General features: G+C 38.2%; 1 protein-coding gene across 1 annotated transcript; it reads right to left on the reverse strand.

Moving 5' to 3' along the window:
* Positions 1-3,061: 3,061 nt before the first annotated feature.
* On the reverse strand, positions 3,062-40,974 carry LOC128745945 (uncharacterized). The gene is made up of 2 exons (XM_053843003.1): positions 40,868-40,974; positions 3,062-4,321 (listed from the first exon to the last, which is right to left on the reverse strand). The coding sequence occupies exons 1-2, from the start codon at positions 40,949-40,951 to the stop codon at positions 3,137-3,139; spliced, it is 1,269 nt and encodes a 422-aa protein (XP_053698978.1). The 5' UTR covers positions 40,952-40,974; the 3' UTR covers positions 3,062-3,136.
* Between the last annotated feature and the right edge of the window lie 31,115 nt (positions 40,975-72,089).

The following is a 72,089-nucleotide window of genomic DNA, read 5'->3' on the forward strand; positions in this document are numbered from 1 at the left end:
TGTAAACAATGACAAGGCTGCCAAGCTAGTGTATATTGGTAGCGAAAGTTATCAAGCATTGTTTATTCATCTGTGATATCATCTTCAGTTTAATGCATCGACAACGAAAACTCTCGCGCACCATGTGGAAACGCCCTATGTACAAATAAGATATTTAATAAGACATATTTAATAAGACTAAGATAATAAGACATTTGCAAATTTCATTTATCACCATTTGCAAAACAGTTCGTGGGGCAATATCAAGCGGGATTCATAGGTGCCCGTGTCACCATGGATCAGATTTTCGCGCTTCGGCAAGCGTTGCAGAAATGTCGCGAATACAACGTGCCCACGCATCATTTATTCATCGCCTTCAAATCGGCGTATGCCACGATCGATCGAGATCAGCTGTGGCAGATTCTGCACTACTACGGATTTCCGGATAAACTAACGCGATTGGTCAAGGCGACGATGGATCGAGTAAAGTGTGTTGTTCGCGTATCAGGGGCAGTCTCGAGTCCCTTTGAATCCCGAAGAGGGTAACGGCAAGGTGATGGGCTTTTATGTTTGCTATTCAACATCGCTTTGAGGGTGTGATAAGAAGAGCGGGCATAGACACGAGTGGCACGATATACACGAAGTCCGTCCAGCTTCTTGGTTTCGCTGACGACTCACACTGCAAAAATCGGACGCCTGCGTTGGACTGGGCATGTCGTGAGAGTGTCGGACGACTGCCCGGTTAAAAAAGTTCTCAATAATGATCCAACTGGAACGAGACGGCGGGGCACGCAACAAGCAAAATGGATCGATCAAGTGGAAGGCGACCTGCGCAGACTAACTGGCTGGCAAATTGCGGCCATGAACCGAGTGGAATGAAGACGACTGCTTCGTACAGCAGAGGAAACTACGGCCTGGAGCTGATTAAGTAAGTACGAATAAGATATTCTCTTCGTGTCTCCTCTCTTACGTTTATCATGGCGACATAATTGCATTCCATTGCAATTTTTCTTAATCAATAACTAGCTAATAACGCCAGCTACCGTTTCATGCCAAATTAATCCGTTCAAGTGTTTTGGTATCGCCGTGATAAGCGGAAGAGAGGATACGCGCAAAAACAACTCTCATTTACAAGCGAGTGGTCGTGGGTTCGAATCTTAGTAGAATCAGACCATTCGATGTTAAGTGACATGGGTTTATTCTCAGGCCCCTCCACATCCTTCCTACTAAATTTTGCATTTACTAACAAGGGTGCCTCTTGACAGGGCAAGTTATAAGAGTGGTACATGCCTACTAGCACGGTTGTTACAAAGTTGTTATGGTAACCGAAATATGACTAATTTCAGTCGTCATCCGGTTACTTCAACTAAATCAACCTAAAGTGTGCTACTTGGGTTGCTTGAGGTGCGAATGAAGCCTCTTGTTCAAGGGGAAATTATAACTTGTTCCACTAGGAACGAGATTGGTAATGCAAAAGTAGTAAGGAACACATACATATACACATACACACCCTCATACTGTGTTGAACTTTGCTTTACCGGCCATGAAGCCTTTAGCCGGGGCTGGTTACAAGAATGCTATTTGCTCGAGGTGCGAATGAAGCCTCTTGACCAAGAACAAATTATAACTAGTCTCCGTACTTCCTGGCTTTAGAGCTAGATTGGCTGAAAAATAGTAAGGTAAGTAGCGTAGAAGGAAAAAAGGAATGAAACACACCGATGCTTTAAGCTCGGATAATATAAATATAACAATGCAATAACAACGAAGTGCGGAACAACACCTGGATAAGATCACAATAGTTCAAAATGCTGGTCATAGTGATAATATTCATACACAAAAAAATCTCTCATTTTCACACAGGCCGTTTCACATGGTGCTCTAGAACTAGATACTGGAACTAGAACTGTTAGTTTATTCTGACAGGTGCATCATTGAGCAAAGAATCTCGCGTCCGAAGTAACCGGAGACTCGTTATCGTGAATTTTAATCATTGATCAATTTTATTAATTAATTTTAGTTATGAATCAGCTTCATCGGAAAGTATTGAAGCAGCATTACGTTTTGTTCCGAGTGACGAGATTTTAGCTCAAACATTCACTGTTACTGAAGCTGAAGTTGCTGAAGCCGTTCCGTTGGTAGAATAAAACAGTGCTATTGCCCTGGGCTGGATGGCATTCCTTCTGTGCTGTTGAAAAAATGCTGTGAGACTTTGAAATTGCCTATCGCTTCATTGTTCAGTCTCTCTATGCAATGCCACCAATTTCCTTGGAGCTGGAAGACCTCCTTTATGTTTCCTGTATTTAAAAAAGGAGACAGGCGTAATGTCGAACACTACCGCGGAATTACTTCTCTGTGTGCTTGCTCGAAGGTTTTAGAAGCAATTGTTTATAAGCATCTCTTGGTCCATTCTAGTTTATAGTCTATAGTCCCTAAGTTAATAAGAATTTCCTCCTATCAACACTAATATGCAGAGATATAGCGCCCTGCACGCGTAAATAGTAAATAAATAAATTAATTGACTACAGTATCCCCCCGCTAATCCGACACCCAATAATCCGACGACTCAATAGTCCGGATCTCGCTACTCCGGAAAATTCCGAATTAAAACGTATTGTACTTGACTTCTTTCAATCGAACACTACCTTCGTTTGGCGTCTCCGTTAAAGTCAGAATGGCACTCTTTCTAACTAAATGGAAATGGGCGGTACTGTATAAAATGACAAACAGGAAATAGACCTTTTAATTTTTTTCATACAGCTTTTATTCATTCATAGATAGTTTACCAATTTTGTTCAATGAAAAATTTTTATTACTCATATTGTCAATAAAATGTTTTGTTCTACAATGGTTGGTTTACTTTTTTAATAAGAGTTAAAAAGAAAAAAATAGAATTTCCTGGAGAAATCGAAGACCTTGAGTTTTGAGAAGAATGAGAAGAATTGTTTTCGTTTACAAGTCCATATACCTACTATACTCGTTTACAATATCTCGGGGAATTCTGGTTCGACCCATATTTGTACGATAATTTTGAAAATGCCCTTAGGTCTTACTTTACCTAGACGCAACTTGTTTTACAATTGGTAAACAAATGTTATAGAATATTTTAATTTTCTAAATCTATAAATGAATTTGATATTCCACTTGTATTTCCTAACGTTTATTTTAAGACATTACCAGCTTGGGTGAAATTACTATAAATAGACATTTCCTGCAATGACGAATACTTTTTGAATATTGAAGGGTACACTGTGTCCAACTTTGTGAAGCGACTAGTATTTGTTTGAGTTTCACGCAAAAATCGTGCGGATCCAACTAGCAGTTGATTTTCTTTAAGATTAAAATTATATAAAGATTTTGAGCACGTGGTACAGAGCTCACTTGCATTATCTAATCGATGCCCATAACTGAGAGAACATTCTTTCTCCTCTGATAATGCTCTACTTATTTTAATCTTTGGTTTTGTATTTATAGATGTATATTGCTTAATGGTACTTTTCAAATCGCAGGTTACTTTCGAGGTGCTTTCATTACGGTCCTGTTTAGACAATTTAGAAGAATTAGTGGGGGGGATTAAATGTGATACAGATGATGATTGCATTGGGTTCAAACAAATAAATTTCATTTCAGTAGTTTTGAAAGGTCTAGTTGTTATATGTGTCACGTTTCCTATGGGACTGTTTAATACTGAAAAGCTTGAAAGCTTAGAACTCGAGGACCACAATGAATCTGATGTACCTTTAGTGTCGGTTTGTATATCATCAATATCAGCCTTCTTTATTTCAAGAAACGTTTCCGACAGTTGTCTGTGAAGCAATGGTTGTGTCGCGTTTGTACCATTAATCGATGGTCTTCTAGACCCGCAGTTGGATGGAGTACGTGCCTGTATTTCGTAATGGATTTCTATTCTTGACTTTTGTTTCCGCCAGATATTGTAAAATGATTTTTTAATACTTTTGTTTTTAATCCCATAAAAAACAGCATTTACAAATGGAGATAGAGCAAGCAAGACTAAAGAGATTTGCAATATCATTTTTGGAATTAATAAATCAGTCTCTACAAATTCATCTACACCTATTCGGTCTTTATGTATAACATCGATGATATTATTCCATAAATTAAAAATATAAAAGGGGCAATATATCAATAGAATACATCCAACAAGCTGAAATATGTTCGATAAAGGACTATGTCTGTACAGTTTTAAATTGGCAGGAGTTTGAAGGTTGAAGCTCGGAATGAAGAATGGATTCCTCTGGTGGGTGATTGTCAATTGCGCAGATAACGTAACTTCTAGAATAGCTGAAGCAATTCGATGGCGTTGTCGCCGAGCAATCATTAAAACCTGAAAATAGAACAATATATAAATATATATAAATACTAGTTTGTTAGCCACGATACTAAAAACTTTACAAAATGTTTACAATTCAATAGCATGTATTAAAATTTATTAATAAAACAACTTTAAAATTGGTATTGGTAATCTACAAACGAAACAACCGAGGCTTAGTTAAAAGGCCAAAAATCTACCAATTGTGAGGAACGTGCTGCTCGAGGGAGAAAATTTTCGAAAAATACTCAATTTTAGGACCGAAACAAAATTTGGAATCGGTCTCGCAAAAACTATGATTGCAGAAAATATTGATTACATCATTTTAGGCAGACGCTTGTTGTCTAACCCGCTACCGCTCGTTAGACCATAACTCCAAAAAAACATCCTTAGTGTGAGATACATGTATGTGGGGTGTATACAGGACTCTATATATAGTCACTCTATGATCAGTAAATTCTATATTATTAATTGCAAATTTATAAGTTATAGTTATGAATAAAACACGACTGATTCTTTCGAACGCACTAAACAGAGTGATTTAATAATCTAGAAATTTATCTTAACCTAGCTACATTTTACCTATCCGTCTATGTTAGTGTTTTCTGTTCCCTCAACCGCATGTCTCCCGCTGGGTCTGGTGTTACGCTGTTGTCGATGCGTGGGTCCCGTTCGTGGATTTAGATCAGGAGCGTGATGGGATTGTGCTTGGTTGTGATGCTGGAGATGTTGTTCATAACTGCTCTTTCCCCAAGATCGAATCGTCCCGATTTGATGATATGAAAGTTGAATGCGATTTCGACCAGAGTTGTTTCCGTGGAGCTTGTTATTTTGATGTGCTCCAACTCCTCTCGATTTTTCAAGTGGAATTCGTGTAGTTTCTCTAAGGAAACCACTGCTTCTACGCTCGTTTGCTCAATCTTCAACCCTTCTAGTGGAATTACGAATGATGGAGAGCTTTGGTGGTATTCTAGGCTGCTGAATGATAAGTCATTTAACGTTACAGAGCAGTTGTTGAAATAGATCAGAAATGTTCCCGAAAGTGTCCGATTAGACAGTTGGCAACTTGTTGTCAAGTCTATGGATTTAGCATTTTTCACAGTGACGTGGTTATCCGAGATTCTCTTAACCTCTGTTCGGTTTTGGGTTTCTAACATGGAACAATTACCTGACGCTCCATGCAAAAGTTTTGCGTAACATTCGTCGCTAGAAAAATCCATTGGGTCTTTAGCATCGCAGAGCACGTTATTGGGGATGGGAAAACTATCATTAATTACTGATAGTTATCAGTAAGCAATAATATCACTAAATATCAGTAAGGTTTCGCAGTTATTGATCCTTACTGATACAGTAACGTCGTCCCGTAAGAAAAATCAGTTGGATTAAAGTTAATGGTCGGATGTACGATAGACGAGAGTGACACAATATGTCGTCGTTTTCGTCAGCAGGCTAGAGCCGGGGTGGCTCGTGCTGTTTCAAGCAGTCGTCTCTATTCAACTCGATCTTGGGCCATTCGTCGCAAATTTCCTAATCGTCTCAAAAGTCATAAATCGCCTTTGACTTGGTCAAGCCACCTTGCATATTGAGTCTTCGTGTTTCCTGTGCCGGTGGGGTTGTTGAAAATAACTGTTGTCGTTGTTCTGTCGTCCGGCATCCTGACGACGTGCCCGGCCCACTGTAGCCTACCGACTTTCGTCAGATGTAGATGTGGGTCTCTGGGATTCTCAAGCAGTGAAAGTATGTTGTGATTTATATACTTCTACCCTTGATGAAAATCATGCCTCTTTCGATACTCGCTGGTCGGAACACCGCCTCAAGAGTAAAGTTGAACAGCATACTGTATAGCTGTCACCTTGTCACAACCCTCGTCGAGTCTCGATGGGACTCGAATGTGTCCCGGACACGCGCGAAACACCTAGTTCCAATGTAGCTCTGATAAGTCGGGTCAGTTTATCCGGAAAACCGGTTTCGTCTGGTCTCGTTGGACTGTATCGTATGTTGATTTGACATCAATAAAGATGTGATCCGAGGACACGATGTACCCTCAACATTTCTGCAAGATCTGTCGGATGAAAAAAATCTGGTCGGTAGTTGGGCGAGCCCCCATGAAGTCCACCTGATAAATTACAATGAAAAATTACAATGAATAATGCAGTTATTACAATTTCCTATTTTTGATACAATGTTGTGATGGGTAAAATTACTGATTTTTACTGATAGTTATCAGTAATGTACTGAAACTACTGATAGTTATCAGTAACGATTTTTAATAATAGTTCCCATCCCTACACGTTATCCTGTATCGTCTGGCAGGTTCCCTTAATGAAGTATGTAAAGCCTGGGCTGGTGATGGCATGGTTTGTTGGGATCTTCAACACTTTATTATTAATGGGTAGTGGCTCTAGTAAGAGGTGCTTGTAGACTCTATTCTCTATCTGTGGTATAAGAATGTTTAGGTAAATTTTTGAATCTTTGTATAAAGCTTTGATTCCTAAAAAGTCGTATGCTTGATCTGTGCTCAATAAAGTTATGTTCTGCTCCTGGAGTCTTTCTGTTATAAAATTTAGTTCATTTGCTTCTAGAAAATGTTTTGAAATTATATTGAGTTTTGCTAGCTGAATAGTTTCGAAAATTGTGTCAAGGTGATTTTTAATGAATTCTATATGGTGAGATATCTTAAATGCTTGAGTGAGAGCGGTGAAGTTCTGATTCGTCTGCCTGTGATTTAGCATGTTTTCTCTAGCTTTGATTATTTGTTTGGTTATTAAGCTTTGCTGTTCATTCATGTTTCTTATGATTGTGTTAATTCTATCTTGAAGTTGCTTGTTAATTTGGACTTGTTGGTTGTTCTGTCTAACTAGTTTTCTATTACTTGCTGTTAGATCGCGTATGTCGTTATTGATCTGTATGAGATCTTGTTCGTCTAAGTTGCCTGTAATAAACTTTATCCCAGAACCTAAGAAATTTAGCAATCCTCTTCTCTCCCTCTTTTTTGGATAAAGGTTATTATACAGGTTATTTACTGTTGTGAGTTTTTCTTGTAGGAGGTCCGTCATGTCTTTGAAGTTTTGGAATATGTTGAGTCCGTCAATGATTGTTTGAATTTTTACCAGTAATGGGTAATATTTATCTAGGTCAACTTCATGGTAGATTTTGTGATGTCCGTTTTTGATTAGACTGTTTCCGGTTTGGAGTGTGAGTAGGCCAGGGTTTTGGGACAGGTCATGAATTTGGATGTTTTGGGCATTGGATAGGGTAATGAACAGGGTGACGAATGGTAGAATCGCTGCCATGGTTCTGTGAAATAAAAATAAGAATGTTAAAATCTTTTAATGCTTTCTTTGTGTAAATGTCGGCCAGAGCTATCGATTACTATTCTTTCTCTGCTCTCGATGGCTGTAACCGGCAGGTATTGTTCTTTTGTTTTCTTTTTGATTCCCTGTACTCTATTAAAGACAGTTTGATCCTCTTCTATAATTGGTGGGAATTGTCTATTTTTATTATGATACTCCAAATCTCTTTTTTTGGATTTTTCAAGTTGAAGTATTATTTCGTCGTAGAATTTGTTTCGGTCTTCTAACATTTTTACGACGTCCAGGTTCCTTTCGGTCCCGTCTTTAAGACCATAAAATATTTCGCGTGGTTTTAACTTCGTAGCGGAGTGAATGGTAGTATTATACAGGGTGCAAGCTATTCGAAATTTTTCTTTTTTACTTAAGTCTGAATAATTATTTTGAACGCATCGAAAGATTTCTGCTACTATAGAGTGGAATCTTTCGACTGTCCCGTTACTTTCGCTGTGGTTTGGAGGGGTGTACATTACACCCGATGTTCAAATTTTGCATACTATAAGACTTTTTTTTACGAGTTGGGAAATCTGCTGAGCACCTTAGAAGATACTGTACTATCAGACACCTGAGAAGATAACTCAGGGAGTGGGGTTTAGGTATCCCGACCCCCCTAATAGGGTGTAAGGATCTCGACCCACTAAAACCCTACTCGAGTCTCCAGCCTCAATCCCCCATGGCACCACCTTATCGGTATTACTTCAGGGAGGGGCTATTGTGCTTAATGCACTCGCTTAGATAACTACTGGACTATGGTAGTTAGGCTGTTTATTCGCCGTTGATCGGCTCTCCAGTGGTTTTGTAGCTCGAGTACAATCTGGGTAGCAGCCGCATTGACCGCTCCCCAGACGTCCGAGCTGGAACACATCTTTTGGACTAAGTTATCCGGGGTAGTGTCCTGTCCGCTCACTGCCATCATGTTGCTTCTCGCGCCCGCGAAACGAGGGCATATGAAGAAAGCATGTTCTGCCGTTTCCTCAACATCCACGCATTCGGGACACGCGGGGGACTCCACATGCCCAAACTTGTGCAGATACTGTCTGAAGCAACCATGCCCTGACAGAATCTGTGTCAGGTGGAAGTTGACTTCGCCGTGGCGCCTGTTGACCCACCCGGATAGTTCCGGGATAAGTCGATGTGTCCACCGACCTTTTGTGGAATTAGACCATGCCCGCTGCCATGTGGTCATCGAGGCCGATCTTGTGGTACTCCGTATGCCTCTAGTTCCACGTTGGTTGAAACACTCTACGTCTTCGCTGATGATAATGCCAATAGGCATCATACCTGCTAAGACGCAGATTGCGTCATGTGAAACTGTGCGATACGCACTCGCCACTCTCAAGCACATGAGACGATAGGTGCTTTCCAGCTTGGCTAGATAGCTTTTGGTACCTAACGCCGATGACCACACCGATCCGCCATACCTAAGTATAGACTGGACCACGTTGGCTAATAGCCTTTGCTTGCTGCCATACACCGCAGAGCTATTAGACATCATTCGAGACAATGCCGAAATAGCTGTGGAAGCCTTCTTGCAGGCATAGTCGACGTGGCTCCCGAACTTGAGCTTGTCGTCGACCATGACTCCCAGAAGTTTTAAGGACCGCGTTGACGAAATAGTGCAGTCCCCGACGCTGATATTTGCTTGCTGCACCGACTTGTGGTTGTTCACCACGATAACCTCCGTTTTATGATGCGCAAGCTCCAGTTTCCTGGATCGCATCCAATCTTCAACAATGCTTATAGAGTGGTCAGCCGTCAACTCAACCTCTCTGATAGATTCACCATAGACTTCCAAGGTGATATCGACCGCAAAGCCAACTATCACCACCCCTACCGGGAACTTTAGCTTCAACACCTCGTCATACATGACGTTCCACAACACCGGGCCCAGTATGGAACCTTGCGGGACCCCTGCGGTGATTGGAACGCACTACTGACCCTCCTCCGTGTTGTAGCATAGCACACGATTCTGGAAATAATTTTCCAGAATCCTGTACAGCGACACCGGCACTTGGACGTTCCGAAGCGAGTTGGCTATGGAGTCCCAGCGTGACAACTGCGCAATAGCGGATACCTGTCCTCTTGCGCTGGATTGCCACGACAAGATTGCATCCACCGTAGATTTGCCTTTTCGGAAGCCGAATTGATTCCTTGACAGACCGTTTGTACCCTCCGTATACTGTACGAGTCTGTTAAGGATAACCTTCTCCAGCACCTTACCGACAGTATCGAGCAGACGGATCGGCCTATATGACGAGGGAACACCCGGAGGTTTTCCCGGCTTCGGCAACAGCACGAGGTTCTGTCGCTTCCATCTGTCCGGGAAGTGGCCAGCTTCCAGGCATCTCCTCATTACAGCCCCGAATAACTCGGGAGCCTCTAATATAGCCGCTTTAATGGCCATATTCGGGATTCTGTCTGGCCCCGGTGCCTTGCTCACCTTTAGGGATTTAGCGATCTCAATGAGCTCCTCATTCGTAACCGTCGCCCACGTTACTTTGGATGTTCGGCTGGGAGGCCGACCATCCTACGCTATGGTCTGAGATACTGGAACGTCGGCCGTGGGACGACTCAGCGGCCTGGGGCCAGGGCCTTGGCTCGTGGCGCGGAAAGAGGCCCTCGATGATCCGCTCCAGCATCTCTGGCGATTGCTCTGAGGGCGCCATCACTCCCTTGGTCTTTGCCATTACGACCCTGTAGGCATCACCCCACGGGTTCGCATTGGCACTAGCACATAACCTTTCAAAGCAGGCTCGTTTACTAGCTTTAATCCCACTCTTAAGCGCTGCGCGTGTAGCAGCAAGTGCTACTCGACATTCAGCCCTGCCTTCGTCCGAACGAGCTCTTTGCATAATTCTCACGAAAGCACGCTCCGCGGAGTTCCGCAATTTCATCTGTCCACCAGTAAGCCGGTGACCTGCCATACCTATGTCGACCTTTCCTAGGCATGGTAGCGTCACATGCTCGCGACAGTACCTCAACCAAATAATCAGCGTTCGGATCGGGCATACCACGATCACTGCACTCTCTTCGGATTGCTTTCACAAATAATTCGGGATCGAAGTATGTCTTCCATCCACGGGTGGTTGGAGTGTCGGCTCTACTCGCCGCCTGCCGCCTCGTTATCTGACCGACACCATAGCGGACCGCCTGATGGTCACTGTGAGTGTAGCCATTGTCTACCCTCCAGTCTCCTATCAGACCAGGACTGCCGAATGTCACGTCGATGATAGACTCCGCACCGTTCCTACTGAAGGTACTTGTGGTGCCGACGTTGACCAGATCTACGTTGAGCTTTGCCAGAGCTTCAAGCAGAATCCGGCCCCTATGGTTCGTGCGACGACTTCCCCACTCTACCGCCCAAGCGTTAAAGTCGCCCGCCACAACCAACGGCCTTAGACCAGTCAGCACAACTGATACTCGGTACACCATCCGCGTAAACTGCTCGATAGACCAGCTCGGCGGAGCATAACAGCTGCAGTAGAACACTCCACCCACTTTGGCAACCACGAATCCCTCGTCTGCAGTTGATACAACATCTTGAACCGGGAACCTGCTTGTCGTCCATATAGCCGCCGTCCCGGACCTATCCGACACCCAATTACCGTTTCCGGCAGGGATGTGGTATGGGTCCGAGATGATTGCAATGTCCGTCAACGACTCAGTAACTGCTTGGTACAACAGCTGCTGGGCCGCGTGGCAGTGGTTCAAGTTCAGTTGCGTTACCTGCACTACGCCCGTGTTTTAGTCGCCGGCGCGCCTGCCGGGAACATCGGGCCTCCTGTTGTGTGCTTAGCGTCCCGTTGGCTGGTACATATCAGGCACTTGGGTGGCGCAGTACAGTCCCTCGCTATATGGCCCATACCGCCACATCTCCTACACAAGTGGCTTCGGTCTGGCCCCTTACAGCTCCAGGACCTGTGCCCTCTCTCAAAGCACTGGAAGCAGGCCTCCGGCTGCTGGAACACGCTCAGTGGGCACACGGACCATCCCACCTTCAGCTTAGACCAGGGGCGGACTGGCCCACCGGGCAACCGGGCAAATGCCCGGTGGGCCCCAGAAAAATTTTCGTTGTTACACAAAATGAGATTTTCCAAAATTTTTATTTCAGTTTTTTTTTTTTTTTTTTTTTTAATTTAAAGTTAAACTCTTTCTACGACTCACGAATGTTCAATTGCTGGGGCCCCATGATTCATGAAATCAACCGATTTGATGATTGAAAATTCAGCTTCAAATGAGATTGTTGGGGCCCCGAACTTTAAACCAAAATTTCTCTTTCAATTAAACTTTTTCTATGACTCACGAATGTTCGATTGCTGGGGCTCCATGATTTATGAAATCAACCGATTTGATGATTGAAAATTCAGCTTCAAATGGGATTGTTGGGGCCCCGAACTTTAAACCAAAATTTCTCTTTCAATTAAACTTTTTCTATGACTCACGAATGTTCGATTGTTGGGGCCCCATGATTTACGTAATTAACCGATTTGATGATCTAAAATTCAGCTTCGAATGGGACTGTTGGGGCCCCGAACTTTAAACCAAAATTGCTATTTCGATTAAACTTTTTCTATGACGCACGAATGTTCGATTGCTGGGGCCCCATGATTTATGAAATCAACCGATTTGATGATTGAAAATTCAGCTTCGAATGGGACTATTAGGGCCCCGAACGTTAAACCAAAATTTCTCTTTCAATTAAACTTTTTCTATGACTCACGAATGTTCGATTGCTGGGGCTCCATGATTTATGAAATCAACCGATTTGATGATTGAAAATTCAGCTTCAAATGGGATTGTTGGAGCCCCGAACTTTAAACCAAAATTTATACTTCAATTAAACTTTTTCTATGACTCACGAATGTTCAATTGCTGGGGCCCCATGATTCATGAAATCAACCGATTTGATGATTGAAAATTCAGCTTCAAATGGGATTGTTGGGGCCCCGAACTTTAAACCAAAATTTCTCTTTCAATTAAACTTTTTCTATGACTCACGAATGTTCGATTGCTGGGGCTCCATGATTTATGAAATCAACCGATTTGATGATTGAAAATTCAGCTTCAAATAGGACTGTTGCGGCCCGAACTTTAAACCAAAATTTATACTTCAATTAAACTTTTTCTATGACTCACGAATGTTCGATTGCTGGGGCCCCATGATTCATGAAATCATTTAAGTTGAGCTGTTGGGGTCCAAGCTCCGAAAATATTACCAGCTTAAATTCTGAGTATTTAAAAGTAGAATTAGTATTTCATCCGCAGTTATTTGACTACTTATAAATATTGAACTGTCGGCTTAAGCTCCATACTCAGTTTACTTCAGTGACGACGGTCCGTTATCGATCCTGCGCCGAATGAATTATGGTCCTACCTTTCTTCAAACTCCTCGAACACCAGCTGAACTTGCATCATCCTCGATAGCGCACATCTATCAGTGCGATGTCTACTCCGAAGTCTACGGCCTCTTCTTGATTCTCTGCTTAAAATAATTTTGGCTACTCTTTCGTTGGGCATTCTAGACACGTGACCAGCCCAGCGCAGACTGCCACACTGTACTATCTTCATTATAACAGCATATTTGCATTCTTAATATAGTTCGTGGTTCATGCGTCTGCGCGACACTCCCTTTTGGATTTTGCCACATTTTACGCTAAAACCCAAAGCATTCGTCGATTAGCTTCTTTTAGCGTCCATGATTCTTGTCCGTAAAGGGCCACCGAGAGGATTAGTGTCCTCTAGAGCGTCTGTTTTATGCGAATTCGCAAGCTACGGGACTTCCGCTACAACATGTAATGCCTGCGTAAAGGCCAATTCGCAGCTGTAATTAGTCGTTTTACTTTGCGACTTACATCGTTGTCAAATGTAACGAGCATACCAAAATATATTCAGTTCCTCTTCGACACCAGCATCATTTGGATTTCCACGCCATGTACTTCGTTTTGGCGGTGTTAATGGTAAGTCCCAATTTCTCAATAAATGACCTAAAGGCTTCTTTCGCTGCTCTACTTTTGATTTTCGTGATATCGACGTCATCCGCAAAATCAAAAAGCACGTGAGGTCTCATCTGCTATTCTGACTCATATCACGAACCAACGTAACTAGTCCTGTGGGAAAACCATGTCCTAGCGTTAACTGTCACAGCTCATTTCGTTTGACTGAATCGTATGCCGCCTTGAAATCCATAAAAATATTATGAGTCTGCAAGTTGTACTCCCGGAACTCGTCAGTTACTAGACGCAGTCTAAAACACAGAATAGGGAGAGCACCTTATAGGCAAAATTGAGTAACGTAATGCCACGATAGTTTTTACTCTCAAATCGATGTCCGTTTTTAAAATTATGGGGAATGAGGCCAATCAACCACTCTTTCGATATTTATTTTCCTCCCATATTCTGTTCCTGACAATGAGGTGGCGAATTGTTTCATATAACTGCTCGCTCCCCGTTTTTAGAAGTTCAGCCAGGATACCATCCTTTACACCAACCTTACCGTTTTTCAGCTCACTGATTGCTCTTTTGACCTCCTCCTGTGTTGGTGGCTCCACAGTTTGGCCTTTGCTCAAAATTCTTATCCTGTAGCTGCTGATCTTCGTGTTAACTTGTCTATTCAACAGCGTGGAAATACTCTTCCACCTGGCTGCTACCCTCGTTTTGTCAGTAAGCAAGTTGCCAGCACTATCATTGCACATCACAGGCATGGCAAAATTCTTTCACCTGACCGTTTTGTGGAAACTCCGTGTGTTATTGCTGACGAACCTCTCCTCTGGACTGGCGAGCACGTGCTCTTCGTACTGGCGTTTTTGGACGATGGGTTCTTTTTTCCGCAGCTCTACCAGGACGAACCAAAAAGATTCGCGCAGAGTCTCGGGCATTCCTCACATTGAAATCATGTGAAGAAATTGTACAGAGGATTCGCACAGAATTCCTTGCTTATAGAAGCAGGATTCTTATAGTAGAATCCTAGAGTTTAATCCCAGGGATCGCTATAACTCGGCACGGGAATCGCCTGCACTGAACTGTTCTGTTCTGACGTGTAGACGCAGTAAGCTACTCATATATATTGAATTATTGACATCAAATGATATCAAATGATCACGCAAATCAAATCAAATGTTCACGCTGCGGCAGATCCTCCAGAAAGTCCATGAATGTAGAATTCAACGGACAATTATTTCATTGATTTCAAAGTTGCGTATGATACCATCGACCGTAAAATCATGGCCATTCTAACCTCGCAGGGAACTTTATCAACGTGATGGTCCCTCATGTGGCCTGTTCAACATGCCGTTACAGGATGCACAATCTTCAGCAAATCTAGTTAGTTCGTCTGTTTTCCCAATGAAATGGATATTGTCGATAGAACAGCATCTGTGGTGGTGGCTGAACAAACTAAAACTCAAAGCAGCGAAGATTGGGTTGAAGAAAAATGCGTCAAAACTAAAATACCGTGAACCGCTAGTATGACCCACACGCTAAAAGCTGGTAACTCGGTCCTAATAACGACTGGGTTTGTTTTGTTTCGAGCATCGAGCCGCTATGCTGCCCGTTCTCCCGATACTCGACACTCGACAGTGCCTGAGTCGAGTCGAGTTGCACGACATAACTTACAAAATAGAGCCCATATTCATTCGATTTACTGTCCTTGTAACGCTGATGTCTTTTGTGTAGATGTCTTTTTTGTGTTAATTTACTATCATGAGAATATTGCAAACTGGGGTCCCTAATATCAAAGGTCCGGTGGGCCCTTTGGCTCCCAGTCCGCCCCTGGCTTAGACACTTTCAGGGCTGCATTTCCGTCTTCCAGTGGAAGTCTTATAGTTGCTACCTGGGTTCCCGCCGGTCCGCTACGCAGACGAACTGCATCGGTAGTCACCACCACTTGCGGATGCCTTGTCGTTAGACTGCTCCGTAGTCGCGAGTGCCACGGAATGGTCAGCCATTGACGGGCAGGCATCCGTTTGTGCAGACCTTGATACAAGCGTCTTCTCTTTCTCTGCCACTTTTACTCGCGCTTCGAGTTCGCTGTGCTCCTTCGTCGCAGCACGCATGGTGCTCCGAAGCATGAGCAGACTTTGTTTCAGGTCCTTCGCTAAGGTGCTGCGACCTGTCACGAACTCGATAATGGCATCGAGTTGATGAGACGCCGCAACCACTCTTGGTAGCATGTCTCTCTTGCCTCCCACTGCTTTTATTAGCGACGGACCGTTCATTGCTGCGTCCGGCGTAGATGCAGTTGGAGCGACAGGTGTGCCGTTTCCCTTTCCGCTTACGCGGGCGCTTCTACTGGTATCCATCGGCGGAGACCTCTGGATACCACTTCTTGCGAACGAATTATCTAATCCGTCCGCGCTCACTGAAGTTAATGTTTTATTTTGATTGCTGTTTACTGCGGAGGGCGCTCTGGTACTCCACATGCTCCGTTTGAGGCTGAGTATTTATGAACCCCCCCCCCCCCCACCATTCATCCCTCGGCACGGGTCGCATGACACCTTGGATTAGCGGTTTATCCATTCTTGTTTTTACTTTTAGCCATGGATAACAGCTATTAAAACCATCCTCCTTTGGGGGCTTTGGACCCTCTGCTCAGGTTCTCAGTATTTTCAGGTTCATCGAACATGCTTCTACCGAGATCCGTCATTTGCAGGCGGAGAGTTTACACTCAGCCTTCGCATGAGTGCCCTCTTCTCTGTCCGCATACGACCCTAGTTTCCACCGGTTGTCCGATTTCCACTAAGGAACGTATCCCGGATGGTACCACGGGAAGGTAGAGAGAGGAGTTGCTAAATAAGAGGCTGTGGAACTTCGTGGTAGTTCTGGAGCGCATTATTCAACCATTTACCATCCAAACTATAAGACTTGGAGTGCCGTACAAGGAAAAAAGTTTAGTAAGTCCTTTTCGAATGTCGTTTATCGTTCTAGATTTTATAGGAAGAAGTATTCCAAATTTCGAAAACTTATCGACTGCTGATAGAAATTTGTCTGGTTGGCTAATAAAAATGTCTATGTGTACTATGTCGAAAGGTTTCTTAACGTCGCACAGTGGAAAATATTGGGACAAAACACCCAAAATGGAGTTGAAGTTTTTCATGAAGTATTATTTTTCTATGAAAGTAGACAGACTAAATAACTTAATTGCAAAATTTCAAAGTGCTGGGAATGATACAGCTTTTTGGAGAAATTTTTTAATCTGAGGTTTGTGTGACAACTCAACGCAAATTTCGAAAAACGGTTTTTAATCGTATCCTGTTAGGTATTTGCATACAAAAAAACCCGAATTAATCCACCTAGCGGCGTGACCTAGCCTTTCTACTGCCACAATAATCATTATTTAATTTCTCAGGAACTTAATTGTAGATGTATAGATGTTATATTAGATTACATTATTAAATATCCGTTCCGTATTCCTCAAAATCCTTATTTGCCAGTAAAATTCACAACGTATTGTGTAGAATAATTATATTTTCTTTCCTTGGGTGCGTAAATACATGTAAGCGTCATTTATGTTACTTGATGAACACATTATTTAGTTTTATAATATTTATAGAAAAATAATGTAAACACAAAAGATAATTTTTACAGACTTGAATGAATATGTATAGAAAATTAGAAATTAACCCTCTAACGGGTCTACAGACGGCCTTAACTTTCGGGCTTCAGAGCCACATACGAAACTTGTTTTGAATTGACAATATGAAGTATTTGTTCATAGCAGATTTTTTGATATTTTGATATTAATACCATGCATTCAAAAGTTAGCATCTTTGAAAAACAAGAGTTCAGAAAAATTATTATTATATTTCGCTTTTGAAGAAAAAGGATATCTACAACAAAATGATTGATCTCAAAATTTTACTATTGGTTTGCTTGGCTTCAATTTTGCAATATATCTGAATTAGAAAAAAATTACTGAATAGAGCATTAGATATGAAAACGAGAAATGGAACTATTTCTTAGCTAGCGCTCCTTCAGATAATTATTTTTGTATGAAAATCAAAACTTAAGCTTCTTTTGAATGTACTTTCATGAAAAGATAGTCATTAGCATGATCGCATCGTTTTTATAATGTTAGAGGATTAGGAAAACAAGATGAGGTCGAAAAATAGTGCCAAAGCTACGCCATAAACATGCTTGAGAATGGGAAATACGATCGATATGATTCCCAGTGCTTGTCTTTTTTTGATTTATTTATTAAAACATGATACATGACATAAGACATCTGTCCTTTAAAATATCACTAACGAAAATAAATCTTACAAAATTACTACCGTGCAAAGTTTACTTCCTATTTTTCATATAACATTTCTAAGCTCTAGTATCTAATGATTGAAAAGAGCATCTATTGATGCGCAAAATTTGTTTGAAATTTGTATAAATTTATTTGGAAAAATCAACTTACTAGTATTTTTAATCCTATCACCACTATACCTACATGCTTAAATTAACTGCTATTCTTCGCTTTTTGCTTTTCTTGTACAATTGTGAGTAACAGCAAGTGAAGAAAATGACAATTGAAATCTGAAATCAACGAAAAGAAAAAACTTTTCGATTGAATCCCACTATTTAATATTTATTTGCAACAGATACGTAGTTCACCTACGACGTGCAGGCTTCATCAGTGTCTTATTTCAAAGCGTATACGTATCTGTCGCGAATAAATATTAAATAGTGGAATTTAGTCGGTAAATGTTTTTTCTTTTCTTTAATTTCAGAGTTTGTATTCCACTAAGAGGCTTCAAAAACTTCAGACAATTGACATGATTCTCACTTTTCTTGAATTTCATTGCAAATTTTAAAATTTCAAATTGTCATCACATACATACATACATACATACACACATACATACATACATACATACATACATACATAAATACATAAATACATACATACATACATACATACATACATACATACATACATACATACATACATACATACATACATACATACATACATACATACATACATACATACATACATACATACATACATACATACATACATACATACATACATACATACATACATACATACATACATACATACATACATACATACATACATACATACATACATACATACATACATACATACATACATACATACATACATACATACATACATACATACATACATACACACATACATCACACACATCTCATACATTGAATACAATCAACATTTGATTGATATGTTTTGATTTCACACGTTTTAACGGTTCAATATACGGTGCTTAAGTGTTAAAGTTTGAATAACTTTTGAATGAAGCGTCCGATTTTAAATAACTCGGTTTCGTTTGATAGATCTCAGCAGTAATTTTCAAATAATCATAAAATGTGTGATGTTTTGCCTTTCTACTATATGAAAATATAGTATAAAGGTATAGGAATCACTCGAAAAACCGAAAATCGAAAGAAAGCCTAGCGGGACGAGTATCATATACCATTCGACTCAGTTTCGAAAACTGAGCATTTTCTGTGTGTGTGTATGTGTGTGTGTGTGTGTGTGTGTGTGTGTGTGTGTGTGTGTGTGTGTGTGTGTGTGTGTGTGTGTGTGTGTGTGTGTGTGTGTGTGTGTGTGTGTGTGTGTGTGTGTGTGTGTGTGTGTGTGTGTGTGTGTGTGTGTGTGTGGAACGCTTTTGATTGAGCCAACATTTCTCGGAGATGACTGGACCGATTTTAATGATCTTAGTGTTAAATGAAAGGTCTAGGTGTCCCATTGTTCGCTATTTAATTTCATACTGATCGGACTTTTAGTTCAAAAGTTATGTATAAAAATACGAAAAATAAGGGACTTCACTATCTCATAGGTCCCTTAACCGATTTGAACAAAATTGATTGCATATGAAAGGGGAGTCTTTCAAAGCCATAACTTCAAGATTTCATGACGAATGGGCTTGTGGTTTGAAAGTTACATAAAGAAATGTGGAAAAAATGTATTTAAAACTGCTTTATGTAACAAAAATAAGCAGTAATTCAAAGGGAAACATCCTGCAATTTATTATCATTTGAAAGTTACTGTTGAGATCTATCAAACGAAACCAAGTTATTGAAAATCGGACGATTTATTCAAAAGTTATTCAAACTTTATCACTTAAGCACCGTATATTAAACCGTTAAAATGTGTAAAATCGAAATAAATTAATCAAGTTTATTTTTCCAAATAAATTTATACCAATTTCAAACAAATTTTGCGTATTAATAGATGCTTTTCCAATCAACAGATGCTAGAGCTTAAAAATTTTATATGAAGAAGAGGAAGAAAAGGTTACTAATAATTTTGTACGATTTGTTTTCGCTAGTGACACTTTAAAAGATAATAGTCATATGTCATGTATCTTGTTTTAATAAATAAATAAATATGGGTCCACTCATACCACCGAAAATAACAAGTGCCGCAAATTATATCGATCATATTTCCCATCCTCAAGCATGTTCATGGCGCCGCTTTTGTTTCTTTGATCTTATCGTTTTCTAAAACATCTAACGGGCAATATCGTATAAACGATACGATCAAGCTTAAAGCGATTCATTAAAGTTTATTCAAAAGAAGCTCAAGTTTTGATTTTCATGCAAAAATAATTAACTGAAACAGCGCCAACTAAGAAAAAGTCCAATTTCTCATTTTTTGTTTTTCGAATCTTATATTCTACTCAGTTATTTTTTCAAACCCAGATATTATCTTTTTTGGATTAGGATTTTGAAAAATAAGGACGGATTGACCAAACTCGTGACTTTAGTCATGACCTTGAAATGCGGTCAGGCATATATTATTATTTTTTTGAAACGATGATTCTACAATTGATGAAGGGACGGTAAGGGAAAGTAATCAAGAAGGATTTTTTCGGGAATGAAGGGGAAGGGTGGAAAGGAAGGGGGGGGGGGGGGTAATAGGTAGCTATGCTTAACAAGTTGTCGTTGTGACTCCTATCTTTTGTCCAATGCTGGAAGGTGCATGGGTCGAACCAAGCTGTAATCAAATCCGGTTATAATCTCTGATTACAGCTTGGTTCGACCCATGCACCTTCCAGCATTGGACAAAAGATAGGAGTCACAACGACAACTTGTTAAGCATAGCTACCTATTACCCCCCCCCCCTTCCTTTCCACCCTTCCCCTTCATTTCCGAAAAAATCCTTCTTCATTACTTTCCCTTACCGTCCCTTCATCAATTGTAGAATCATCGTTTCAAAAAAATAATAAGGAACGGATGTTTAAAAATATAGTCAAGTTAATTATATTTATATATTCTAGAGAAATTAAAAAATAATTATAGCGGCAGTAGAAAGGCTAGGTCACACCGCTAGGTGGATTAATTCGGGTTTTTTTATTAAATTAATGCTTATATGTTTTTTTTTTTCCTGTATGGACTCATCACTGCGACCATTATGGTTAGATCTATTGTGATATCGCCCGGGTGTTTGTTGTATAACCCGCACTGCATTTATTTTGGCTATAGTCGCTATTGAGTGAGCGATATGCTTATTGAATTTTTTTTTTTATGCGTGCTTGTGTGTAATTGGGTACCCTTCTTTCAATACTTTACTCTACTTTACCCACCTCGTTCCACATGACAGCGCACAGTCCCCAATTATAGTCATCCCTGGCGTAGCAAACCAGTGCATTTTTACTATAAGGGTCTCATTTTTTGCACTGTCAATAGGCCATATCGGGATAATATAGAACTCAGCATGAAGGAAGGGCGATGAGGGGCCTGAGAATAAACCCATGCTAAAGTCACTTTGACATCGAATGGCCTGATTCTACTAAGATTCGAACCCATGACCATTCGCTTGTCAAAGCAGACTCGGTAACCTTGCGGCTACAGAGCCCCTCATGCTTATATGTTACATAAATATGTTTTAAATACTATTTTTTCACATTTCTTTATGTAACTTTCAAACTACAAGTCCAATCTTCATGAAATTTGGAAGTTAAGGGTTTGCAAGGCTCCTCTTTCATATGCAATCAATTTTGTTCAAATCGGTTAAGAGACCTATGAGATAATGAAGTACCATATTTTTCGTATTTTTATACATAACTTTTGAACTAAAAGTTCGATCAGAATGAAATTCAATAGCGACCAATGGGACACCTAGACCTTTCATTTGACACTAAGAACATTAAAATCGGTCCAGCCATCTCCGAGAAAAGTGAGTGAGATTAAAAGCGTCACATACACACACACACACATACACACACACACACACACACACACACACACACATACATACACACACAGAAACTGCTCAGTTTTCGAAACTGAGTCGAATGGTATATGACATTCGGCCCGCAGGACCTTCTTTCCATTTCCGGTTTTCCATGTGATTTCTATACCTTTATACCATATATTTATATAGTAGAAAGGCAAAACGTGATTTGGTATTGAAATGGTTATAGATTAGCACCTTATTTTGCAGATTGACGAAAATCAAGTACACTCTAAAATATATTTGCTTCAAATCTCCAAATAGTAACACACATGTGACTTCGCATTTTCAAAGTTTAGCATCTTTTTTTGGGAACGGAAGGTAACCGTCATTTTTTCATATTTTATGTAGAATTTAGTCTGCTTTCCAAAAATCATATTCGCATTTTGCGCAGATTTGCGCAAAGACTAAAAATATTGAATTTTATAGAACCATGTGTTTTTAGGCAATTCCACTTTGTAATTACTTTAAGCAATACTGTTACAGATATTTTTAAAGTAAATCTTTGAGCATTTAGCAGGTACAGGTTAGTACCAGGTCGACAGAGCAGAAGTGACACTTTGATATTCAAATTTTAGTGAATAAACATGGTTATTGGCTGGAGAAAGCGCTATTTTTAAAATTCAAAATTTACTTTTAAATGTGGCGCAACCTTATGATTTGCTGAGTGTTACAAGGTCATTACTACTTCTCCTAATTATCCCAATGCAAAAAAAAAACTCAAAATAAAAATAATAGTTCAAGTAGTTATGAAACTTTTCTTAGAGAATTATTTTAGAGACACCCTAATTATTGATTGAAAACTTTAAGTTTTAGTGGTCAATTTGGTTCACAGTTATATACAAAATATGTAAGTTCCATGCTACTTTGCCAATTTTATTAGTTTTGTCTCAGTTTTGTTCTGACTGGCGCCACTGTGCGTCGGGTGTGTTACCGAGTTTTATTTTGTATGGGGGTCTGTCGTATTTGTTCTTATTGCAGGTGTTACATAGTTTCACAAATTCTCGTATTTTAGATTTCATTTTTGGAAAGAAGAATCTTTCTCGGGGGTTTTCAAATCTAGTAGTATCTTTTGGCTGATACAAATTTTAAAGTTATTATACCTGTTGAAATATTTCTTGTAAACAATTTGTAAAGAATTCATTATTTTTTCCGGACAAAGGATACAAATTGAACGTTTAGGGTCCATGTATTCTTTGAACAATGTGATTATAAATGGAGTATCGTAGTCCGTTTTCGTTATGGTTCGTCGGTAGATTCTTGGAAAGATCTCTTCGTGAGCCATGATTTCTGTTTCGCCGACTTTCAGAATAATCTGGTTGCTGAATCTATTTATAGGGAATTCAGTACATTTAATAAACTCTGAATCATCGATATCTGCGGAGTGCATTGTAGCGTCAGCTGTCGATGTGTCATTCACTATGTTTAAATTTATTTCAGGTTGTATTCTAGAAAGGCTGTCTGCAACGACGTTCTGTTTTCCTGATCTATATTTAATTTCATAATCGAATTGTTCCAAATATAGGCGCCAATGAGTGAGCCTACTATTTGAGTCTTTGAGATTCAGGCTAAAAGTGAGTGGTTTGTGATCTGTGTAAAGAGTAAATTTTCTCCCATAAAGATATGGTCTAAAATATCTGCAAGTCCAGACAATAGCCAAAAGCCCTTTTTCGATCGCTGAGTAGTTTTCCTCTGATTTATTAAGAGTCCTAGAGGCGAAAGCGATTGGTTTGTCGCTACCAATTTGTCCTTGTGACAAAACGGCGCCTACGGCATAGTTTGATGCATCCGTTGTAAAGTCAAGATGAAAGGCTTTTCGAAATCAGGATATTGTAGGATATCACTTCCTGTTAAAATATTTCTACATTTCTCGAAGGAATCTACAAAGTCTATAGAGTGGCTTATTTTTTCTCCTTTCCTTAATGCTTTAGTTAAGGGTTTGGCAATCGTTGCAAAATCTCTAATAAATTTTCGATAATAGCCAAGGGTACCAAGCAACCCTCGTAATTCTCTCTCTGTTTTAGAGAGAGGCCAATTCTTAATCGCAACTACCTTATCCATATTAGGTTTAACACCTTCGGGTGTCACGATGTGACCTAAAAAGGCTACTTCTTTTTTCAGGAATTCACTTTTGTCTAGCTGCACTTTCATGTTGTATTTTTCTAATGTGGTCAGTATTTTCGATAAATTTTCTAAGTGCTCTTTGAGGCTAGTTGAGAAAACTATGATGTCATCCATATAAATGAGACATCGAGTACCGATATGCTCCCTTAAAACGTTATCCATAACGCGTTGAAACGTTGAAGGTGCATTTTTCAATCCGAAGGGCATTCTTAAAAATTCATAGTGACCATTCTCTACACTGAATGCGGTTTTTGCCACATCTTCGCCACTGACTTCTATCTGGTGGAAACCAGATGCTAGATCAAGCGTCGTAAAGTACATACAACGACCTAGTTTATCTAAAATATCAGAGATGTTAGGAATGGGATAACGATCGTCAATCGTTTTGCCTTTCTACTATATAAATATATAGTATAAAGGTATAGAAATCACTTGGAAAACCGAAAATGGAAAGAAGGTCCTGCAGGCCGAATGTCATATGCCATTCGACTCAGTTTCGAAAACTGAGCATTTTCTGTGTGTGTGTGTGTGTGTGTGTGTGTGTGTGTGTGTGTGTGTGTGTGTGTGTGTGTGTGTGTGTGTGTGTGTGTGTATGTGTGTGTGTGTATGTGACGCTTTTGATCTCACTCACTTTTCTCGGAGATGGCTGGACCGATTTTAATGTTCTTAGTGTCAAATGAAAGGTCTAGGTGTCCCATTGGTCGCTATTGAATTTCATACTGATTTGACTTTTAGTTCAAAAGTAATGTATGAAAATATGAAAAATATGGGACTTCATTATCTCATAGGTCCCTTAACCGATTTGAACAAAATTGATTGCATATGAAAGAGGAGCATTGCAAACCCTTAACTTCCAAATTTCATGACGATTGGGCTTGTAATTTGAAAGTTACATAAAGAAATGTGAAAAAATAGTATTTAAAACATATTTTTGTAACATATAAGCATTAATTCAATGAAAAACATCACACATTTTATTATTATTTGAAAATTACTACTGAGATCTATCAAACGAAACCGAGTTATTTAAAATCGGACGGTTCATTCAAAAGTTATTTAAACTTTAACATTTAAGCACCGTATATTAAACCGTTAAAACGTGTGAATTCAAAACAAATGTTGATTGTATTCAATGTGTGTGATGTATGTGTGTTTGTATGTATGTATGTATGTATGTATGTATGTATGTATGTATGTATGTATGTATGTATGTATATATATGTATATGTATATATGTATATATGTATGTATGTATATATGTATGTATATATGTATGTATGTATGCATGTATGTGTGTGTATGTGATCCCAAGCAACAATGTGAGTTTGATTGTACTCTTATGGTGGTTTTCATGACCAATTTTGGTCTTGAATACCATCATAAGAGTTTAATGAAATTCAAATTGTTACTTGGGATGACAATTTGCAATTTTTAAATTTGCATTGAAATTCAAGAAAAGATGTTTCTCACTTTTCTGAATCAATTGTCTGAAATTTTTGAAGCCTCTCAGTGGAATACGAAATTTGAAATTAAAGAAAAGAAAAAACTTTTACGACTAAATTCCACTATTTAATATTTATTCGCGACAGATACGTATACGCTTTGAAATAAGACACTGCTGAAGCCTGCACGTCGTAGGCGAACTACGTATCTGTTGCAAATAAATATTAAATAGTGGGATTCAATCGAAAAGCTTTTTTTTTCTTTGATTTCAGATTTCAATTGTCATTTTGTTCACTTGCTGTTACTCACAATTGTACACAAAAAGCAAACAGCGAAGAAAAGCAGTTAATTTAAGCATGTAGGTCTTTTTAATCAATAGATACTAGAGCATAGAAATGTTATATGAAAAATAGGAAGTAAACGTTGCACGGTAGTAATTTTGTAAGATTTGTTTTCGTTGATGACATTTTAAAGGACAGATGTCTTATGTCATGTATCATGTTTCAACAAATAAATCAAAAATGACAAGCACTGGAAATCATATCGATCATATTTCCCATTCTCAAGCATGTTTAAGGCGCAGCTTGCACTATTTTTCGACCTCATCTTGTTTTCCTAACCCTCTAACATTGTAAAAACGATGCGATCAAGTTAATGACTATCTTTTCATGAAAGTACATTCAAAAGAAGCTTAAGTTTTGATTTTCATGCAAAAATAATTATCTGAAAAATTTCTCTTTTTCATATCTAATGCTCTATTCAGTTATTTTTTCTAATTCAGATATATCGCAAAATTGAAGCCAAGCAAACTAATAGTAAAATTTTGAGATTAATCATTTTGTTGTCGATATCTTTTGTCTTCAAAAGCGAAGTATAATAATAATTTTTCTGAACTCTTGTTTTTCAAAGATGCTAACTTTTGAACGCATGGTATTAATTAATTATCAAAAAATCTGTTATGAACACATATTTCATATTGTCAATTCAAAACAAGTTTCGTATATGGCTCTGAAGCCCAAAAGTTAAGGCCGACCGATTATAAAACTAAATAAGGTTTTACAAGTATTTACGCACCCAAGGAAAGAAAATTTAATTATTCTACGCAATACGTTGTGAATTTTACTGGCAAATAAGGATTTTGAGGAATACGGAACGGATATTTAAAAATATAGTCAAGTTAATTATACATAGACGTTCCTGAGAAATTAAATAATGATTATTATGGCAGTAGAAAGGCTAGGTCACGCCGCTAGGTGGATTAATTCGGGTTTTTCGTTTAGTTTCTTGTAGTCAATCACCAATCTCCATTTCTTTTTGCCAGAAGCGTCTTTTTTCTTTGGAACTATCCAAATGGGCGAACTGAAAGAGCTGTTTGAATGCCTAATAATGCCCTGTTCAAGCATTTTAAGTACTTGCTTTTGAACTTCTTCTCTGTGGCAAAAAGGGTACCTATATGATTTTTTATAGACGGGTGTTTCATCTGTTGTTATTATTTTATGTTTTATCGCATTTGTAAACGTCAAGTGTTCTCCTTCGATGAAGAACACATTCTGGTGGTCTGCAATGACTTTGAGGAGGTCTATTTTTTCCTCTATGTTTAAATGATCCGTTCTCAGTTGCTTAATCCCTTTTTATGGGCTCATACGAGATCGGCGCATCTGCTTCAAAACTCCAGATTTCCGCTTGTAACTCTTGTAACCGACCACAGCATAACTCTGTCGGCTCAGCACAAGTGTTGGTAATTACCACCAATGCGTGGTTTTCTTGTGCTGCGTACAGTCCCGTCTGTAGTGCCACGTTAGGGGTGATAAATAAGTCATCTTCTAAGAAAACTCACCCGCCTCAATGTTTGCTGAAATGTTTATGACTTTCGTTTCAAATGCGTTTAGTTGCAGAGTTGAGGTTTCTGGATATTTTTTCCACATCTTTACTGTGCCTCTTGGGAGTTGTAAACAATTTGATGTTACTAGTATATTTGCTTTAAGTTTTTGTAGCGATTCGTACTCGATTAGGCCGTCGAAGAACGGATAGAAATTGAACACGAAGAATATTAATTTGCTAGTTTCGGGAATTTTTGGGAAAGGGTTAAATTCTACGAATCGATCAACCACATATGATCCGCTTATATTTCTTACTGTGGTGGGAGTAGTAATTCTACATTTATGGAAATTTACGTGTTTTCTGTTAATATAATTTTTGTTTGCACCCGTATCGATTAAGAATTTTAAAGATTTACCATCGCCTGTTTTCATTGCTATGTACGGTATGAAATTATTTATGTTTCCTTCCGTGGTTCTGTGTCCTGTGGAAAATAAAGATCGTCCGCTTCTGTGTAAGATGCTAAATTTCCAACTTGACTTTCAAAATTAATTTGATCTTGCTCTTGATCGGCCGTTGGAAGAGTGTGGACTATGTTAGTTAGTTCTTCCACGTGGAATCTAGGTTGTTGCGGGGCGTATGCTCTAAATTCGAAAGGCTTTGGCAGAAAGTTCTGATTTGTAAATGTGGGGTTGGGTTGAATTGTTTGTCTTCGTTTGTTGAAGTTGGTCGATCTAGGTCTATTCATATAATTGACTCTTAGAGACGGATCCACTTCCATTTTTTCTATGTTTGGGAAATTTCTTTTTGGACCAATGGGGGGTCTGTAGTAGGTACTCATCAATCCTACATCTGTATGAACTTGAGCTGATCTGAAGGGACTTTTTGGTGGAGGCCTTTGAGCTTGTTGGAATTTTTCCTTTCTTCGCTCTGAAGCATTATCATAGTCTTGTGCAATTTGATATGCTTGCAGTAGACTGCCTGGTCTTCCACTTCTTGTATAATTTCCGACATCCTCCTTGAGACCATCAATAAATGCGTTTTTGATCGAAACCTCTTTTATTTTCATAATAGCTGCCACGTGTCCTGAATTATCTGAATCCAAGTGAATGTTCGCATTTATGTCGGCGAATAAGCCTTCGACCTCGTGATAATATTCATCGAGTGTCCTATTTTTTTGTCTAATATACGGGATTTTTCCCATAAGTGTGGATAGATCCCGCTTATCTTCAAAATATGATATTAGGGTTTGTTTAATATTTTCCCACACAAGTGGAGTGTGGTTTTTCAGAAGAGCCTCGTTGGCTTTTTCTGTAATTTTGTTTCTAATTTGACTTAGGCAAATTGTGTACGCCTCGGTTTGCCTTATGTTGGCATAGAGTGCCAATACTCTATCAACAGAGTCAAGCCAAGTAGCGAGAGTTTTAGCGTCACCATTATAATTTGGTAACTGTTTAATTGTGTCAGGTATCTGACTATCTTTGAGGCATCGCTCAATTTCAGTTGGATGTCTACCTTGCAGATTTGCGATGTGTGCGTCTCTGCTTTGCATTTCTCTCGTCATATTCTGCATCTGCTGCTGCAGTGCCCGAATTTGGTGAGTGGCTTCTTCCAACTGTTGCTGTATGTTTTCCGAAATTTTCCGGTTTTTATTGAAACTTTGTTGTCTCTTCGTGCAGAGGTTTGATTTCATAAATTCTGATATTTATCAATTTTTCACTTCACTTTTAATTCTAAGGTCAAAAACTATCGACTCTTGACGTTAGTAAGGAATAAAAAAAATAGGGGAAAAAAATGAGTCACCTTGCGTAACCGATGTCCTCTCGGCTGGGGTGGTTGGGGTTCCTGCTCGTTCCGTGTCCTGCCGTGTGTTGACGTTTTACTTTTGGATTCCCGATGTACACTCGCGAACGCTATCTTAGCTAAGAAAAACTACCACTCGCGGTCACTTGAAACGAGTCTAACACGACTGCGCCAGTTATAGTTATGAATAAAACACGACTGATTCATTCGAACGCACTAAACAGAGTGATTTAATATTCTAGAAATTTATCTTAACCTAGCTACATTTTACCTATCCGTCTATGTTAGTGTTTTCTGTTCCCTCAACCGCATGTCTCCCGCTGGGTCTGGTGTTACGCTGTTGTCGATGCGTGGGTCCCGTTCGTGGATTTATATCAGGAGCGTGATGGGATTGTGCTTGGTTGTGATGCTGGAGATGTTGTTCATAACTTATATAATGTAAATAGTTTCTCTTTCGTGCCAATCAACTGGTTAAAGGTTTACATATATACTTAGGTTAAGAATTTATAGCTAGCTAAATATCGTGATACTAAACGCGCTCTATAAAATTTGACTCTCTGATAAGAGAGATGAGATGAGATTAATTAGATCGCTACATATCGGCATCGATCGATAGTTACTGTAAGATAACGACCAGTTGCAATAAACCCATTAGAAGCATTACACGCGTCCATTGTGCACTTTAATAAATTCAACCCAAAGCAGCAAAGTGTATATCAAGTGTATGAACATCCGAATCTCAATATTCTCCGCAATTGTGATTCAAAGATTAAAGATTACAGTGAATTTACGATCAAAGGCCAAGCCTTTACGCACTACGATCAGGGCGATCGTATATAGGATTTGGTGCTCACGATAACCGAGTGAAGTGATAGATTGTGCTACGCTACCGGAGGAGCCGCAGTGAATTTTCTTCCCAGTGGATGTTGGCACCGTTCTGGGAGAACGGAAAGAAATCCCTCCAAACCCGGCGTCTATAGCATCCACGGCTCGAACACTGGTCCTTCGAGCCGGATTTGGAGGACAAACCCAAGCCACATCCCAACACGTGAGGAAGTATTCGCCATTGCGGTAAGTGGTCAATAGATTTCGACCACTTCGCCATTTTGTCTTGGCCATTGCCACTGCAAGACAGCGCATGACGGCATTCCACGATATCCCTTTAAGCACGGAGGGTTTTAGTTACGATATTTTTGGTTTTTGGATCAATATAATTTTTTTTATCGCTCGAGATACCAAAACCAGTGTATTATACACATTGCAATAAAAGTTTGCTAAATTTAGCAACCTACACAATTGTGTGGGTTCGGCCTTATCTTATACCATTGCACTATGGGCAAAAACGAGCCGAAAAAACGGATGCTATTAAGATATGGCCTGCAGGCTGATAAAATGTAGGTGATCTTATGTAAAATTTTCCGGAGAAACGCATGATGCCCACCGCTTTCCTGTTTGTCATCGGGAAGTGCCCCATTTTCCCCTATTTTTAACATTTTTTACCCTTTTTGGACTATACCAAGCCAGGTTTTGAAAAAACAAAACATGAAAAACCTAATTATTTTGTGTAAAGAAGTCCACAGAATTGAATAGGGTTGACCCTGTTTAGTTTAGAGCGAGATCATCGCTTCGAGGCTCATAAACTTCAGCTTCTGAAGCAGCGGAACGGTCGCTACGTAGCTATGGAAATACGCGCAACTTTTTACAAGTTAAGCTTTTACTAATCTTAATACAACAGATATACCGGAACGTCCAGATTGGCTTAAAACATTCAAATGTTGATCCAAGAATTTGTCTTAGAAAATACCGTAGTTGAATACATCATTTGCCACACTACTTTATTATTTTACAATTTATAAATGACCAGTTTTAGGTTCCGGTAGTACTCTAAACGGAGGTTCCGTAGTGTGGAGCATGAACGAATGCTCTACAGTATAGGGGAAACAAGGGAGACTTGATCCCCATTTTGTTTTATGTATATTTCTCAAAAGTCCACTAGAACAAAACCCTGGGTTTTCAATTTTTCGACAGTTTACAATACAGCTTACTGCCTACAATTTATCAGTTAGTGATACGTAGCGCTAATCAAAAGATATGGGATATTTTGGAAAGTACAGAAAATTGTACATATTCAAAATATGCGGGAGACTTGATCCCCAGTTTAGGCACAATTGATCCATTTGCAAATATATATTTTTAAAGCTCAAGTTTCATTTGGAAGTTTTATTAAAATAGGCCTAGTTCATGTAGTATCATTATTTAGTGTACAACAGCTTAATTCAAAAATATAAAAAGTATTTAGAAATCGTTAAGTCCATCGATCTGTAAAAGTATAGCTTTGGACATATTTTATAATCTGCGACTTTTTCGTTGGTTTTGAATTTTTGAAGCATTATATTTTTCCTGTTTAATAATCAGAGCAGCCTCCAGCTTCAATTTCGTTAGTGCATCTGTAAGGATGTGTATCTCCTCGTTTTCCTACTCTTCGCATATTTTTACGTGGCGATGCCTTTGGAAATGGTTTTATATCTACAGGTGTTTAGATAATTGTATTGTTCGGAAACATCGGGTACCAATGATTAATAGAATTCTTCAAAGAAGATGAGTTGTTTTGTTTAGATAAATACTTCCGTCCGAGCGGTCTTTCTTCTTCCTTGTAAAATGCACGGGTTGCTCCTCCATAGTCCGGTTGCTAAATGATCTTTTCAGAAGCATTTTTTCGTTTTCTCACATATCGCTTAAGTGTCATTACATTCAAGTTGAACATTTTTGCAGTCGTTCTGACCGGATCTCCGGACTATTCGTGATTTTTACATGACGAATGTTTACGATATGAAGAATTGTTCACTTTATTATTTACGACATAACGGATTCCAAGCTCTTCAGTTCCTAATAAAAGGATCAAGTGTCACTGAAATTATGTGGATCAAGTGTACCTGTCGTAGTAAGTTTTACTGAAAATTAATTTTGTAAAATATATACAAGTTTTATTGCAAAATGTATATAGTATCAATGAATACACATGTTTAGCTAATTTTTTGTTTGAAAAGCAATTAAAAAATTTCAAGACAGTTCTCCGTAGCCAAAAAGTTGGACTTCACTAAAAAAAGAAGTATAGAGAATTATTCCGTTGCAAATCTTATTATATTATATTTTCCTTGCAATGTAAAAATTTATTACATTTTTGTTTTGCAATTTTGTTACTTGAATGAAATGTACAACTTTATTTTTTTCTACATAAAAAAAAAACATTGTATTTACTGAGAAACAATGAATGGATCAAGTGTCCCAAGGGATCAAGTCTACCTGGTCTCCCCTAATGTATTCATTCTTACTGACTCAAAATGAGATGGCAGCAGCAAATTTCGTTTTATTTCATCTATTACTTATGACGTGAAAAACTAATCCCTCTGCGATCTGGAATATCTCTGGGAAAATTGATCCAAAATTTGCTAATATATTTTTTTATTGAAGGTCAATCTAAGGTGGTTCTTTGAAGACAAGTTGTATAAAAATCGATCAAAAAATAGTAAAGATAGAGCCAAAAGTGTAACGGCAAGTACACTAATTTTTGAAGTCCCGGCGGGAACGTAAAGGTTAAAGTAGGTATGCAATAAGGCCGAACCTACACAATTGTGTAGGTATGAAAAACAATGTGCATAAGTAAGTTGTAAAAGTTATTTCGCGTATATTTTTAATTACATCAATTAGAAATACTTATTACCAATAATTTTTCATCTAAGCAATTTCGAAATACGGATCCAATAAGAAAATACGACAGATAAAACTTTTTGCTGGTTTCACAAGATTTTGAAGACTAGACAATAATCAATCCAAACACAAAAGAAAACTTCTTTTCAGCTATTTTCCATTTTTTTTTTACGTGTTACGATGTTTACACAAGAGATTGGCGCCATATATGTAAAAGTACGACGTTTAGAAAGGAAAGGAAAATTTTTTAAAAGTAGTCATGTCTCACCTACACAATTGTGAGGGCTCGGGCTTAAAGGGATATAATATAACAAAAATCGCATGTTTCGAGGTACAAAAAGGCATTTCAGTGTGAATATAAGTTAAATAAATTGATTGCATGACAAAATAATCGTATCCTAAATGTGATGACAAACGTCTAGCTCACTATTACTCAATTGTCATCCTGCTAAGCTAATCAATTTGGTGGCGTTATTTAGCGGATCCGCGTAGCGTAAAGAGACAAGGCGCGACGGGAAAGAGCTAATTTGAATCGATTATACGTGTCTACTTTCGGTCGATCAATCGCGATCGCGTAGAAGCATCACGATCGCGACGGGAAGGAGCATATCGTACGAATTATCGTGGTGTTTCCGTCGTTGCTGATCGCGTAAGAATAGCATAGCGCGACGGGAAGGATTAAACGAACGAATTCTGTGCTGTTCTCGTAATCGGTAATCGGTACCTGCGACACGTGTCGCTCCAGTCAAAAGATCAGTGAATCGAGTGGTGAGTGATGACTAGCAAGGCAGATAAAAAGTTGGCTGAGAATCTACTGATTCGAAAGCGAGTTTGTTCACTTCGAGATGTGATAGAACAGTTCAAGGAAGATTACAACCATGAAAGTGATTCTAACCAAACAAATGTAAGATTAGAGACTCTTGATAGGCTCAATAGAGAGTTTCTTGAGACACAGGCAGAGATAGAAATGCTCGATAAACCCGATGCGTTTGAGCAACATTTACAATTGCGAGCTGATTTCGAAAATCGATTTTGTGTGCTAAAAGGTTTCTTGATGTCAAAGATGGACAATCAGCAGCAAATACTAAATTCAACTCTAGCTAACTTCAGTCACCAACCATCATCGGCTAGTTTTCATCATCGGCTACCAAAGATTGATTTGCCAAAGTTCAACGGAGATGAGTCACGCTGAATTTCCTTTCGAGATAATTTTCTATCTATGATCCACTTCAATGATGATATTCGTTTAGTAAACAAGCTACAATATTCGCTGCATGCGCTTGAGGGAGATACCAAGAAGCCGTTTGAGACCACCGATGTGCAGGCAGATAATTATGCGTCTACATGGGATGCTCTAATGAAGCGATTTGACAACAAGCGGTTTCTGAAAAAGGAGTTATTTAGGGGATTATATGAGTTACCAGCAGTGAAACGCGAGTCCGCCCAGGATCTGAATACGTTGGTTGATGACTTTCAACGCCATGTGAAGGCATTGGGGAAACTAGGAGAACCGGTCAAAACCAGGAACACACCGTTAGTCTACGTTCTTACCAGCAAACTGGATGCGGTAACAATTCGCGCCTGGGAGCAAGAAACTCGCCAGAAAGATGATGTCACGTACGAAGAACTCGTTGAATTCCTAATACAGCATGTGCGAATGCTCAAGTCCGTGTCTAGTGATTTGCAATACCGTTCACAATCAGCTGCTATTAAGGTGGCTGGCTTCATTCCCAAGAAATCCAGTAGTGGCAAATTCGTGGCCAACGCTGCTACATCCGAGACTAAGGTAACTATGCCTCAATGCGCTACCTGTCCCGAAAGGCACCTTTTGTATCAATGCCCAAAGTTTACAAAGCTTTCTGTTTCTGAACGGCGTGAATTAGTTTGTCAGCGAAGCTTGTGTTGGAACTGCTTCCGTACGAACTATCAAGCGAGAGACTGTAAGTCAAGGTTTAAATGTAGAACATGCCATGCAAAGCACCACACGTTATTGCACGACCAAAGTGCACCCAATATAGTATCCCCCACTCCTGTTGTCACATCAGATAACGTTTGTATGCTACAATCTCCATCCACGTCAGCGAATGTAGGAAGTTCTGGATCTGTAAATCCACCAGCAATTAGTCTGTCGGTCCAATCAAACCACAGTACGGTTTTATTAGAAACGGTTGCTATACATGTAGTCGATAAATATGGAAAATTGAACCCTGTTAGAGCACTCCTTGATTCCGGGTCGATGTCTAATTTCATCTCCAAGAAGTTAGCAAATGCCCTCGTTATTCGTCCAAGCCCAGTAGACATCGCGGTAGCCGGAATAGGAGATGCTGTAAAGTAAATAAAGCAACAAATATCAGCCACCGTCAGATCAAGAATGAACAATTTCTCAACCACTGTCGAGTTTTTCGTAATGAAGAAATCTACTGCCAATCTGCCAACTGCATCCCTTAGCACAACCTCATGGAAACTCCCAAACGTTCAACTCGCTGATCCCCATTTTAACGAGCCAGGGCCAATCGACATCATAATCGGAGGCGAATGTTATCACGAAATACACACTGGTAAACGCATATCACTCGGCAGTGATTTACCCTTGCTAATTGAAACAGTGTTTGGGTGGACTGTTTCTGGGAAAGTGCCAATCAAATTACCGTATACTTCGCCTGTTTGTTATATATCCAATATCGACAAAGCACTGGATACCGAACTCCAAAAATTCTGGGAGCTAGAAGCCGTATACCAAGGTTCGTCGCATTCCGCTGAAGAAAGAAGATGTGAAGAAATCTATGCTAGCACCACCACTCGAGTTCAATCCGGAAGGTTCGTTGTTCGCCTTCCTCGGTCCGAAGATCCGCAAGTCACCCTTGGCGATTCGCGCGCGGAGCCCTATAGCGGAGCTCTATAGCCTAGAAAGGCGCCTCGAAAAAGATTCCACTGTAAAAATAGCCAACCTCAAATTTATGGAGGAATATGCCAACCTCCACCACATGCGAGAGATCGATCCTGTTTGCGATGCTAAGCCGCATTGCTATTTACCGCATCACCCAGTATTCAAGGAGTCGAGCACTACCACCAAAGTACACGTGGTGTTTGATGCCTCGTGTAAGACCAGCTCTGGATTCTCGTTAAACAACACCCTACTTGTCGGCCCAGTAGTGCAACAGGATTTACTCTCGATCGTGATACGATTCCGGCTCCGTTGTGTAGCACTCGTCGCAGACATCGAGAAGATGTACCGTCAAATTGAGGTACACCCAGACGACCAATCACTTCAACGTATTTTGTGGCGTGCGAGCCGCTCAGATCCTATTGAAACCTATGAACTTTGCACAGTTACGTACGGAACTGCCTCCGCTCCATACCTGGCCACCCGTACGCTGCAAAAACTGACAGAAGAAGATGGACACATGTATCCGGGCGCGGTTGAAGCCGTAACTGAAGACTTCTACGTAGATGATCTGTTGACTGGTGCAGATGATCCAGATACCGCCGTAGAGAAACGTCGACAAATAAATGCGATGTTGAAAGCTGCAGGTTTCGTATTGAAGAAATGGGCATCCAACGTTCCAGAAGTATTGGCGGATGCTCCCGTAGCAGATTTAGCCATTCAAACATTGCACAATTTACAAGAGGAGCAGTCGATATCCACCCTCGGATTAGTTTGGGATATAAGATGTGATATGCTTCGCTTCAACGTTCAATTGCCTCTACCAGCATCAATACTAACCAAACGCAAAGCTATTTCTTACATTGCAAAGATATTCGACTCACTAGGCCTTGTGGGTCCCGTAATAGCTACTGCTAAAATGCTCATGCAGCGGCTATGGAAGCTGAAAATGGATAACAATAAACCCTACGGCTGGGACAGACCTCTTCCGCAGAAGTTGCAAGACGATTGGAAACGATTTCATGCAACACTTCACGTCCTTGATCAACTGAGGATTCCCCGCTTTGTTGCTGTGCCAGCTGCTTCAAAAATTGATTTCCACATTTTCTGTGACGCGTCAGAGTCCGCTTATGGAGCATGTTGTTTTGTACGCTCGGAGAACTCCAGCGGTGTAAACGTACAACTGCTCACCTCCAAGTCAAAAGTAGCACCCATCTCTACCAAACACACTATAGCCAGACTTGAATTGTGCGCTGCTGAGCTTGCAACCAAGGTGTATCAGAAGGTTACGCAAGCCATGAAAACCCCCGCTCATGCCACGTTCTGGTCGGACTCGACTACGGTACTTCAGTGGCTTAAATCACCGCCCAGCCGTTGGAAAACATTCGTAGCGAATCGCGTTTCCTTTATACAGATGTCGACGAGTGGAACTAGTTGGGGACACGTACCGGGTGCAGAAAACCCAGCCGATGAACTTTCTCGTGGTCTGCAACCTCCCGAAATATTATCGGTGGAATGGACCATCCTGGTTAGCCTTAGCGCCATGTCGCTGGCCACATTCGGAAATCCCAGATCAAGAAGCAGCTCCCATCGTCGAAGAAGCCCATACGATAGCAATGATTTCAGCAACCCTAGTAGAATCCCAATTTGCAGACCATTTATTCGCCAAGTATTCGTCGTACACAAAACTTCGCCGTGTTTTCGGGTATTGCATGAAATTCATTCGTCTTTCTCAAAGGAAACCTCAGAAGTCTCCCCATAGTATGTCACATGTGCTAACTACAAACGATCTGAAGGCAGCGGACTACGCACTAGCCCGCTTAGCGCAAGCCCAGCTTAACCCAGAGGAGATAACCATGCTAACTGCCAACGAAAGATCACAGCGATATGAAATCCTCACCACTTAAATGGCTAAAGCCGTTCATATGTACGGACGGTATAATTCGAGTTGGAGGTCGCTTGTCCAATTCCGAACTCCCCGAAGAAATCAAGCATTCAATAGTCCTATCCGCAAGGCATCCTTTAGCTGAAATTCTAGTTAGCCATTACCATAAACGACTTTTACACGCTGGCCCACAGCTAATGCTCTCGACGATTCGTCAGAAATATTGGATAATAGGAGGAAGAAATTTAGTTCGCCGAGTCTACCATCAATGCATCAAATGTTTCAGGCAAAAACCTGTCCTTATCCAACAGGCCACAGCAGATCTTCCGAAGTCCCGAGTTGAGCCATCTCGTCCGTTTTCTGTTAGTGGCGTCGACTACTGTGGTCCAGTTTATTTGAAATCCTCAATCCGTAGACGCGGGCCAACTAAGGCATATATTGCCGTCTTCGTTTGTTTTATTACGAAAGCCGTTCATATTGAACTGGTATCTGACCTGTCGACAGCAGCCTTCTTGTCAGCACTACGTTGCTTCACTGCCCGTAGTGGCTATGTTCGGGAACTCCATTCTGATAATGGGACTGCGTTCAAAGGAGCATCTAATCAGCTACACCATGTATACGAGATGTTAAAGTCGACGGGAACCCAACGAGATCAAATTGTTAACTGGTGCGCCAATAACGAGATTGAAAGGAAGTTTTCCCCTCCCCGTGCTCCTCATTTTGGAGGACTGTGGGAGGCTGCAGTAAAATCTGCTAAGCAGCACCTCCTGCGGACACATTAGCATTAGCCAGGAAGATATGGTCACTCTCTTGGCACAGGCTGAAATGTGCTTAAATTCCAGACCATTAATACCAATTCCCAGCGAGACTACCGACTTGGAAACATTAATACCAGGCCACTTCCTGGTCGGTTCGAATTTACAAGCTGTACCGGAACCCAGTCTTAATCACACGTCGAATTCCTACCCAAATCACTGGCATCAAACGCAGAAGAATCTCCAGCGCATTTGGGCGCGCTGGTATCCAGAATACTTGGCCCAACTACAGTCCCGTACACCAAAGGGTTGCAAACGTCCTGTACCGATCAAGGTGGGACGCATCGTGGTCGTCAAAGATGATAACCTACCACCCGCGAAATGGCCGCTAGGCAGAATCATCAAGCTTCACCCAGGGGAAGACGGTGTTACTCGGGTCGTAACGCTGAAAACAGCAGTAGCCGACAACGTCGTCAGACCAATAGCGAGAATCGCCATGCTGCCATTACCACATGATCCAGAGCCTGTTTGCCCAGAAACGTTATGCTGAAACTCCAAAGATCGGTAGAGTAGTCCGAAACTAACTCAATGCGCTTTTGGAAAGCGATCAGGTGAGCATCGTTCCATTCCATTCAACATTCCCTGTTCGTTCTACCGGGTCTTTTGTTGTTTACAGATGAAAAACGAAGTGAGAACGCTTCTACTCAATAATGGATCAACCCATTCACGAGTAGAGCCAGGCCGATAGCGAGGAGAAGAAGAATGAGCCACTACAACGTAGTTATTGTTTGTGTCATCGAAGCTTAGCACTTTCATCGACGGTTATAAGCAATGATGAGCAGGAAAAAAGATTTTGTTGAAACCACGTTTCAAGGTGGCCAGAATGATCAGTACTCTAATCATAGAAAAATTCAATTGAAATTCTATTAACCGTTATGTATTCGACAGGGTACCCGGGTACCTTTTCAGATTTCAAAGTAAGAAATTCTAAAGTTTTATTCGACCCAGGATACTGAAACTCTGTGACATCTCAGAACTAGCTAAATTACAACTTTTTATAAAATAAGTTTTCATGTAGCACTTAAGGGGGAGGAAAGGGGGGGCTTCGAAATTTTTTACCCTTTAAGTGCTCGACAAGGGTACCCGGGTACCCACAAATTGAAATGCTTGTAACTTTGGCAATATTTAACCGATTTGGACCAACTTACCACCTAAAGATTCAAGAACTTATCCACTTCCAGTGGGGTTACAACAGAACCGTAAGTGGTTCATCTGGTTTCCGGAAATCCGGTATTCCGAGGATGTGTTCCGGAATTAAAGCTAAAAAGTGCTGAAAAGGATTTTTCTATCTTCGCTAAAGAGATAGAAGGTTACTGTCTTCTAGCAAATTTCTTGTAATAATATGCTCTAAAACTTTGCAGAACCCGTAAATGTGTTATATTGAAACTGAAGAATAATAAAAATTTTATTTCACTTTAAGGGGGATTAATCAAAACTTTAATTTCACCAAACGATAGAACTTTTCAATTTCAAGAAACTCTTCCAAAGCCTTTATAAAGCTAAAATCAAGTTTTCCCACTCAAAACTGTAATGCGCACGTTTATGTTTGGACCACTGTGAAGCCCCACGGGAATATGTTCCGGAATGGCCATGCCGGGGCAAAATCATCAGATCAGATCAGATCAGAAAAACGACCTTCCGGAGTTTTTCATAAATTTAGATACCCATATTGCCAGTGTTGCAATCCAAACAGTTCTGTGGCCACAGGAGGTCCCATGGGAACTTGTTCCAGAATGACCATTCCGAGGATAAATCATTATACTGTTTTAAAACTATGAGAAATGACCATATTACTATAATTACATCCAAAATCGTAAAAAGTGCTTTAATTCCGGAACACACCCTCGGAATACCGAATTTCCAGGAACCAGATGAACCACTTCCGGTTCTGTTGCAACTTCACTGAAAGTATATAAGTTCCTGAATCTTTAGGTGGTAAGATGGTCCAAATCGGTTAAATATTTCTAAAGTTACAAGCGTTTCAATTTGTGGGTACCCGGGTACCCTTGTCGAGCACTTAAAGGTGTTTTTTTTGTCGAACACATAACGGTTAATTGCAAATTTATATAATGTAAATAGTTTCTGTTTCGTGCCATTCAACTGGTTAAAGGTTTACATATATACTTAGGTTAAGAATTTATAGCTAGCTAAATATTGTGATACTAAACGCGCTCTATAAAATTTGACTCTCTGATAAGAGAGATGAGATGAGATTAATTAGATCGCTACATATCGGCATCGATCGATAGTTACTGTAAGATAACGACCAGTTGCAATAAACCCATTAAAAGCACTACACGCGTCCATTGTGCACTTTAATAAATTCAACCCAAAGCAGCAAAGTGTATATCAAGTGTATGAACATCCGAATCTCAATATTCTCCGCAATTGTGATTCAAAGATTAAAGATTACAGTGAATTTACGATCAAAGGCCAAGTCTTTACGCACTACGATCAGGGCGATCGTATATATGATTTGGTGCTCACGATAACCGAGTGAAGTGATAAATTATGCTACACTACCAGAGAAGCCGCAGTGAATTTCCTTCCCAGTAGATGTTGGCACCGTTCTGGGAGAACGGAAAGAAATCCCTCCAAACCCGGCATCTACAGCATCCACGGCTCGAACACTATACTTCCCCCTTAGCATAGCATAGCATAGCATAAACAGGTGCACAAATTCGTAGTTGGTGCCAGCAACAATGCTTTGTTCAAAAGAACAAGTAACTTGTGTTTGTTACCACTTACCAGCAACATGAAATTTGGGGTTTAATTTCATGCTCTTAAACAAAAGTCAAATGCCTCCAAAGCATGGTCACTATCCTGGCCACGTCCTTGCAGCTGTTGGGGATGGGAAAGGAATATTAGTCCAACATTTACTTAAGAGAACCGCAGAGAACGTGCCCTCATAAATGTCCCGGGAGTTGGGAAATACTAGTAAGTAAGGGAAACCCTAGAATACATCTGGTAGATGTTGCGGGTTCAACATGATGAGAAAGGAATATTAGTCCAAGATTTACTTAAGAGAATCGCAGAGAACTCTACGTGCCCTCATAAATGTCCCGGGAGTTGGGAAATACTAGTAACTAAGGGAAACCCTAGGATACATCTGGTAGATGTTGCGGGTTCAAAAAGATTTTTAAAAAAATTTTTATTACTAACAGTATAAAGATTTAAAATATAGATTGTTTAACAACTTTTGTCTTACAGATTTAAAGATTTTTATTAAAAATTATTGTTTATTGATTTATAATGGGCTGTTAAATCAATTGTTACAAGCTTAGAGAATTGTTTCTTGGTGATTTAATAGCTAGCTCAAATTATGATTTATCATTATGTTTTTGGTAGCAAATTAAACTCCAGACGTCCGACGAAAGGAGTGTTGCTACTTCGACTGTTGCTACTTTATAATTATTTTGTATAAAATATCTATGAAACTTAGCTTGAAAACAGGATCAGGATACATAATACGATGTCCACGGGGAAACAGCAGCAGCAAAAAACTCATGCATAGGATAACGCTAACACGATCATACCTCAGCAGAATCATCATCAGTAGGATCAATAGGCGCACACCAAAGCAACTCAAAACCGGACCGAGCAAGTCGAAACCGAACAGAGCGACAGAAAGCCGAAGCCGACACATAACGCACATAGGATAGCACATCCCTCAATCTGCGCGTACAGGCAATAGCTATTACGATAAATACAACTACGCGCACCCACGACGAACATGAGTGATTCCACGCCAAGTGACGAAAAAATAACGGGAGGGTATTCCCATCAAGCAACTAATTTCGGCATACATTACCATTTTTGGCTACATTTTCCCAAATAAAAACTTTGCCGCTATATAACAATACTGAAACGAATGTAGCACTCATAGGCTTTAATGTGTTATAACTATTTTCATAAAAATGTAAGTAGTTTGCTTAATTTTATTCAATAAACATCAAAACCACTGTTTTTTCACTACCGTCATCCGGGGATACTTGCAACACTTTTGAACTTTGACTTAGTATAACTTTCGAAGTATACCATTTAGGTCCAAGTGTAAGTAGCCAAAACTTGTATAGTGGTGAGTACTTTTGATTTATGATTGTAAGAAAAAATATAAACTAAATCAATCTGTAGAATGAACTGAAAATAGGGGTGTTGAAAGTTACCCAGTAAACGGGGTTACTTGCAACACTTTTCTGATTTTGCGTTTCTTATGATTTTATATCTGATTTCAAACCGCGACTGACTATTTTGAGATATTTTGAATCTATTTGTAGTAAAACAAGAGATACTGGAGGCGTTTTTTGTTTCCCAATTTCGTCTATCGCTTTTTTAAAGATATTCGGTGAAAATGCAGCATGTCGGCGAACTCCAAATTGCCGTTTCAAGGCACGTGGAATTTTTCACAAATTTAATATTGCTGGAGATTGTGCTAGACAAAATAACATCGTACAGATGCAAACTTACTTTGTACATACTGTTTATTACGATCATTTTCATTTTTACAAGTGCTGCAAGCCGCGCCATATTGGAAGTAACAACACGAATTCATCGTTTCTTCTCCAAGTTCAAAATATAAACAAAGCTCAAAGTAGCTATTTGTTAGCTTATATGATGCACTTATTGTATACAGAAACCAAACAATAAAAAAATAATTCCATGTCAATGAACTGACGCAACTTTGCACATCGATTTTTCCTACTCTAAAAGTGGTATTACTTTCCAATCGTATAAAAACAAGCAAAATAATGATGTAATGGGTTAAACTTAACTAAACAATAGGTAAACGTCCCTTCTTTAATATGGCATTGGGTACAAATGGTTATGTTAACAAACAAATGCGTTAGAGCTGTCAAAAGCGCGATGCGCCAAAGTGTTGCAAGTAACCCCGGTGTTGCAAGTATCAGCGGATGACGGTAACATGGTTACGGCTGAAAAAACTAGCAGCAATCGCTTACGCGTATCCGCGTGGTTTGGAAAACACACAATTATGATCACGTTTACTTATTCTAGAAACTAAACAGCTGTGAATATGCTATCGCAGAACAATTCTACTTCTTTTTATCACGGAAGAACACAAAAATTCCCCTCTGATATGAAAATATAAATCAATTTTCATTCACTAGCCATTAGCAGCATTTTGTTTTTAATTCCAGCATATGGCGCGTTATTTACACTACTACCAATATATGTGCTGACATATCTGGTATTTGAGTGACAACTGGCGCTAGTGTATATGAACGATTCAGTGATACACTAGCGCCAGCAGCAAGCTGTTGTCACTGCAAAACTAATTATCTTCAATGAGCCCGGAATGTAGACAATAGCGAGAAGTTATCCATCGGTCTCTCTTTTCTTGTCTCTTTTGATCTGTTTTTGAAAAGCATCAATTTAGCCGCAGCGACTTCATCATTTCTCACGACTATAACTCAAATTCAGTAGCGTTTTATTAAAACCAAAATACACGCCGATATTCAGCAAATATTATTCTATCAACTGGTATAAAAGTCTTGTCTATAATAAATATAGTTTCAACGTGGTTCCTGAATATTGTTCAGGCTACCGCTTAATGGGCTGGAAGTACCCACCCGTGCCCTATTTTTTAATTTATCATTTTTGATTTTGCTGAAAGTTTGCATCGCTGTTCTCCTTAAAAAATTGTGTTATTTTATCATATCATATAGAGTCATTTATATGTCATTTATGTGTCATTCTATTTTATCATATAAAGAATAGGACCGAACTACCTCGAGAAGGAGGAGTTTCCTTAGGGCAAAGAGTTTTTAGTAAGTAAGAAATAACTTTGTGAGAAAAATTTAGGAAAATAAAGGGGAGTCCGATTTGGCACGCCGACCCGTCTGCGAACAACGGAGCGCAGAACTGTTCGAGCTGACGAAACGAAGTCCCCACGCGAGGGGCCAAAATGTATGCGCGAGAGGGAAGCGACACGGACAGCGTGAGGTCTGCCGCTAGGCAGAATAGGATGGAACTACCTCGGGAAGGAGGAGTTTCCTTAGGGCGAAGATCGTTTTAGCAAGTAAGAAGTACCATTTGTAAAATAAGTTTTTGAATAAAAGAGGTTCGGTTTTGACATGCCGACCCGTCCGGTCGGTAGTGGCACTTAATCCGGTTGTTTTATTTCTATTTTGATTTGTTCCTTCCGCGCGGGTTTTTAGGATCAAGGACTCGTCAAGTAAAAGAGTTTGCAGTAAGCGCGAAAAGTGTACGGGGGGTAAAAGTATTACGTGTGCAAAACGTATAACAAGTGTGGTAATCTATGGTGAAGTGAAACTAAATATCTCGCATACGAACAGAATTTAATGTTGAAAAATTTCGAGGCTGCATTTTACAAGGTGGGCCACAGAGGAACAACGAGCGACAGGATGGTCGCGATAGGATTGTGGAAATTTATGGGGTAAGTGATTTTTTGTATGGTTTTTTTATATCGCTTTTGGCCGTCGTGGGTGCCTTTTCCGGTCCTGTGCAGCTAGAAATTTTGCAATACCCCACCAAAATTTGCGACTGTACGTCCAAATAATCAAGTTTTTAAACTAGGACTGCAGTTCGAGTGTTTTCTTTTCGTCTAGTGAAAACAGATACGAGATCAAAATTTCCATAAATTGTGTATATTAGGATACTGAATTCATGGAATATGTTATTGTACAAAGAAAAGGCAATATTTCTTCTCCCGTGGGCACAAAACCTCTCATCTTTTAACTGTACAACAGATAACATGACATCCTACAGTACAACATTGCTTATATACTATCCTATGCGCTAATTCACAAATAATACACCTAATTTATACACACTGATTAAATACTTATGAGGCAGATATAACAAGACGAAAATTCTTCTTTAACGTAGCACGAGAGACATTGAAATCGAATTCTTCATTACAAACGTTAAACACGCGACATACACTTACTAACGGTTCATTGTGGCCGTAGTTTGTGCGAGAGCCAGGGATGAACAGGAGATTATTACGACGTAAATTTCGAGGCCTCACATTGAAATTGAGACGGTTAAGCAAATCGGGGCAGTCAATATCCGAGCGAATTAGATCGGCAACAAAGGTAGCCTTGGCAACATCGCGACGAACACTTAGCAGGTCAAGTCCAGCTAGCGTGTCTAATTTCTGTCTAATTTTCTTTTGTTACAGTGCATATTTGTTTTTTTACAATGTAATTAAAGACGTTTAAAAAAATCAGAGGGGTTGTGCACAAGACACGACCGCATAGGTGACGTAGGATCACGTAAGTCTCTTTGTAGCGATAGTAGGATGTATCCATGTATATAATAATATGATTCTTCATTTATACAAGCTACATCCGTAACGGTCATCAAAGTAGAAACATTGTAGGGTAAGAAGGGGTAAGAAGGCCCGGCGGGGTAAGAGGGACCACATCGATTTCGTCAAGAAATCCTCAAATTTTCTACAAATGCCCCAGTATGTTTTGTTTATTAACCTATCTAAACACTTTCGAGACAACCTGTGGCACTCGGCCGTATCCAACGTCAAAACTAGAATCAAAACAAACTTTTCGTTCGCAGTGTCTTCATGCGATATAATTTCAGCAGCAACAAATTTAAGGTTTTTCAGCAAAAAAAAGCTAAGTATTTTGACGTTTCTCTTACCACTGACTTTAATTGGGCAATTCTTGTTCTGCGTGTGGCGAAAAATGTATATAAAATAGTACGGATTGAGAGATAAATGCAAAATAATGTAAATTGTTAGGTAGGGGTAAGACGGGCCATTTTTCACGGGGTAAAAGGGCCATACGTCATAGTGATCATAATTGCCTAAAGTTTTTCTGTTTAGTATCTTAATAGATTTTAGAAATATTGAATGAAAAAACCAACCTTTTTCCTGTTAAATTTGACTAACTATTTTATTATTCTGATGGATACGCATTTCGTTTACGACTTGCAGGCTTCATCAGTGTCTTTTTCGACATAGAGTACACCTGTAATAAAAATTATCCCTGAATCTGAGATCTGTCTAATACAGAGCCTCTCACGTCAAAAGAAGCCAACAAGTGCCATTCGAATGACATAATCAATGTAAATTTAGATCTAACGAAATCAAAATTCGATGATTCCAATTCACTTAACGTTGCCTTCTTTACCTTCACCTAAAGTTAATGGTATTCGAAGAGTAAACGTCCTGCTGACAAATCAACAAAAATAACGCCAAGAAAAGAGTAAATAAAAACCAGTAGAGTAAAATAACGTCTACTCTTATTTTCAAAATTGAACTAGTAGTAAAGTTCCTTCTTTTAGCAGGTGTCTAAATGAAACTATACCTTCTTTTAGCATGTACCTAAAACCCCTTAAGAACTTGTTCTTACTTAGTTAATAATATTGAAATTGTGTTTACAATTCAAAGAAACCTTCAAATCTGCCACAATCCGCCATGGTCCGTCTTACCCCTTTGGTGGTCCTTCTTACCCCGCCTGATTGTGAACGAGTAATTTTTAGACGTTTCGAAAATTGATGAAAAATCACGGAAAAATAAACTAATTAATTCTTTATATAATTTTTAATGGTAGATAAATGAATGCTTTTCCATGTGTGGAACAAGAAAATGTGAATTTTCGTACACGTTTTATGCTAGCAATTTATTCGCTTAGGGGGCCGTCTTACCCCGTCTTCCCCTATACATTCAATCCTCAACCGATTTTGGAGTTATATCCATGAATTGATTGAATCTATTTTATTAAAACGAAACCAAGTTAGTAACTAAACCAAACAGTAAATAAATTTGTATGATATGTTTCTACGTTGAATAGTGCTTTTCCTCTGGTAATCGGGTAGACGGTACGCGCGAGTTTTCAAAAAGTTGAAAATTTTGCGCAACTTTTCTGCGGCTTACAAAAGGTCACGGATAAAGCATTTACAACCTGCAGACGTATTGGAAGTCGCAGAAAATGTCGCCTGTGACCAGAAAACTTATTACCGTCATTGGTTGGTCGTCCGCAATGGCGAAAAATTCAACTTTTCCCTCGTTGACTGTGTTAATTATGGTATTAACTGGGCAAGAAAATATAATAAACTCTTCAATCGTTGTGTGGCCCTTAAAAGAACCGATTGTTTGATTATCATAACTCCTGCTTGCAATAAACTTGCACTAACGCATTTAACGTTATTCTCTGTTCGGTAAATTGGAGTACCGATAACCGCTAACCAGGCACGGCTTGTTGCAACGGACCAACCGGAAAGTCTCAGCAGCAATGCGATCAAATTAAATACAATCATAAGGAAGCTTAACCCATAGCTTATATCGTGGATTATGTCTTACGGCAAGTTTTGAGATAGGGTGTCATTCCAAAAAATCGAAAAATGCGAGCGTCACGAAAAATGAAAGGTTTTGAGCGCTAATAGCTCAGCGGTTTTCCGATCAATTTTCAATATTCTTACACCAATCGATCGGAAAATCTTCTAAGAATTGACCCAAAAGAAGAAAAGTATGGATTCTTGATGTTGAACTATTGAAAAATTGAAAATAATGAACTTATGTTTTACCAAAATTCTCGCTTCGTGATTGGTTGGAAGATTCTTTACGATGATCTAAACCTATACCAATTTGACATCTGTGCTTGGGAAGCAAGCCAAAGCAAGTGACAAAGTTTCCTCATTTCAGCAACATTTCTTAACACCGTGGTTAAACCTAGACTATTTTGATGTCATTGCTTGGGAAGTACGCCAGAGATAGTATCAAAGCCCCCTCGTGCTAACAGATTTCTTACGAACGCGATTAAACCTAGTCCAATCTGATGTCTGTGTTAGGGAAGTGTGCCAGAAAAAATGACAAGTTCATTGCCCCAACAGATCGCAAATTCTTTACTGCGAGACGATTAAACCTCGGCGAACTTGATATCTGTGTTGGAAGAATGTGCCACAGCTGTAGTGTTCGGTTATAATACGACTCTGTATGAATACACATGCTTGCCGTTTCATTAGAAGTGTAGTGAAAAGATGTGCTGTTGATAAAATAGGATTGAATTGGTAAAATTCCTTGAACGTGGGAAACCATGGATAATAAAAACAATCTTTAATTTCAGTAAGGTAGCAGGAAAGCAATAGTTTGTGTTCTTGATTTTGTTAAATTGTTTTCAAATGCACAATCTTTTGAGAATTGAACGTATGCAATGTTACTATTTTGATAAATGTTACATACAACGCATGTAGCATGTATATATGTTGCATATAGCATGTATACATGAAGAATCGAATGATTACAAGCATGATTACATCACAGAGAACAGATTAACAGACTCGAAGGAAGTAATCGATTTTTTGTGTGTAAAATCTATCGGTAGCGCCCTCCAGAAATAGTTTGCCAAACGCATTAAAAAATATTCATGTACCTTTATCAATATTTCTTTGTGCTGGAGTTACATAGCAGCGATGGCAGCGACATCAAGATTTAGTTTGCCACGTACTGCTCGAGGGGTGCTCTATTGAAGGATTACTCGTAGATTACATAAAAACCTTTTACACACTTTTTGTCAATTACCTGGTAGTCTGTTCTCTGTGATTACATGCCACTATCACTACAAAGAGACTTACGTAGTCCTGCGTCACCTATATATGCGGTCGTGTCTTGTACACAACCCCTCTGATTTTTTGCATTAAATTAATCAATTTAAACAGCCCTCGACTTTGAAATGCATTACTTTGTGCTTGGGGCGAATGTTGGAACGCTCAAGGGCCGAAAAACTAAAACAAGGGGTCGTAAATTGGCCCAATGGGATATTGAGTTGAAACGAGAGAATGAGTGAAAAATATACATCGTACACCTATTTCCTTTTAAGTGTTAATTGAATATACTTCCTTTTGTACTATTCTATCATATTTTCAAAAAAATAGCGCTATTTGAACGATGTATTGCATTTTGTTAGCCATGCGTTTAATAGGTCGAAATATAGTGTCCTTACCCTACAATTATTATATATTTATCGATTTCGCTATATTTACCTACCTACGTGAATATTTTTTTATTTTTATATAAACACCTACCTAAAGAATTTTTTTATACACCTACCTAATAGGGATTTTTTTATATATTAGGTAGGTATATATAAAAAAATCCCTATTAGGTAGGTGTATAAAAAAATTCTTTAGGTAGGTGTTTATATAAAAATAAAAAAATATTCACGTAGGTAGGTAAATATAGCGAAATCGATAAATATATAATAATTGTAGGGTAAGGACACTATAATTCGACCTATTAAACGCATGGCTAACAAAATGCAATACATCGTTCAAATAGCGCTATTTTTTTGAAAATATGATAGAATAGTACAAAAGGAAGTATATTCAATTAACACTTAAAAGGAAATAGATGTACGATGCATATTTTTCACTCATTCTCTCGTTTCAACTCAATATCCCATTGGGCCAATTTACGACCCCTTGTTTTAGTTTTTCGGCCCTTGAGCGTTCCAACATTCGCCCCAAGCACAAAGTAATGCATTTTCAAAGTCGAGGGCTGTTTAAATTGATTAATTTAATGCAAAAAATCAGAGGGGTTGTGTACAAGACACGACCGCATATATAGGTGACGCAGGACTACGTAAGTCTCTTTGTAGTGATAGTGGCATGTAATCACAGAGAACAGACTACCAGGTAATTGACAAAAAGTGTGTAAAAGGTTTTTATGTAATCTACGAGTAATCCTTCAATAGAGCACCCCTCGAGCAGTACGTGGCAAACTAAATCTTGATGTCGCTGCCATCGCTGCTATGTAACTCCAGCACAAAGAAATATTGATAAAGGTACATGAATATTTTTTAATGCGTTTGGCAAACTATTTCTGGAGGGCGCTACCGATAGATTTTACACACAAAAAATCGATTACTTCCTTCGAGTCTGTTAATCTGTTCTCTGTGATGTAATCATGCTTGTAATCATTCGATTCTTCATGTATACATGCTATATGCAACATATATACATGCTACATGCGTTGTATGTAACATTTATCAAAATAGTAACATAGCATACGTTCAATTCTCAAAAGATTGTGCATTTGAAAACAATTTAACAAAATCAAGAACACAAACTATTGCTTTCCTGCTACCTTACTGAAATTAAAGATTATTTTTATTATCCATGGTTTCCCACGTTCAAGGAATTTTACCAATTCAATCCTATTTTATCAACAGCACATCTTTTCACTACACTTCTAATGAAACGGCAAGCATGTGTATTCATACAGAGTCGTATTATAACCGAACACTACAGCTGTGGCACATTCTTCCAACACAGATATCAAGTTCGCCGAGGTTTAATCGTCTCGCAGTAAAGAATTTGCGATCTGTTGGGGCAATGAACTTGTCATTTTTTCTGGCACACTTCCCTAACGCAGACATCAGATTGGACTAGGTTTAATCGCGTTCGTAAGAAATCTGTTAGCACGAGGGGGCTTTGATACTATCTCTGGCGTACTTCCCAAGCAATGACATCAAAATAGTCTAGGTTTAACCACGGTGTTAAGAAATGTTGCTGAAATGAGGAAACTTTGTCACTTGCTTTGGCTTGCTTCCCAAGCACAGATGTCAAATTGGTATAGGTTTAGATCATCGTAAAGAATCTTCCAACCAATCACGAAGCGAGAATTTTGGTAAAACATAAGTTCATTATTTTCAATTTTTCAATAGTTCAACATCAAGAATCCATACTTTTCTTCTTTTGGGTCAATTCTTAGAAGATTTTCCGATCGATTGGTGTAAGAATATTGAAAATTGATCGGAAAACCGCTGAGCTATTAGCGCTCAAAACCTTTCATTTTTCGTGACGCTCGCATTTTTCGATTTTTTGGAATGACACCCTATCTCAAAACTTGCCGTAAGACATAGTCCACGATATAAGCTATGGGTTAAGCTTCCTTATGATTGTATTTAATTTGATCGCATTGCTGCTGAGACTTTCCGGTTGGTCCGTTGCAACAAGCCGTGCCTGGTTAGCGGTTATCGGTACCAGGGATGCCACATATAATTCTGTGTTTTTTGTTGGAAAAATCTGACAATCTGTACGGCGAAGAAAAATATCTGTGCAAAAATCTGTCCAATGCAAAACAATGAGAGTGAAAGAGATAGAGAGTCATTTTGCTGACTATTTCCGTCTCTTTTACTCTCATGTAAAAGCTCAAAAATCTGTTTAATCTGTGTAATTTGGCGAAAATCTTTATTCTATGCATACAGATTCTGTACAGGCGATTTCTTTCAAATATCTGTTAAACACAGAATAATCTATGCATGTGGCAACCCTGATCGGTACTCCAATTTACCGAACAGAGAATTACGTTAAATGCGTTAGTGCAAGTTTATTGCAAGCAGGAGTTATGATAATCAAACAATCGGTTCTTTTAAGGGCCACACAACGATTGAAGAGTTTATTATATTTTCTTGCCCAGTTAATACCATAATTAACACAGTCAACGAGGGAAAAGTTGAATTTTTCGCCATTGCGGACGACCAACCAATGACGGTAATAAGTTTTCTGGTCACAGGCGACATTTTCTGCGACTTCCAATACGTCTGCAGGTTGTAAATGCTTTATCCGTGACCTTTTGTAAGCCGCAGAAAAGTTGCGCAAAATTTTCAACTTTTCTAGAATAGAATTTTTTTTAAATAACCTACCTACCTAATAGGGATTTTTTTAATACCCACCTACCTAATATTGGGTTTTACATACCTACCTAATATTTACCAAACAGTTAATTGAGTTGAACTTGAATTTTCTTTTGCCACAAAGCTATTCTTGGACGAGATTTTTTTTCCTCACTCCTGTAGGTCGAATAACTTACAATATTTGCGTCATGTACCTGCCGTAATCACAGCGGTAAGGTGAAGCGGAATAGAAAGGGGCAACGACAGTTGCCATATGTTTCGCTTATTTTATCATCGTTCGCCTGTACCGGTCGCAATTGCAGCGACGGTGGAAGAATTGGAGGGTGAAGGGTGCGGTAATAGCGGCTTCGCAGAGCTCTTGTGTGTGCCAGCGGCACGAAATTAAAACAAATTCTCATGAGTGACCACCGAGGGCAGGTACTCTGAGTCTCTTTTTAGTTCATTCGCATTGCAAAGGCAATGTTTGTAAATGTTGAAATTAACTTTGCTCGCGGCATTGAAGCCACGGTGAAGAAAGCGCTGAATCACCAGTTTTGGGCTGCTCGTGCGTTTGAAATTATATACAACACAACCTGCGGCGCACTGTGATCGGAAGATCATATCTTTCGGCCAGAATCAGATTGAAATGTTTGGAAAAAGTTTAATCATTTTGGAACAATGTTCTTTTTCCCATCGACATACGTAACCCAAGTAGTAAGACCGACTGAGGATACTAAGTTTGTTTTATTCAAATTTATATTTTATTTTATTTTTCTTTTCCGCCTTTCAAGAGTACAGGCGGAACAGATTTGCATTACTAAAGTTTAATTATTATGGTGCAATTATTAAATTTTAATAATTTAATAAGAGATTTTTTTATGAATAAAAAGCAAATTTAACAATTTTAAATAAAATAAAATTAAAGAAAGAAAATTTTTGAACGATAACGTTAATTCAATGTGATCAGCTGATAAGCTGACCGCGGCGGTGGAGACAGCCAGCGGCATCTACAGCACATTTGTATGCACAAGCAGCGATTTTAACCATGCTGCAGACTCAGACTGATGTCTGTTAGTAGTAGGGATGCCTACTTTATACAAAAAAAATGTTTTCTTTTGTTTCATAGAAAAGATTTTGGTTTATAATTTTTATTCAAAACTCAAAGTACACGTAGAGTAAATACTAAATAACTTTTTTTTCACTTGAGAAAATGGAAAGGAAGGCAATAAATGAGGAGGAAAAATATGAATACCCTCATTAGAAAGAAAGAAATTTGACAATATAACAAGTCAGACGGACAGACGAAAAAGTGTGGAAAAACACCTCCCTTTATCATATATAAGCAGCAAAGAACTGCCAAATTTTACCCTTCTCTCTCTCTCTCTCTCTCTCTCTCTCTCTCTCTCTCTCTCTCTCGGCCAAAAGGCAATGAACATGGAAGACTTTTACGGCCGAAAGGGCATATGACAAATTACAAAAATTTAAGGACGAACGCCCCACGTATAAAACATAGGACACTACGTGGAGGAGCAGGAAATATAAAACAGATTGAAATGGGGAAAGATAGCAAGAAAATAGTAAATATAGCCGCGGAAAACGCGAAGGCCGGTGCATTGAAAACACTATGACACTATGCACGCGAGCAGAAAAATAAAAGAGATAATGAAATCGGGAAAAGATATAAAATATACAAGGGCGGTGCATAGAAAACGTGAGATACTATGTACACGAGCAAATCTATTGAATATAATTTATAAAAAAAAATAACAAGCCAAATATGGAGAAGAGCCAGAAAGAGCCACTCAATAATAAAAACCCGAATTAATCCACCTAGCGGCGTGACCTAGCCTTTCTACTGCCACAATAATCTTTATAAAATTTCTCAGGAACTTAATTGTAGATGTATCGATGTTATATTAGACTATATTTTTAAATATCCGTTCCTTATTCCTCAAAATCCTTATTTGCCAGTAAAATTCACAACGTATTGTGTAGAATAATTATATTTTCTTTCCTTGGGTGCGTAAATATGTAAGCGTCATTTATGTTACTTGACGAACACCTTATTTAGTTTTATAATATTTATAGAAAAATAATATAAACACAAAAGATAATTTTTACAGACTTGAATGAATATGTATAGAAAATTAGAAATTAACCCTCTTACGGGTCTACAGATGGCCTTAACTTTCGGGCTTCAGAGCCACATACGAAACTTGTTTTGAATTGACAATATGAAGTATTTGTTCATAGCAGATTTTTTGATATTTTGATATTAATACCATGCATTCAAAAGTTAGCATCTTTGAAAAACAAGAGTTCAGAAAAATTATTATTATATTTCGCTTTTGAAGAAAAAGGATATCTACAACAAAATGATTAATCTCAAAATTTTACTATTGGTTTGCTTGGCTTCAATTTTGCAATATATCTGAATTAGAAAAAAATTACTGAATAGAGCATTAGATATGAAAACGAGAAATGGAACTATTTCTTAGCTAGCGCTCCTTCAAATAATTATTTTTGCATGAAAATCAAAACTTAAGCTTCTTTTGAATGTACTTTCATGAAAAGATAGTCATTAGCTTGATCGCATTGTTTTTACAATGTTAGAGGGTTAGGAAAACAAGATGAGGTCGAAAAATAGTGCCAAAGCTGCGCCATAAACATGCTTGAGAATGGGAAATACGATCGATATGATTCCCAGTGCTTGTCTTTTTTTGATTTATTTATTAAAACATGATACATGACGATAGAATTTTTGTAAGATTTGTTTTCGTTAGTGATATTTTAAAGGACAGATGTCTTATGTCCTTTAAAATATCACTAACGAAAACAAATCTTACAAAAATTCTATCGTGCAACGTTTACTTCCTATTTTTCATATAACATTTCTAAGCTCTGGGAATGAGAAATACTATTGATTGAAAAGAGCATCTATTGATGCGCAGAATTTGTTTGGAATTTGTACAAATTTATTTGGAAAAATCAACTCACTAGTAATTTTGATTCTATACACCACTATACCTACATGCTTAAATAAACTGCTTTTCTTGTACAATTGTGAGTAACAGTAAGTGAAGAAAATGACAATTGAAATCTGAATTCAAAGAAAAGAAAAACTTTTCGATTGAATCCCACTATTTAATATTTATTTGCAACAGATACGTAGTTCCCCTACGACGTGCAGGCTTCATCAGTGTCTTATTTCAAAGCGTATACGTATCTGTCGCGAATAAATATTAAATAGTGGAATTTAGTCGGTAAAAGTTTTTTCTTTTCTTTAATTTCAGAGTTCGTATTCCACTAAGAGGCTTCAAAAACTTCAGACAATTGACATGTTTCTCACTTTTCTTGAATTTCATTGCAAATTGTCATCACATACATACATACATACATACATACATACATACATACATACATACATACATACATACATACATACATACAAACAAACATACATACATACATACATACAAACATACATACATACATACATACATACATACATTGCACACATTGAATACAATCAACATTTGATTGATATGTTTTGATTTCACACGTTTTAACGGTTTAATATACGGTGCTTAAGTGTTAAAGTTTGAATAACTTTTGAATGAACCGTCCGATTTTAAATAACTCGGTTTCGTTTGATAGATCTCAGCAGTAATTTTCAAATAATCATAAAATGTGTGATGTTTTTCATTAAATTAATGCTTATATGTTACATAAATATGTTTTAAATACTATTTTTTCACATTTCTTTATGTAACTTTCAAACTATAAGTCCAGTCGTCATGAAATTTGGAAGTTAAGGGTTTGCAAGGCTCCTCTTTCATATGCAATCAATTTTGTTCAAATCGGTTAAGAGACCTATGAGATAATGAAGTCCCATATTTTTCGTATTTTTATACATAACTTTTGAACTAAAAGTCCGATCAGTATGAAATTCAATAGCGACCAATGGGACACCTAGACCTTTCATTTGACACTAAGAACATTAAAATCGGTCCAGCCATCTCCGAGAAAAGTGAGTGAGATTAAAAGCGTCACATACACACACACACACACATACACACACACACACACACATACATACACACACACAGAAAATGCTCAGTTTTCGAAACTGAGTCGAATGGTATGTAACATTCGGCCCGCAGGACTTTCTTTCCATTTCCGGTTTTCCAAGTGATTTCTATACCTTTATACTATATATTTATATAGTAGAAAGGCAAAACGAATACATAATGACGATAGGGAGTCGTAGGACTTTGCCCAGAATAAAGGCAGTTAAAAGATTTTTTTATATACGTGCAAAATTATAAAAAGAAAAAAGAACAATGAATGACAAGAGGCCATGATGGCTATGATAATGAAAGTTTTTTTTATTATTATCAAAGAAGAAACATAGACACAGGGGAAAATGTTGACAAGAAATATTTGGAATGTTGGTAGAATCTCCCGAAGGGGATTTCTCGCGCAAGCCGGCTAGTACGACTCTTATTGAATCAAACAGTTTGCCGAAAGAACTGGAGTTAATGAGTATGAATGGGGATGAGTAAATGAGCGGGTTTCGGCGCCCGGAATAAATGGAAGTATGAATGGCACAGTCTTACCATTGCCCAATGCCAAAATCCTCAGGTGTCTGCACCTATAGAGGGAGAGGGGAGGAAGATCCAGGCTACTGCATAATAAAGTGGGAAAGTTGGGAAAAGACAGACGATCAAAGACAAATTAATTATTGAAGAAGAATTAAAAGGTAAATGAGAGTTCGAAAAGTGTGTGTGTGTGTGTGTGTGTGAGAGAGAGAGAGAGAGAGAGGGGGGGGGGGGGGGAAAGGGGATATTTAAAAAAAGGGGACGTTTAAAAAAATTTTACACGTTGATGAAAAATGCCAACGAGGTGCAAAGCAGAACTTTTAATGAAATAACGAAGGTATGGGAAAAGTCACCAACCTTACGTAGAAACTTTAAAATGAAAAAGGGTCATAAACCCGTAGTTCGAACGAAGGCAAGGCGTTCGGCTCGAAAAAAAAGAGAATTTATAGTAATCGAATTATATACAACTTATTTGTATACAACTAAAATTATAACGAAAATGTTTATATTTATACATGTAAACTAAAAACCCCAAAACAATAAATCTTACAAGAATTAAACATTTAAACAAAACTAGACGTTAAATAAAGACTTGCTTGGAATAGCATTAAGTAGCTAGATAGGGATCAAGAAAAATTACGGGCTTAGGCTATAAGAAACAGAACACAATAAATATTATAGGAGCAGACAACATTCTTTTTTCAAAAACTTAACAAACAAAGTCGTATGAATTATTACGGCCCGTTAGGAGAGAGGCAACCCGCGGTAGCCTTCAGGTAAATAAATGAACGCAGCGGAGGTGTTTTATGAGAAACTAAAAAAACGTGTTGAGTTACCGCCGGTTAACGCGTTTAGGAAGTGCTATTTTTAAGAAGTGAATATTACGATTACACAAGTACGAGAGGACGACGAAAGTTAGCCACGGGGATGTGTCGCGCAAGACACCAACGGGCTCCATGTCGGATGAGCCATGATGACGAGATGATTTTTTTTGAGACGACGAGGTGAGTGGGAGTGGGGAGTCGCGAGCGTGAAGGATTGGCGGAATTCGAAGGAGACGAGAACTTAGGGACCACAACCAAGAAGCAGCTAGTGAATGCCAATGACGATAACAAAAAGTGAGGAAGGACGAGCTCAATTTCGATAAGTGAAGAAGCAACGGAGGCGCACGGTCGACATAAGCTAATACCGACGACCGCGCCATTTTTTTTAACACGAAAGAACCTACAAGCAAAAGTAGAGATGCTTGTTTGATTCCGCTGGTCACGCTACACACGACCAGCCGAATCCTCGCTACGCACCACATAAGTCCGATCAACTGTTTGGGCATATGTGCAGAAGGCCAAGGGGCCGCAATTATAAGTACGCAGTCTTATCTGCCAGTAGGCCAAGGGGCCGTAATATTATAACCACAACCACGAAAGTTTATGATAGGCCAGGGGGCCGATACGAAAAAGTGAAAAAGTAATGTAATGAAAGTAATGAAAAAGTATATTGAAGCCAAGGGGTACATCGAGCAACGCAAAGCACAGTGTTGCCATGCCGTACACCAAGCGCAGCCAATAAGCCGCGGGAACGACGATTTCTAAGAAGCATGCAGACGACGATTTATTTTTGAGAGACAGTCGATGACGATAATACTACGAAGATTTACTACGATGCCAGATGCCACATTCCGAGAAGCTGCCCAGATGACACGAAGAAGAATCCCGTTTTTTTCGACACGCTCAACGCTCCCACCATTCCCCAAAAACCTCTCAGATAACAGTAAAGTTGCGGTGATCTGGACCGGACGATGACAGGTCACAGATGTCGCCGATAGAACCTACCTAGATTGCTGAAATTCACAGGAATACGTACACATGAAAATTCTCTCCAACACAGTTGGTTACGTTATCAAGCAGTGTCACTAATGGCCATAAACGGCGGGGCACTAGCTAATTACAAGAAGAAAAAATTATAATCAAAAGAACTTTATTTTATAATCAACGTATTTCGATTTTATAATCTATTTAAAAAAATCAATGTCAGAAAAAGTGTCAGAAATTATGTCGGTTATCAATGAAATAAAGTCTATTCATATTGTATTCACTATTGGAAAGGGTAGTTATCCGCCACGCTATTGAGTGTTTTACCATTCGCCTTCACTTCGATTTGCACACCAAGTGCCCATCACCCACCAGTTGTCGAGCATCTCTTTCAGCGGTGCTCAACAGCTCATAAGGGGGGGGGGAGCTATAGCGACCCTGCCCGCTACTCTCTCGTATACTAATCCTGCCTGGATTCGAAGGACGAAATCCTGGATCAAATCAGGCCGCATTCAATCACATTCCATTACATTTTCTTACCGATGCCCGACACCACTATACTACGGTACGAGCACTTAATCACGGAAGAGAAACTTAACCAGGAACAATTTAATGAAGCGAAAGACGAGACGACGAAGACACCGGAAGCCATCCAATATGGTTTCGAATGCAATACAGTAGACTCTCGGAAAAGTTAATCGATTGGGGAATCGGTCGATTAACTTTTCCGAATTATTAACTTTTCTGAGTAGTCCTAAAAGTCATTGAAAATGATGAACACAAAAGCTAAAAGTGCATTCCGGGATATAGGATACATATTTTTATGTACCTGGAAGTTGTAATAGAAAGGAATATGTAGCAATATCTTTATGAAATAATACTTAGTTCCATAGTTTTTTATAAAATAATACCTTTCACTAAGTTTAAAACAGTCGGTTACACTAGTTTACTTTTGTTTTTTCGTAGTTTACATTTTGATTAAAAATAAGCGTTCGCGCTAATTTTTAGTTCCTTGCTGTTCATTCTTTTGCATTTAAAATTCAATCTGAGTTTCCGCTTTTCCAGTATATTTCCAAAAATCCTGAAGTAACTATATGCCCGTATTGAACTATTGTTGCGACTGTCCGATACAAGAGTTTAATTTAATCCCAGTTATGATGCGACTCTGTATGAAACTGTGGAAAGGTGACAATAAGCCGAAAAATGAGAAATAAAGATAGAAGGTAAACACACGTGTGTGAAGAAACGCTTGGACAACCAATAAATTCAAACTCTCAGAAAAGTTAAGGCAAAAATTAACTTTTTAGAGCGTTGCATGAGAGCTGGTATACGCTTAACTTTTCTGAACAATTAACTTTTCAGAGAGTTAACTTTTCTGAGAGTCTACTGTACTACACAATTATAACAAAACACTACATTGTTTAAAACACACATAAACACTACATTTGAATTCCATTATAACACTCACCAAAACTCGTATACTTAGAAATTACAACTCGCCACTTGAGGCCAAATATTATAGTACGCAAACGTTAAACGAGAGTTAATCTCCGATATTCAGCTTTTCTATGACATTATTACATTCTATTTTTTTCTATAACATTATAACATTATGAAGTAGGAACCCGGTACCATTATTAGATTAAATTGAGGAATGGTGTTAAATTGGCCACAAGAGGCTTTAGCACTTATCAAAGGGAAAACAATCAAGGACAAGTCAAATATATACACATAATCGAAAACCATAGCATACTGTTTCCACCTGACGTAGAGCTCCTCCACCGCGCAGAATTTAATCTTATCTGAATATGCCCGTTTTACTTACCGAATTGCTGCGCCTCTCCTGCAGAGACGCACAGCAAGCTTCTGAGGGTGGGGAAGTGAAGCGACCCTCATTTCCCTCTGTAACATTACATGCACGCATTTTCATTGGGCTGAACCCGGATGAATCAACCCCGGTCAGCTTCTAAATATTAATTTAATATTATTAAATTTAACATTTAATTCGATTACCCGCTAGATCACTATTGATTGATTTTTTGATAGGACGTTTAATTTGAAAGTTATGAGCAACCGTATCACCACACCAAAATTAACAATAATTTATAATGGTTTCAACTAAGATAATTTACCTAATTTCAATTATTTTAATATCAAACGAGAGGTTTTGACACTACGAATATATATGCAAAATTTCATAAGAATTGGTTTTACCGGTCAAAAGATATTAACCCTCGAACACTCGCGCCAACTTTTGTAACACGGTTACTCGCGCGCACAATAACCCCAAACCAACGAAAACATGCGCACTAGAGTTTTGATTGAGAAAACTTGATTTTAGGTTTATCGAACCTTTGGAAGAGTTTCTAGAAATTGAAAGCTCTATCGTCTGGTGGAATTTAAATTTTGATTAATCCCCTAAAAGTGACATAAAAAAAATATTTTTCTGCAGTGTCAATATAACACATTGATGTGTTCTGCAAAGTTTTAGAGCATCTCATTACAAGAAATTTTGCTGAATTGCAAAATTAGTTTTTCTATTTTAGCTCTTTTTGTAATTGTTGTTTAATTTTTTCCTGTATTACAAAGGAACTTATTATGAGACACAAATCACACGAGAATTCAAAGACAGGCACGATGAAAGTCAAATCAAGTACTTGCGCCTCAATGACCGAGTAAGTTCCGTATCCACCGACAAAGTGGCCAGTCCTTTGACTTGAAGACGCATGATGGATTATACGACCTCAAGTTACACCAAGATACAACAATTAGTTCAATAGACGTCTATCTACAATATTAGCTGGGATAACATTGACTAGATCTAAACATGTCTCGGATACGTTTGAAGAAATAATTTGGTGACCGGACAATAGTTGTATATACGGTATATAAGAGATACCCATAACAGCCGTAACATTGAATAACATCTGTTTTCTCAGTAAAAGACTGTAAACGAGTTGCCGTTTATTCCGAAATAATGTATACTAACATGTTCAGTGTTTAAAAACACAATTAATTGATGCTCTGTAGTAAAATTAAGGAGTACCGGTCTTACCCGCACTGCCGCCGGAAACAATCATACCTCCCAAACGAACAGCTTTTAGGGGACATAAACGACTACAATATTTGAAAAAGTAATAAATTTATTTCAAAGTCATTTTTTTCAGATTTTGATTCTGCAGTTTTTTCCGCTTATTTTGATACTAATTTTGTAATGATCCGACCACGGGAAGTGGTCGAAAAACGATCGAACACCTAAGCATTCCAGTGCGGCGTTGAACAATTTCTACGGAATAAAACGCCGCTTCTGTAAAAACACGATTTTCAAACTCTATGTAGCTTTTTCTCTGAAACTACACAACGTGTCTGAACAATCTTTTTTAGTTTTATTAGTAGAAGCTTGGCAAAGACTTTGGGGGACATCCATATACCACGTGGACAGTTTAGAGGGGGGTGGGGGGTATGGAAATGTCCTCGCTTGTCCACGGAAGGGGGGAGGGGGTATCGTAAATGTCCACGTGGAAAAGTTTTTTTTTCATACTAAAAATAGAAATCTTGAATTAATTATACATAACCATTGATTAGTGTTTGTTTTTAGGCTCAAATAAAGTTTTATCTTCTGATGAGGCATATGTTGACGTAAACGCATGAACCAAGCATTACGGAAGGATTCGTCTTCAGAAGATTTTACGAACCGCGTCGCATCGGAAAGGTCCTGTGTTGTGTTAAGTAGACGGAAAATCTGAGTTGCTCTAGTTAGGCAGGGATACTCTTGACGGAGAAGAATCGTCAATCAAAAGCCAAACTGAAACTGACTTTCTTGCAGTCGATAATAATTCGCTGTACACAAGATTACTATGCATAGAAGAATTCTGGTCCTAACACCTTGCGTACAGATTTTAACGCTGCGGAAATTTGACAGAAAATGCACGGAAAACTCAAATTTCCGCAGCGACTCAAAATCCGTATACATTGTGCCGGCCTTTAGACTAGAGCGTATGTTTTGCCTTTCTACTATATGAAAATATAGTACAAAGGTATAGAAATCACTCGGAAAACCGAAAATCGAAAGAACGCCCAGCGGGACAAATGTCAAGTACCATTCGACTCAGTTTCGAAAACTGAGCATTTGCTGTGTGTGTGTATATGTGTGTGGAACACTTTTTTTCTCACTCACTTTTCTCAAAGATGGCTGGACCGATTTTGATGATCTTAGTATCAAATAAAAGGTCTAATTGTCCCATTATTCGCTATTGAATTTCATTTTGATCGGACTTTTAGTTCAAAAGTTATGTATAAAAATACGGAAAATATGGGACTTTATTATCTCATAGGTCCCTTAACCGATTTGAACAAAATTGATTACAAATGAAAGAGGAGCCTTTCAAAACCTTAACTTATAAATTTCATGACGAATGGAGTTGTTGTTTGAAAGTTACATCAAGAAATGTGTAAAAAAAGTGTTGAAAACATATTTTTGTTACATATAAACATTAATTCAATAAGAAAGATTCTACAATTTATTATTATTTGAGAATTACTCTTGAGATCTATCAAATGAAACCGAGTTTTTGAAAATCGGACGATTTATTCAAAAGTTATTCAAACTTAATCATTTAAGTACCTTTTATTAAACCGTTCAAATGAAAATCTCGATAATAAAGAGAAAAAAAACCCGAATTAATCCACCTAGCGGCGTGACCTAGCCTTTCTACTGCCACAATAATTTTTATTTTATTTCATCTATACATCTAACATCTAACATCTATAAATAACTTGACTATTTTCTTAAATATCCGTTCCGTATTCCTCAAAATCCCTATTTGCCAGTAAAAGTCACAACGTATTGCGTAGAATAATTATATTTTCTTTCCTTGGGTGCGTAAATACTTGTAAGCGTCATTTATGTTACTTGATGGACACCTTATTTAGTTTTGTAGTATTTACGTGATTTATACAAAAATAATGTTAACACAAAAGATAATTTTTGCAGACTTGAATGAATATATATATATATAGAAAATTAGAAATTAACCCTCTAACGGGTCTACAGACGGCCTTAACTTTCGGCCTTCAGAGCCACATACGAAACTTGTTTTAAATTGATAAAAAAGAAGAAAAACAAAAAGTTATTTATATCCTTTAATTCTACTACTGTGTTTTATTGATAAATACGTATTTTGGTTTCGACGTGTGACCTTCATCAGTGTCTAACTAACTTAGACTGTTTTGTTTTGAATTGACAATATGAAATATGTGTTCATAGCAGATGTTTTGATATTAATACCATGCGTTCAAAAGTTAGCATCTTTGAAAAACAAGAGTTCAGAAAAATTATTATTATACTTCGCTTTTGAAGAAAAAGGATATCTACAACAAAATGATTAATCTGAAAATTTTACTATTAGTTTGCTTGGCTTCAATTTTGCAACATATCTGAATTAAAAAAATAACTGAATAGAGCATTAGATATAAAAAGAGAAATTTCTTAGCTGGTGCTCCTTGAGATAATTATTTTTGCATAAAAATCAAAACTTGAGCTTCTTTTGAATGTACTTTCATAAAAAGATAGTCTTGATTAGCTTGATCGCATCGTTTTTACTATGTTGGGTGGGTTAGGAAAACAAGATGAGGTCGAACAATAGTGCAAAAGCTGCGCCATAAACATGCTAGAGAATGGGAAATATGATCGATATGATTTCCAGTGCTTGTCATTTTTGATTTATTTATTAAAACATGATACATGACATAAGACATCTGTCCTTTAAAATGGCACTAACGAAAACAAATCTTACAAAGTTACTACCGTGCAACGTTTACTTCCTATTTTTCATATAACATTTCTAAGCTCTAGTATCTATGGATTGAAAAGAGCATCTATTAATGCGCAAAATTTGTATGAAATTTGTATAAATTTATTTGGAAAAATCAACTCACTAATAGTTTAATCCTCTACACCACTACACCTACATGCTTAAATTAACTGATTTTCTTCGCTTTTTGCTTTTTTTGTACAATTGTGAGTAACAGCAAGTGAAGAAAATGACAATTGAAATGTGAAATCAAAGAAAAGAAAAAACTTTTCGATTGAATCCCACTATTTAATATTTATTTGCAACAGATACGTAGTTCACCTACGACGTGCAGGCTTCATCAGTGTCTTATTTCAAAGCGTATACGTATCTGTCGCGAATAATATTAAATAGTGGAATTTAGTCGGTAAAAATTTTTTCTTTTCTTTAATTTCAGAGTTCGTATTTCACTAAGAGGCTTATTTCAGACAATTAACATAATTCTCACTTCTCTTGAATTTCAATGCAAATTTAAAAATTGCAAATTGTCATCACATACACACGTACATACACACCTACATACATACATACATACACATATACATACACATATACATACATACATACATACATACATACATACGTACATACATACATACATACATACATACATACATACATACATACATACATACATACATACATACATACATACATACATACATACATACATACATACATACATACATACATACATACATACATACATACATACATACATACATACATACATACATACACACATACATACATACATACATACATACATACATATATACGCACATACATCACACACATTGAATACAATCAACATTTGATTGATATGTTTTGATTTCACACGTTTTAACGGTTTAATATACGGTGCTTAAGCGTTAAAGTTTGAATAACTTTTGAATGAACCGTCCGATTTTCAATAACTTGGTTTCGTTTGATAAACCTCAGCAGTAATTTTCAAATAATAATAAAATGTGTGATGTTTTTCATTGAATTGGTGCTTATATGTTACAAAAATATGTTTTAAATACTATTTTTTCACATTTCTTTACGTAACTTTCAAACTACAAGTCCAATCGTCATGAAATTTATAAGTTAAGGGTTTGCAAGACTCCTCTTTCATATGCAATCAAGTTTGTTCAAATCGGTTAAGGGATCTATGAGATAATGAAGTCCAATATTTTTCGTATTTTTATACATAACTTTGGAACTAAAAGTCCGATCAATATGAAATTCAATAGCGACCTATGGGACACCTAGACCTTTCATTTGACACTAGGAACATTAAAATCGGTCCAGCCATCTCCGAGAAAAATGAGTGAGATTAAAAGCGTTACATACACACACACACACACACACACACACACACACACACACACACACACACACACACACACACACACACACACACACACACATACACATACACACATACACACATACACACACACACACACACACACACACACACACACACACACACACACACACACACACACACACACACACACACACACACACACACACACACACACACACACACACACACACACACACACACACACACACACACACACATACACAGAAAATGCTCAGTTTTCGAAACTGAGTCGAATGGTACATGACATTCGGCCCGCAGGACCTTTTTTCCATTTCCGGTTTTCCAAGTGATTTCTATACCTTTATACTATATATTTATATAGTAGAAAGGCAAAACCACAGAAAATAACAGTCGCGTATTTTCTCAAAAAAAAATTAATTTCTAGATTTTTCCGGATAAACTGATCTCAAAGTTATCTTTTTAACGAAATTATGAAAAGATTTCACGTTTTGCTAACTTTCTCCACCCAGCGAGTAGACTTTTACTGATTTTTTTTACCGAATTGCTTTATGTAATTTTATTAGTAAAAAAAACATTTTTATGGACACGATTTATGAACTGTGAACAAAGGCTCTAACAACTTTCAATTGGAAATCGCCACAAATCAATGAAGAAATGAAGTTTTGGTTTCAATTGAAGAGCACCGCTCCGCTTTAAAACAGCTTCAATCTGCATCGGCGAGGCAGGTTTCACTACATCGTGACGATAGCTTTTAAAGTTTATTTTGTACTTATCTATCAAATATTTAGTAAAAGGCTAGAAACTTTGATTGCAAATGAACTGAAAATGATTTACATATACCCTTTAATGTAACGCATGGTATAATTAATCTAGTGTAACATAGGTAAATCGTGCCCGACTTTCGGCGCCGTCAGCTGTAACAATCACCAGCATCAATTGAAGCTTGCTTGAAAGATTCTATTCCACAAATGAAACAAGTTGCTTTTTGAGTGAAGAGAAGATAGGAGAGAATCAGCTTTATTTATTTGTTTCGACGATGTCGGGTCCTCTTGCGATCTTCTGAAGTAAGATAAATTCGAAAATCGAAATAAATCGATGAGTTTTAGTAGCCTTTTTCTGAGAATAAATTTTCTTCGGCGGATGTCACATTTGCCTAGACCCCCGCCCCTCCTCTGTCACAACTTGTCACAAAATTGACACCCCCCTCCCCCCCATAAGCAGTGGACGTCATTATTGAATGATACCTTTTCTTGAATTTCAATGCAAATTTAAAAATTGCTAATTGCCATCACAAACACACGTACATACATACATACATACATACATACATAAATACATACATGAATACATACATACATACATACATACATACATACATACATACATACATACATACATACATACATACATACATACATACATACATACATACATACATACATACATACATACATACATACATACATACATACATACATACATACATACATACATACATACATACATACATACATACATACATACATACATACATACATACATACATACATACATACATACATACATACATACATACATACATACATACATACATACATACATACATACATACATACATACATACATACATACATACATACATACATACATACATACATACATACATACATACATACATACATACACACATACATCACACACATTGAATACAATCAACATTTGTTTTAATTTCACACGTTTTAACGGTTTAATATACGGTGCTCAAGTGTTAAAGATTGAATAACTTTTGAATGAACCGTCCGATTTTCAATAACTCGGTTTCGTTTGATAGGTCCCAGCAGTAATTTTCAAATAATAATAAAATGTGTGATGTTTTTCATTGAATTAATGTTTATATGTTTCAAAAGTATGTTTTAAATTCTATTTTTTCACGTTTCTTTCTGTAACTTTCAAACTACAAGTCCAATCGTCATGAAGTTTGGAAGTTAAGGGTTTGCAAGACTCCTCTTTCATATGCAATCAATTTTGTTCAAATCGGTTAAGGGACCTGAGATAATGAAGTCCCATATTTTTCGTATTTTTATACATAACTTTTGAACTAAAAGTCCGATCAGTATGAAATTCAATAGCAACCTATGGGACACCTAGACCTTTCACTAAGAACATTAAAATCGGTCCAGCCATCTCCGAGAAAAGTAAGTGAGATTGAAAGCGTTACATACACACACACACACACACACACACACACACACACACACACACACACACACACACACACACACACACACACACACACACACACACACACACACACACACACACACACACACACACACACACAGAAAATGCTCAGTTTTCGAAACTGAGTCGAATGGTATATGACATTCGGCCCGCAGGACCTTTTTTCCATTTCCGGTTTTCCAAGTGATTTCTATACCTTTATACTATATATTTATATAGTAGAAAGGCAAAACCGTTCAAAACGTTTAAAGTCAAAATATCAAGGGTCGACTGTAATCGGTGTATGTATGTATGTATGTATGTATGTATGTGTGTATGTGTGTATGTATGTATGTATGTATGTATGTATGTATGTACGTATGTATGTATGTATGTATGTATGTATGTATGTATGTATGTATGTATGTATGCATGCATGTATGTATATTTGTATGTATGTGTGTGTATGTATGTATGTATGTATGTATGTAGGTATTTATGTATGTGTGCATGTATGTATGTATATATGTATGTATGTATGTATGTATGTATGTATGTATGTATGTATGTATTTATGTATGTATGTATGTATGTATGTATGTATGTATGTATGTATGTATGTATGTATGTATGTATGTATGTATGTATGTATGTATGTATGTATGTATGTATTAGGACTGTCTAACCGGTAGTACCGGTAGTACCGAAACCGGTAATACCGACCAATTTTTGGATACCGAAATACCGGTTTTGGCAAAGCAAAAAACCGGTATTTTCGGTATTTTCTAATATCTTAGTTTTTTCAAACTCCTTATTCGAAGAAGAACTTTTTCTTTGTTTCGATTATAGTCACTTTAGCAAGTTTATGTCATTCGTGACTTCTGCGGGGTTGGGATTTGAACCCGGGTCCTCGGCGTGAGAGGCGTGAATGCTAACCACTACGCCGGGGCTGACCCCAAAGAAGAACTAAGTTTGATGGAAGATTATAAAACTCATAGAAAAATAACTTGGTGTTAATGCTGACGAGATTCTGCGACTACTAATAGTCACGTTCTTCACTATTGTGGGTCAAATAATTATAGCTCTTGAACCCGTTTAAGGCACAGTAGAACATATTTGCCGTAAAAAAGTTTCATTGTAAGAACTAGACGTCGCGTTTGAATTTATTTTTGAACATCTTGATATTTAAAACCCACCAAATTATTCGAAGTTCTCAAATAACGAATTTAGGAAACAAGATCAGGGCCCTGCAACGTCACTTATAAGTAAATCACTACTCAACAATGAAGTAATGAAGCTTTAGTTTGAACTGAAGCAACGCCGCTTCGTTTTAAAACTGGATTCAATCAGCCTCAATAAAACGGTTTTCACTTCATCTTGTCGACCGATTTAAAAGTTTTGTCATTTTCATTTGTCAAATCAAATGTCTATCAATTATTCAGTAAGAGGCCAGCAACTTTGAATGCAATTGAATTGAATTTAAGTAACATTTCCTACATTTTAGCGCATATTATAATTAACCTACTCAACATCGACAAATCGTGCCTGACTGTAATCGTCGTCATTTGAAATAGTCACTAACTTCAGCTGAAGCTTGCTTAAAACGTTCTGTTCATCAAATGAAACAAATCGCTTCATGTATAAAGCAAAGGTAAGAGAAAGTCAGCTTCATTTATTTGTTTCGAAGATGCCGAGCCCTAGTCAGAATACGGGAATATTTCCGCATTTTGGGCATTCTTGCCATTAAAGGATCTGCCAGGAAAGACTTTGGAATATTTTTCAAATATATCGAGTGATACATTGATCAAACAAGCAGATGAAATTTCCAAGCTCTGCGAATAGTGGGATTGATAATAGAGAAGAGATGATGGGCCCTATTCTCACAGTCACTTCACCTCACCTCACTTCTTTCACTTTCCTGTCACCTCACCTAAAGTCACCTCACCTTACAGGCCCCATTTGATTTGTACAGTCACCCAGGTGACTGTGAGAATCGCAAATTTGACAATTTGCAATTAAAAAATTTAGGTGAGGTGACTGTGAGAATAGGGCCCGATATTTGTGAACGATGATGACGAGGATGACGCTATGCAAGGGTTCTGCTCTGGGGATGCAGGAAAATTCGTGAAGATACAATAGGGGCATTTAATATGCTGGTAGCTACAATACCGGGACATTTAAAAATTGTTAAAAACTGCTTTCCCTACTATAAATCTGAAAAAATGAAAAAAAAAAATTCCTGATATGCTTAGAGCCATTTGTCAGTCTTCGATGAAAGCAGAGGTGTTTTCAATCGTTGGAAGCGCTGATTATAAAATCTAGCAAGGGAAATAAATCACTAAGCGTATTATATCTGAAACTAAAATTTGAAAATCGAGACATTTACTGAAAAACATCGACATTTCTATTGATGCCGAATAATCTGCCAATACCGGTATTTTACCGGTACTACCGGTATTTTCTACGCCAATACCGAAATACTGGTTTTCACCAAAAGCACCCAATACCGACAGTCCTAGTATGTATGCATGTATGTATGTATGTATGCTTATATGTGTCCATTAGAGATGGTCGGGTAGCGGAAAATTTGCCCGAAACCCGCACCCGTACCCGTACCCGCCGGGTTCGGGTATTGAAAAAAAATAATTTGCGGGTTCGGGTCGGGTACGGGTTCTTAATTTTTGTTTTTGAACCCGGGTACGGGTCGGGTCGGGTATCTCCATTGACCTTTTTAACACTAAAGATGGTCGGGTACCCGGGCCCGTCCCGTACCCGCCGGGTTGCGGTCGGGTTCGGGTATCAAAAATAATAAACTTGCGGGTTCGGGTCGGGTACGGGTTTTTAATTTTTTTCTTGATCGGGTACGGGTCGGGTTCGGGTATTCCAATTTTCATACCCGACCATCTCTAGTGTCCATGTATTATCTTCGACATAAAGAAAACATCGCACAGACATAAAACTTATCTAACTAACTAAATACTACTAATTCTTAGCCTAAATACACTTTTTGACAAACCAAAGTCGAATAGATAGTAAATTTCATTGAAACGACTGCACAATAGTCGGAAAATTGCGATTTTTGGCCAAAATTATTTTTTAATTTCAAATTGATTCTAGATTATATTTGTTACAAAAGAAATGATTTAAGCTTATAAGAACTCATATTTAGGGTGATTTGGGGAAAAATGATCAAATGTTTTCGATATAAATATTTGCTTGACAAAAAAAAAATTTTTTTCTCGCGGGGATTCTCCCATTCTCTCATTAAAACTCTCTTCAGGTACTAAATAAATTTAGAAACAAAGATAATCAAATTTGTTGAAAGAGTACTTAAAATTTTTAAGATTTGCTAAAAATATGACAATTTTAAAATTATTTTTTTTTCGGAAAACGTCAAATTATAGCAAACTTTTAATTCATGTTATGATAAAACATACTTCGAGCTTTCAGACGCACTTTAAGAAACTGCGGCGACAAGAGTTGTTTTTTTGTTTAAAGTTTATGAGAATTTCATTTTTATTATAAGTAGCCTATGGCGCTCCTCATTGAGTTTAAATTTGTTTTCATTTCAGTTTTTAATATGCCAAGATATCAGTTTTAAAATGATATATAACAATAATATTTACATCCGCGATAACTATTTAATTTTTTGACTTTTTTAAAATGACTTATTTTTCAAACTTTTGAAATGGGTAACTTTGACGGCTTATTTCTACATGATATTTTTTTCTATCAAAATTTAATTCACGAATCATAAAAATATAGATAATTTACTACAAAACCGCGTTTAAGCATGTGCTAAAATGTGAAATTTTACATTCGGCAATTTTGGCCGCTACTTTATATGGGGCCCTTCTTATGTGGACTGCAGCAAACTTCCAGCGGGTTATTCATTCCGTAAGCAGTGCGATGAGGCACTTGCCGAAAAAAGTCAGTTTGGCGCATCACCCGTGATGGCGTGTTGAAGCGTAGTTTGTCCAATATATCCGCACAGTCGATGTTGCCTGCTATAACGTCGAAAATAATCATGCGTTGAAGGAATACTCGCCTACTTGACAACGTTGGTAGGCCGATAAGCATACAGCGACTTTCATACGGTGGTAGGTTTATCCTATCCCTCCAGCCAAGATTCCGAAGAGCGTATCGAATGAACTGCCTTTGCATACGTTCGATTCGGTTGATGTGAACTACATGATATGGTGTCCACACTTGCACACCATACTCTAGAACACTCCGCACGAGCGAGCAGTACAGGGTCTTCAAACTGTAGATATCTGCAAAAAACTTCGTATTTCTTTTCAGGAACCCCAACATT

Source organism: Sabethes cyaneus, chromosome 1 (assembly GCF_943734655.1).
Source record: "Sabethes cyaneus chromosome 1, idSabCyanKW18_F2, whole genome shotgun sequence".
In the NCBI taxonomy this organism is placed as follows: Eukaryota; Metazoa; Arthropoda; class Insecta; order Diptera; family Culicidae; genus Sabethes; species Sabethes cyaneus.

What these genes read in the sequence shown, in the direction of transcription:
- LOC128745945 (XM_053843003.1), bottom strand. Translation starts at nt 40,951, where the DNA reads ATGCCGGGTTTGGAGGGATTTCTTTCCGTTCTCCCAGAACGGTGCCAA. An exon ending in AATTCACTGCGGCTTCTCTG is followed by an intron (nt 4,322 to 40,867) that starts GTAGTGTAGCAT and finishes TTCTATTTTCAG; the next exon opens with GTTTTAATGATTGCTCGGCG.